Source organism: Henckelia pumila, chromosome 4 (assembly GCF_033568475.1).
Source record: "Henckelia pumila isolate YLH828 chromosome 4, ASM3356847v2, whole genome shotgun sequence".
NCBI lineage: Eukaryota > Viridiplantae > Streptophyta > Magnoliopsida > Lamiales > Gesneriaceae > Henckelia > Henckelia pumila.
This window is the reverse complement of record NC_133123.1, coordinates 122,153,922-122,226,010: the sequence shown is the minus strand read 5'-3', so window position 1 is coordinate 122,226,010 and position 72,089 is coordinate 122,153,922. Positions and strand designations below refer to the sequence as shown.

The 72,089-nt window shown below is 35.9% G+C and overlaps 1 protein-coding gene and 1 long non-coding RNA gene across 3 annotated transcripts; one reads left to right on the top strand and one right to left on the bottom strand.

Moving 5' to 3' along the window:
- Positions 1-37,594: 37,594 nt before the first annotated feature.
- On the bottom strand, positions 37,595-42,001 carry LOC140864781 (uncharacterized). 2 transcript variants are annotated; one of them, XR_012144349.1, is made up of 2 exons: positions 40,393-42,001; positions 37,595-38,648 (listed from the first exon to the last, which is right to left on the bottom strand). It is a non-coding gene; the product is annotated as an uncharacterized lncRNA (long non-coding RNA). The 2 variants fall into 2 exon arrangements; XR_012144350.1 differs by lacking the exon at positions 40,393-42,001 and adding an exon at positions 38,910-39,901.
- Positions 42,002-49,447: 7,446 nt separating this feature from the next.
- LOC140861651 (FLUCTUATING-LIGHT-ACCLIMATION protein 1, chloroplastic-like) lies at positions 49,448-51,752 on the top strand. Its single transcript, XM_073264674.1, has 6 exons — positions 49,448-49,822; positions 50,080-50,182; positions 50,289-50,347; positions 50,483-50,644; positions 50,944-51,057; positions 51,511-51,752. Exons 1-6 carry the CDS (start codon positions 49,448-49,450, stop codon positions 51,610-51,612), a joined length of 915 nt encoding a protein of 304 aa, XP_073120775.1. The 3' UTR covers positions 51,613-51,752.
- Positions 51,753-72,089: the final 20,337 nt, after the last annotated feature.

Sequence of the window (72,089 nt, the reverse complement as noted above, 5' to 3'; positions counted from 1 at the left end):
AGCATAGCCCAAAAACGAAGGTGGGGGCTCAGTGAAGCTCATCATGGATCGAACCATGTCCAACAAAGTTCGACTGCGGCGCTCCGAAACACCATTAAGCTGAGGTGTCATAGGAGGAGTCCACTGAGAGAGAATCCCATTCTCTTTCAGATAGTCCAAAAACTCGGTACTTAAGTATTCTTCACCTCGATCCGATCGAAGTGCTTTAATACTTTTACCTAGCTTGTTTTCTACTTCAGCCTTGAATTCTTTGAACTTTTCAAATGCTTCAGACTTATATTTCATTAAATATAAATACCCATACCTAGAATAATCATCAGTAAAGGTAATGAAGTAGGTGTGGCCAAATTGAGTACCAATTCTAAATGGACCACAAACATCTGTATGGATCAAATCCAACAGATTTTGACTACGCTCAGGTTTCCCCTTGAATGGAGATTTAGTCATTTTTCCTTTCAGGCAGGATTCACAAGTAGGTAGAGAGTTAATATCAGACATATCAAACATGCCCTCTCCCACTAGCTTGTTCATCCTCCTTGAGGAAATATGACCTAGCCTAGCATGCCAAAGGTTTGCCGGGTTTTGACTATCGATTTTCCTTTTGTTCGTTGTTACCGGTTTATCAACATAATTTATTGGAACGTCTTTTAATTTTAAGTTATATAGATCGTTTTCAAGTTGTCCATTTCCAATCAAACATTCATTCTTGTAAATATTGCAAATCCCATTCACAAAATTGCAAGAAAAACCATCTCTATCAAGCATAGAAACAGAAATAATGTTTTTAATCAAATCTGGAACAAATAAAACATCTCTCAAAAGTAACTTAAAATCGTTCTGCAAAATTAAATAAACGTCTCCCACAGCTTTGGCTTCAACTCTAGAACCATTTCTGAGCCTCAGCTGGGTCTCACCCATTCTAAGCTTGCGACTTCTTGTCATCACCTGCAAATCATTGCAAATGTGAGATCCACATCCGGTATCCAATACCCAAGAAGTAGTATTAAGTGAAACATTTATTTCAATATAAAACATACCCTTCGCAGTTCGCAACTGCTCTAGATATTCCTTGCAGTTATGTTTCCAATGAACGGATTTCTTGCAGTGATGGCAAACATCCTTGGACTTTTCCATGTTTGAAGCCTTTGTCTTGTTCTTCTTCTCGGGTCCGGTTTTCTTGGATGGGGCAGAACGTTTCTTACCCTTTGTACTTGGCCCCTTCTTAGCAGAAGAAGAGGAGCCCACCAAGAGAACTGGTTTATCCTTCTTTAAAGTGGCTTCATAAGTTACAAGCATATTGACCATCTCTTCAAGGGAGGCCTCTATCTTGTTCATATTGAAATTCACCACAAAACCGTCAAACGAAGAAGGAAGAGAGAGAAGTAATAAGTCCACATTGAGTTCATGCTCCAATACCAAATCAAGCGTTACCAACTTCTGTATGAGCCAAATCACGCGTACCCCATGATCACGGACCGAAGTCCCTTCACGCATGCGACACGTCATTAACTCTTTTACAGTAGCGAACCTTTCAGCTCTCGATTGAGCCCCAAAAAGTTCCTTGAGTTGTACGTGAATGTCAGCAGCATTCACGGTATCCTCAAATCGCCTCTGGAGTTCATCAGACATCGAAGCTTGCATATAGCATTTGGCCTTGATATCATGGTCCCACCATATATCAAGTTTTGCCAACTCTTCCGGACTTATATCAGCTGGTGCTTCCTTCGGAGGAGATTTTTCTAACACGTAGAGCATCTTCTCCGAGGTCAAGACAATCTTCAACTTACGGAACCATTCCGTATAGTTTGCGACAGTCAGTTTATTTTGTTCGAGAATAGAGAATAGTGGATTGCGCGAATTCATCTTAATGAAATACTGAAAAGAAACAGACAATAATCAGTGATTGTTTAATTAATTTACTAAGACATAAAATAGGCGAAATTTATTTTATGAATCTCACTCCCACTATTTTAACGATTTCACTACCCTCTAGTGAAAACGAGAAACATTTTCTTTAGTGGGAACATGGAGTCCAATTGACAAACTATAGTCCCGAATAATATCAGCCAACCATAATTTTCAAAAGGTAGAGCCCAATTGCTTCCAAAGCAACCTCCATGTTTTTACCTCATGTCCAATAAGGGCCCAATAATATGAAGCAGTTTATTGTGACATGTCAAGATGACCCATCAATATTAAGTTGTGATGGACGGTCGCCATGTGGATCCCCAATAATATGAGCAAATCCCATGGGAGTTCCACCCAACTTACAACATGTGTCGATCCAATGTACAGCTTTCCGACGAACGGGCCCCCCAATAATATGAGCCGGACCGTATCCGCGGGTAGCATCTCATACATTGATCGTTGATGGAAGGTAGGAACATTTAAACAATATTTAAATTCCCTTTATTTATCTTGATATCAATTTTAAATCATATTTAAAATGAGGGATTTTAATTTTGAAAATTTGTCTCATCATTTAAAATTTGTATGCTTGCGGGATTCATACAATTTAGTCTAAACATGCATACAACGATAATATCATATATTATATTTTAGGATGATCGATTCCATTACTAATCGACCCGTGGTTGCCAATCACGAGTCTAAGTCCAATCCTAGGTGATATGCAAGTATGCAATGCAATCCTATTACATTGTGCTTCCAATTTACATTTCTTCAGTCTTTATTGTCTGCTGGGCCCACCTCCGTCTTCAAATCTTCATCTCCTATGACAATAAATAACTATGACAAGTAGGGGATACATTTTAAGGGGTGGGAACGGGCCATAAATCAGGCCCACTTTTATTACATATGACAATTCATATTGGGCCATAAACCAGGCCCATTAATAAATCCAACAACAATAAAAACAAATGTAAATTCCCTAACATACACCTACAAAATTGGTCATGGCAATCGATCATCCTTATCCAATAATATTTATTTCAAAATTAATTTATTGGATAACATGCAATGACAATTAAATTAAAAAGGATAAAATCATATTCCATATATAAAATCTTATTTTACATACAAAATCATTTTTTATCTTTTTATCAAATAAAATCATATTTTACATATAAAATCCAATTTTATACATAAAATCATATTTTACTCAATATTTCCATAAGATCATATCTTATCATCAATTGTACCAAAAATAATTAATTTCATAAAATCTGATTTAACGGATAAAATCTATAAATTTTCCAAAAATTCAAATTTATCCAAAAATCAATTTTAAAATTTTCGGACTCGAACAATTCGATCCGACGCCTCATGGACCAATCAAAAACAATTTTTGATCGGACCAAAAATAGAATTTTAACATATTAAAATTTTAATTAAAAATAAAATTAATTTTCCCGGGCCGCCCGGGACGATCCCGGGCAGCCCGTCGCTGCCCCTTGGGCAGCGATCACATCGCTGCCCATGGGCAGCGCCCAGCGCTGCGCTGGGCAGCGACAATCGCTGCCCGTGTTTTGCCCGTCAAAAATTTAATTTTAAAATTTGTTCTGTTTCAAAAACCGAGGCTTAAAAATTTTGTACAATCGATTAATTTAATCGCTTGATCTGAGCAACCTGGCTCTGATACCACTGTTGGAGAACGGTGTTCAGATCAATCAGAATTGATACCCGGTGCAGCGGAAGTTTTAAAATTTTATATGGAACGATTCCATATCATGGGTATCAAAACTTTACGATTAAATTGTGCGTGTAAAAATTAAATAACAATTAAATTTTTACCTTGAATCTCAAAACGAGATTATGGAAACCAACAGATAACTCTGCTCTTGTTGTATATCACAAGAACTGATGGACGAACAATTCTTCAATCAGGTCCACGAACAGAAGTTTAATCCCTCTGATAGATTGCACTAGAAAATCTATCAGAAGTTTCTACGAAGAGAATTAACGAATTTGATCCGTTAAACCAGACTGCAAATTCGAAATTCACAGGCTGGAATTCTCGAGCAGAGAGAGGAGAGGGCGGCGGCCCCTAGAGAAAAACAGCTAGGGTTTTCGAAAATTTTGTGACCTCTGTTGTATAATTTCTGTACTGCAATAACTTATTTATAATGTGGGTTGCTAACAGCTTAGGGCCCATTAGTCATAAGTTCAAGCCTGACAAGCAAAGCCCGCATGTTCATAAATTAATATAAAATTCATCGTGACTCAGATTGATAAACCAATTTCACCAATGTGCACAGAAACCATTTCTGCATCTTTTAAAGTCAAGATAAATTTTCTGAATCTGAATTGAGTGGTTTCCAAAAATGCCCATCCCTATGTCATTTTAGGAAATCTTACTCTTCTACTCTGATATAAGAAGTCCTACTTCTTTGTTCATTAAATTTAACTCTTTAAATTTAACTATCTCAACGGGGATTAAAAATCCATTACTTGTGTGACCCTCAATGGTTCAGGGATACAGCTAGCCGTGGGCTCACAACCCCTTGTGACTCGGAACAACAATTTCCGACTTGCCCATCGAATCATGGTAAGAGCGCCTAGCAACATCGCCCCATGATTCCCTAGGTATCACTGATAGTGCCTGCAAGAACCAATAGATTTTGGTTAGTGTACAATACGGTCCCTTCATCCATATATTCCGATCGAATCAACAACCATTGGTAAATCAAGAGTCGTTCGAGATTCGATAACTATGCAATACATCTTGAAGATCAAATAGTGACATCGCATGTGCTACTAAGAAACCATTTCTTAAAACACATCATGTACTCTGGCCAGAGATTCGTCACACTAATATCTCCTCAGATTGCATAGGATATCCACACTAGCAAGTATGTGGTGAATCCTTGACAACAAAGCATCGACTCCTATATGTGTTGTAACTGTACCCAATCCCGACACCTGATGACCCCAATAGAGTCGGTAAACGAGTCAAAGTACAGTACTAGCATATAGAGTCTCAATGATGTTTCAAGTAGTAAGGACTAATGGTGTACAACCAAAACCGCGGACTTTATCCACTCGATAAGTGATAACCACTTGGAAAGTCCGGATAGGGTAGTTCGATCATTCATCGTATGAATATCCATTTGCATGCTTTGAACATCTCTATGTTCCATACCAATGAAACGTGGTACTCGGCATCGCAAATGCTAGTCTCAATCTCGAGCGATCCTTATCCTTATTAACGGATGGCTCAATCGACTAGGAACTGTTTAGAATATACAGTGACTATAAGATGTGTTTCATGATAGCCATCCCCATGTGCCACCACATCTTACATACACTATAGTATATTCAAGGTCTTCATCTAAACATCTTATAGTATGCCACAACATAATAATATGATAAAAGATAAAGTAAACGCCATTATAAAAGTGTAAATTATATTAGACAAAAGATTGTTTATACATAGAGTCATAAAAGCCCTTAGCCACAAGTTGGCTCACCGGGCACCCACCCTTTCAGGACTTTGTAACGAAGTTGCCACGATCATCTCGAGGATGCGATGCTGTTTGGGTGATCATCGACAGATTGACAAAATCTGCATGCTTTATTCCTTATCAAATGACTTATTGTCATGATCAAATGGCAGATCTCTATATTCGAGAAGTGGTAAGACTACACGGTGTGCCAAAGTCGATTGTATCTTTCCAAGATCCGAGGTTTACTTCGCACTTTTGGCATATTCTACAAGAAGCTCTAGGTACGCGCTTACATTTGAGTACTGCTTACCATCCTCAAACTGATGGTCAGTCTGAACGAACTATTCAGACGCTTGAGGATATGTTGAGAGCTGTAGTACTTGATTTTGGGACTACATGGCAAGATGCTATACCACTCGTGGAATTTTCGTATAACAACAGTTATCAGACGAGTATAGAGATGGCACCATTCGAAGCATTATATGGGAAGAAGTGTCGATCGCCTTTGTATTGGGATGATATTTCTGAGGTACCTGAGTTAGGGCCAGATATGATCAGACAAATGACTGAGAAGGTAAAACTGATACAGCAACAAATGAGAACAGCGCAACACAGACAGACCAGATATGCGAATATACGACGACGACCGTTATCTTTTGATTAGGGAGATAGAGTGTTTCTGAAGATTTCACCGTTCAGAGGCACCATTCGATTTGGCAAACGAGGAAAATTATCTCCAAGGTATATTGGGCCGTACGAGATTCTTGAGAAGATAGGCAATCTTGCTTATCGACTCGCTCTTCCTATGTCTTTATCTGGAATACATGATGTCTTTCATGTATCAATGCTAAGGAAGTATATATTTGATGCGTCTCATGTGATTCAATCCGATGAAGCTGAGTTGGATGACACTCTTAGCTATTTCGAGCAACCTATTCAGATTCTCGATAGAATGACAAAACAACTCCGAACGAAAACCATTTCATTGGTGAAGATTCAATGGAGTTGGCACGAAGTTGAAGAAGCAACGTGAGAAGTTGAAGAAGACATGAGACAGAGATTTCCTTACTTGTTCCACTTATGTGAGTTCTTATTCAGTTTTCAGTTATTATTTATTCTTATGAGTATACAGACTGCATATCTATACTGTTTATGATTTCGAGGACGAACTCATCTCTTAGTGGGGGAGAAATGTAAGGCCCGGGATTAATTAAAAATTAATCCAAATTTAATTTGATTTTAATCCGAGTATATTTAATTTCAGAATATTTAGAGTTTCGATTTAAATTCTAATATTCTTAAATTATTTAGGATTGAAATTGAATTAAAATAAGGGCTGAGGACTGAATTGCAATTTATGAAGTTCTAGGGACTAAATTGCAATATGGGCTGAAGTTATCTGATTTTAATTATAATTATCAGCATGATACGTGTACATGTGATATTTCTTCAGAATTGAGGAACAGAGAGCCGAAATTCTTCCATTTTCTTTGGTTTCATGATTTTCGATTTCCCGTAACTTTTGCTCCGGTTATCCGATTTTGATTCCATAAATTGTTCTAGAATCCTTATGATGAGGGCTTTGATCTCGTGTAAGTTTTATGATGTTTTATATGAATTTCAAAATCAGTTTGTGGCAGAGATCAAGTTTTGAGCTCTTGATTATGGTTGTCGACGTTTATGCGATTCTATTGCGAAACCGAATTGATGAGCTTATGTTATTTATGTTGAAGCATGATTCCAGCATGTAAATGAATTATTATAGCTATTGAGATGAAGATTTGAATGATATATCAGCTGGTTATTGATTTGAATACACGTATGAGTTGGTTTGAAGTTAGAAATGATTTCGGGATTACGTTGGTTACCGATTTTCAATCGCTACGCCGTCGAATTGAGTTTTTAGACTGTTTTGATGGTTTATATCTGAGCTAAAGTTGTTATCTAGATGATATGAATGTTATAGCATTTTATTCTTCAATTTCAATCGAGTTTGAAAGGCCAACGAATCAAGACGTCAACTTTGTACCGAAGAAGTTTGATTGAGGTTTGAAATGAGTTTGATTGACGATATTAGGATGTTTTCGACTCGATTTCGATATGATAGATTGGAATGAAGTTTGATATATGTGTATTTGATGTATTTTTCAGATTTGAAGAGTTCAGAATCGAGATAAATGAAGGTATAATGACGACATCATGAGTTATGAACTTTGAAACTCAAGAACGGCTATTCTTGAGTTGGCCCGTAAAAACCACATACTTGATATGTTATTATTTATGTTTGATGTTGTCGATCCATCTCAGGTAGTGGATCTTTGATTTTGAGTTGAGATGATAGTATATTGAATTGATTCTATGCCAAGGTTGCGGTTAACCTTATTTTCTAGCTCGGAATGGCTACGATAGATGGATATCCATGTCAAGATCGTTTACGAATCTTGATGGCAATGAAGTGATATGAATCAATTCTTATTGAAGCGTTGATTACTCTATTTGTTGAGTCGAGTTTTAAATAGAGTTGATATGATTGATTTAACACTTTCTATATATGTTGGTTATACTGAGAATTATTTCTCACCGGAGTTTATCCGACTGTTGTCTTGTTTTGTATGTGTGCATGACAACAGAGAGGGCAGGAGCTAATCAACGAAGTCATTGACAGCTGGGAGAGAGTCTAGCATGTGAGGACTCAGGTTGTAGAGGAAGTCTTGAACTCTAGAAGCATTAAACCTTAGAACTTGTTGGTTTTGGAATACATGTATGAAACTTGAGATAGTTATGTCGTTTACCGATCTTTAACGATTTGTTCGATGTAATAAATGCATGTATAAATGCTTGAGACCCTGTTTATATGTAGACGCAAGTTGCAGATCTTTTAAACCATGCCTTGTATTGATTTTGGTGATGAGAATTGATGGTGCACGGTTTTGACAGCAAAAAACTTTGATCTGCTGATTTCTAGAATTGGAGCCCGCTCGATCGGGTGAACTTGACCAATCGAGCGAGGCCTTAAAAATGTAAAACAGAGAACTGAAATCTTGGGCTCGCTCGATCGGATGAATTCAACCGATCGAGCGAGGCCAAAATGGTTTTCCATCCGAGAGCTGAGCTTATGTGCTCGCTCGATCGGGTGAGTTTAACTGATCGAGCGAGACACTGTTTATAAAATTTTTTTTTTTACTTTGCTCTTGGTTTATTTAATTGATGATTAATGAATGTTAATTGTTCATTAATGCCCTAATATGAGATTAGTAATCCGAGATCCCCACACCAAGTAAGAAAATGGCTCTCAAGCCATCTCAACCGAAACCCAAGAGAATTAAGTTGATATCAACCGTTCACACTCCAACTTCTCAAGTGACAGCAGCAACCATTGCAGTCTCCGCCTCAATGAATCTTGCAAATCCTACAGTTCTTATCCCTCAGCTGACATCCGAGCCAACTGAAATCACTACAGTTACATTTGCACCAATCTTGGTGGCAATACCCTCTTCATCATCAGTAGTCAAATCCTCAGGGCTCAGGCTCCAATTATCAGCGCTCAAGTTCCTCCACTCAAAGGAATCACTTTCACTGAGCCATCACCCTTAGCTCTCAGCAAAACCTTGCTCGACGTTCAAGGAAAAGGCAAAGGCATCTTCATACCACCTCCAAAAGCCTCATCCGTAGAAAAAATGGAAATACTACTCATCATCTCCAGCATTCTCAGAGCTGTGCGCTTTCGACTTCAAGAATTTGATGAATGGATCAACTATCGCTTCAACGTTTCATATTCTCATATTCTGCATAAGAACAAGCTGGCATACCTCTCCAGGTTAGAGGATAAGATGTTCATTCTTACAGCAACTTCTCATCTTGAAACTGCTCTCATCAGATATAAGTTGGTTGATGTCCAACTCCGCGATAGCCTTGCCCGATACATTCTATTTCAAAGGGAAAAACACTATCAACCGATGAGCAAGACATCCAAGGATGACAGCGAATCCATCTTGCGTCTCAAACAGTCTATAGATGTCACTGACACATTATTACGAGAATATCGGATGAAGCACTCCATTCCTCACCTAACCGATAAGTACCACCAACTGTACCGTGAAGAAGTTCAGGAGATGATTCCAATTCTGGATTCTCACGATAACTCAGAACCGCCTGAATTCATCTTCACCTCAGAGGAACAAGACTTCATTGCAGCACAAGAGAAATGTCCTTTGGCATACTTTTCATTTGGTTCCACCTCTGCAGAACCGACAACATTATGCACTGCTACTGCTTAAGAACCTCCAATGATCCAACCAATTACATCAGTTGCTGATGATTCTCTTCCCAAGATCCCACTTAATTCAGTATCAGACGTTTTGAAGTCCTTATCTGACGTGGATGAAGTTCAGCCTTCATCTCCTCTTCATGAGATTCACTCTGCTGACTCCTCTCCTCAATCGACTACTGAAGAATCTCAGCCTACTAGTCCAGTCGGCCCAGTTGATCAGGAGATTAGGACTGATGCATCCTCCTCATTGATTCACACTACTGTAATGCCACCACTTGCTGAGCACACTACCTCATCCCTTGTTACGACTACTGCCGATGATCAAGCAATCGAGCTCAATTCTTCAAGAGATGCCATTGACAAATTTGCTTCAGCATCATTTGATGAACCAAAATCTTCGACTTATTCTCTTGAACGCATCATAGACGAACTTCGATCTACAACGCAGAGCCTTAGCAATCGCATCCAAGGACAAGATGCTGGCATTGCAAACTCTAGATCCGAAAGTATCTCTCGTCTCAATAGCCTATCCTCTGAGATTGGCAGATGCATCACTGAACTGAAAAACTACAAGGAACGCAATATTCGAGCCATGGATACTGTTGCCAAAAAAGTGTCACAAACTGTTCGTCGCACAAATGAGCACACCTCCGCACAAATCTCAGTTCTTCAAGCTGACTTAACTGCTCATATTGACTCCCGTATTAACTCTTTTCAAACCACCGTCGGTGCAAAACTTGGAGAGATCATCTCTCATCTCAACCGTGGTGATGTCAAAAAGGGGAAAGTATCCAAAAAATTAGTTGACAGTTGACACCGAATGCCAAAAGCAAGATGCACCTCACCAAAGGAAATAGTGATATCAGGTATATTTATCATATTTCAGCAACGTAGGTGTGATATGATTTTATTACGTTTTATCGAATAATTGCTTGTAACATGTTATGTATCAATGCAATTAATCTTCGCAATTAATTCATCTCGTAAACTTTCTTCATAATGATTTTCGGGGCCTAGGTTTTGTCATCACCAAAAAGGGGGAAATTTTTGAATCCTAACTTTTGGTGATAACAAAACAATACTTCGTTGTTTTAGATAGGCCGCCATTTACATGTATAACAGGTGTTCACGTCTAGTCTACCGACTCCAACATATCAGCTGACCTAGAGATATCGACTGGAATAAGCAATATCAGCTGATCGAAGCACTTCAACCGTTATCTGTCAACCGAGCTAAGAACATCAACCGATGTATGCTCAACTGATCTGGGTTATCAAAGCAAGGATATCTACTGAACTCATAAGTTGACAAGATATCTGCCATATTCAAGTAGTCACGAATCCCCAGTTTTTTAAAAAATTGACAAGGCGACTTAAATGCAAATGAAGAAGCATTTAAGGAGTCGTCTGATAAAGTAAGAAAAGCCATAAATAGCATTTAATGTGACGACATATTGAATAGACAATTTAAAGAGCTCCTAGTACAGATATTCAGAAGATATTATATCAAAGAACTTATATCTGACACCAAATATTTTTCCAAACGTTGACAGAAGGAAAAAGACGTTGGACAAGCTGATATATATAAATATCAGAGCTTATTCAGAAGCAAAGAGAGAGCTACGCTTACAAAGATTTGCATTCTTGAGCACTTGAAATCATTTCTCGAATACTCGACTGCTCACTCAACCCTTCGCTCAAAATCATATCCGATCTATAAAGAGATCTTTTCAAGGGTTACTCAAATCCTCTGTTGTTTGAAGAACGCCATCTGCTACAAGGATTTGAGATTCTAAGCCTTCAAGAAGCTTAGACATTCTACATCATAAACTGAAGAAAATTTTGATAAGAACTTAGAATCTTATCAGTGTGAATCTAGGAGTTCCTTTTTGGGCATTTGATAAGTCCTAAATTGGATCGGGTGTATTTCAAGACGTTGTAATAACCAAAGTCTTCTAGTGTATCCTTCCCATGAGGAAGAAGGGGTGACGCAGGATATTGAGCTCCGAACATCCAGAAACATATCTATGTTTATTTACGCTACTGCATTACACTATTTTATCATTATCATCTAGTTTAGTAAGAGCTGTTTCCGCACTACTCTAAGTAGCTCTTATATATCTAGAAAGCCAAAAGAAAATCGGTTAAGTGAACTAACATTTGCTTAATCATATTGCTTTAGAGTTAAAGGCTTTTATTATTTTGTATTCATCCCCCCCCCCCCCCCCTCTACACACACATTCGATCCCCAACAATTGGTTTAGATTAGTTGCTGTTGTTTGATGTGGATTTTTAATGGGGTTTTTTGAACTTTGGTCGTGTGAATATTCTTTTTAATACTTTGATTTGTTGTGAATATATTGATTTATGAAATTAATGTTGTACGTGGTTTGTTATGTAAAAACAGGAAGTGTTGTACTTGGTTTTGTAGCACCAACTAGAACACAGTGCAGCAAAAATTTAAAGCGTAAATAAAACACAAGTAAATAGTTTTGCACGAGTATAAAAAAACTCGTGCGGGTGCCTTAGGGCTAAATATCACAAGAAAACGTAATATCAGTCTTACAAATCAATACTAGTGATTTTACAAAAAATTAATAAATCCTAAATTTCTCAACAAGTTGAGAAATTAAAACTGCATCCTAAACTAAATCAGAATATAAAATAAATCGGATGCAACTTCCGTAGCCAAAATTGAAGAGACACGAAAAGATCTTCAACAACACAGTTCCTACACGAATAAGGAAACAAGTTTAAGTAGGAATGAAACTCTAACAAATCTAGCAAATCATATCTTGATAATATCGAATACTTAAAATATCAATTATTTACCTTATCAAGATATAATTGATCATGACAAATATATTTCATAAGATATTTGAAATATACACACAATAATTTCCAAATATTATAACTTGTCTAGAAATCAAAATCAAATATTATTTAATAATTAGGACCGAGAATATTAAGGAATTAAAATTCCTTTCAATCTTCCCTTTTTTGCTTTCTGGACAAAACCTCGCACAAGTAAGAATAAACATAAACTCCCCCTGAGTTTAAAAATCCTTCTCCCCCTGAATTTTAAATCTCTCCCTGAAGTGTTGTCCCTCGTGTTGGCAACACCACGGATAACACGAACAATGACTTAGAGATTCATATAACAGAACATAAGAGGATTAGAAGGTGAGAGTCTAGTTAGGATAGATTAGAACAATAAAGCACATAACTAGAGCAAACAAAAACAATTATATTAAACAGAAAGATGAAACTAAACAACGAAGCAAAAATTAAGGAAAGATGCAAAAACTAAAACTGATCACTATTGTAACGCCCCGAATTTATATTAAATGAGCTTATTTGAGATAATCAGAGTTTTCATAAGTCGAGGGACGTTTTGATATTTATCAGGGACTATTTTGAAATTTTTGGATTTTTAGGGACTAAAACGCAAATAATGGATTTTATATAATATCTACCACTTGTTTGACTTGGATTTAGTCTTCATCATCCTCCTCCATCTCGTTTCACCATTGAATCTCGGTTTAGAAGTCGAATCAGCATGTCAATCTAGTTTATGTTTAAAGCATATTGAGAACTCGAACTTGTTGATTATGTTGTATCGTTTATGAGAGTATTATGGATTGAATGTTGTCGTAGCATGTATTATGAACTTTGTTATGTTTTGAATGTATTGGGCTTGAGCGTTGACATGATTTTTCTGCTGTATTTTTAGTTCAGAGCTGTCACCGCTCGATTGGTAAAGTTTGACCGATCGAGCGAGTGAATTTTAGCCAAGTTTTTGTTTTTTTGAAAACTTGCCCGATCGATCGGTAGAATCTTACCGATCGAGCGGAGCACTATTCACGAAAAAAAATTCTTTGCTTTATCTTTTGGATCCTTGTATGTTTATCGATAGGATTAATTCTTGATTAGATGATTAGAATCGAGGTCTTACAATGTGATCCCTCTTGATCATTAGCTTCCTCTTCAACATTTTTAGTCCCAGATGGACCAGCTTCATTTTCTTGTGCACTATGTCCCCCTGTTTGGCCAGAAATGCCAAGTTGTCTTCGACAATCAGCCAAGACCATGCTATAAAAGGCAATGTCTTCTTGCGCTTGAGCAATCTTCTCCTCAGCACGAGTAATCAAGAGCTGAATACTAGCAGTGGTAAATTCCAGAGGAGTAGTGATAGGCATTGTTTCTTTAGTATTGTCACCCGTGTTGGCAACACCGGGTGCAACATCAGCAGCTGCAGCAGCAGGAGTATGAGTGGCAGTCCAGGGGAAATCAATTACACGATTTCCATTGAGTAATCCAGCTGCAATCTTCAAAATCTCAGGTTGATCAGTTAAATCCTCAGTGATGTTGCGGATAAACCCTTGAGATTCCAAAATGCCATAAATCAAGGATGGGAAAGACAACTTTGTTGACTTGAGGCCTCCATCAGCAAACTGGAGCACGGTTTTAAACCCCAACTTCCAAAAATTGAAAGGACTCCCAGTCTCAATGGCATAAAGAACGAACGCCTGTGGTCTTGTGATCACTGTAGAGTTTGATGAAGACGTCCAATTCCTCACAGCTATCTTATGAAGAACCGAATAAAATGAAGTTATCTTGGCTGCAGAAAAGTGGTCAAAAAATTGCTTGAACATACCACCAGTAAGGACAGAAATTACTTCATGAATGTTCGGGTGGTGTCCTTCATCCACTTCAGGGGTTGAGTAAATGGAATTGATCACGGCTGGAGTGAACTCAAACAGCCTACCCCGAAGATAAACCAAACCATACTTCGCCGAGTCTGAATCTTCAATGCTTGAAGTTAGGTTTTCATAGACTTCCAGAATAACCCTCTTACAGTAGGGTATCACAGCAACAATTGTAGAGTAGAGCTTCCTAAGCTTTAAAAATTCAATAAAATTATACCTGTTGTACGACTCCGCATCGATGTTCTTTTTATCCCACATTCCTTTGTGTACATAAAGTGGCCATACAGCAACATCATCACCAGAGTATAATTGGAGGGAGTGAGCATTCTCCACATCATATCCATCAACAACAGTGTTTTCTGTGGTGCTAACAACACCAACTGCAACACTGGTTTGATCAACAGAAATATCCTCATTCTCTAGAGGTTTTTCATCAGCATCCATGCTGGAAACATCATCAGATTCCTCATCTGCTTCAATATCAACACTTTTGTCGGAGGAGCTTGCACCAGAATCAGAAGAGGAGGAAGAGGCGGAAATATCAGCATCTCGATGTTCTTTGCCCGTAGCAAATTCCTCCATCATCTCAACATCAAGTTCATCATCAGATTGATGACCCGTGGGAGCAGAGGACGTAGCCTTTCCTTGCTTGAGGCTCTCCAAAATTTGTGCCAGAGTGGAATCTTCATCAGAAAAAGTTTCTTGAGTAACTGATTTTACAGGAACGTCCTTAGAAGGAACATCATCAAAGGAGCTTGAATCGGTACTCTCAAAAACAGATTGAACATTTGGTGCGGAGGCAGAGACAGTAGTGGAGCCGAAGGGTTTCTTACGAGCAACAAACTCGTAATTTGCATCATCGGAATCATCACCAGAACTGCGATCTTCTTCGGCCATGGAGATCCGAGGACCTTTATAAAACCTCTTGGACTGTGTAAAATCAGGATTGTATCTTGCTTTCCTCTTTGAACGCCTAGCCATCGGTGGTGGAGGATTTACATGATTCAAAACAGAAGAATCCGAAGGATTCTCCAAATCAATCTCGTTCCCAGGTTCGCCGGGCATGAGGACAACAAGTGGAACTGGTTCTATGGGAACTGGTACAATTGGTAGAGAAGATGATGATGGAGGTGCTGCCGGTGTTGTAACATCGGTGGCAACATCAGTATCTAAATGCCCCATCTCGCTTCGGATGTCCTGTGAATCAAATCCTACCATTAAAATTGAAAATTTTAGAGTGAGAGAGAAGTAGGGTTTGCAGAGAATCACAATCGGGGTTAAGAACTTTCAAGAATATATGACCCTATAAAGATGAAAACTCAATTATATATATTTTCTTATCTCAAACGGTAACATTTTCCCTCTAACAAACTTATAATTACCCTAATCCCTGATCTCACCGTGTTACCAACGGTAACTTTTTTTAAAATGGCCAAAAACAAATTTTGGAATTAAGAAATAAAATCCCATAAATAAGGCATTAATCCAAGAAACATATTTCAGCCCAAATTTTCCAGAATTATCTCAACATCAGCTTAACTTCACTGAAACAAATATCAATCACACTAATTCAATTTTTAGTAAATATGGTGATTCATTGAAATTCGTCTATTGAGCTTACCCAATAAACAGATCCCTATTAGCAAAAATGCATATGCATTACCTATTTTATGCCTAAACAGAGTGTAACATAAAATAAAAATACAATCACAAGCACATAATATGTTCACAGGTATAGTGTTGCCTCTCGTGTTGCAACATCATCAACAACACTGAAGTTTTTCAAAAAGTATTTGAAACTTACACACTTGATTACCCTTGTTTTTCAGAAAAATTACATAAGTGGTAGCCTGCACACTAAAAGAGCATTCTTCATTGGACTCATTAGGTAGCTTTTTCCATTTTCTTTCGATTATTTATAAAGATTGTACGTATGACATTGATCATCAAACTTATTAAAAATCTGAACATTGAATTTGCAAAACCATCTTTCACATGAGACATGAACATGGAATACACGTACATACCTCAACTACTTTGTCGTTTAGTCAGAGTTAGAATTTCAAGGGCCAGCATGTACAAGAAAAAATTTTCTGAAAAAATTGGCATTAATCGAATCATTGTAACAGAGATTAAATACTACACAGCACAAAGTGAATTCAAAATGCCTAAAAACCTACATATGCATGAAAATAAAAACAACAGTGTTGTCGGTGGTGTTGTACACCGAAGACAACACAGTCAAAGGATTATAATGCACACATGCTGAGAGACCTCCTAAGGGTTGAGAATCTCTCAAAGTCTAATGCTTTAGTAAAAATGTCTGCTAATTGGTTATTGGTTCCAACAAACTCCATTCGAATAATATCTTTTCCTACCAAATCTCGAATAAAGTGATGACGAATGTCAATGTGTTTTGTGCGTGAGTGTTGAACTGGATTCTTCGATATATCAATAGCACTCGAATTATCAAAATAAACAATGGGAGGGTTCACTCTTAAAACCATAATCTTCAATCATTTGGTTCATCCAAATAAGTTGTGAACAACAACTTCCGGCTGCCACATATTCAGATTCAGCAGTCAAAAGTGATACACAATTTTTCTTACGACTATACCATGAAACCAAATTATTACCAAGATAAAAACTCCCACGTGTAGTGATTTTTCTATCATTCACATCACCATTTCAATCAGCATCACTAAAACCTACAAGATTAGTGTTGGCTTTCCTCGTATACCACAATCCCAAATCCAATGTACCCGAGACATATTTAAAAATTCTCATAACAGCTTTTAAATAGGTTACCTTTGCATCAGATTGGTACCTAGCACATAAACACACATTGAATATGATATCAGGATGACTAGCAGTCAAATATAAAAGACTCCCTATCATGCTGCGATACATGGTGTTGTCAACACCAGCCGCAACACTATCTTTTCCTAATTTCTCACTCGAGCCCATTGGAGTTTTCATGTTCTTAACATTCTCTTTGCAAAAAATTTCACCAAATTCTTTGCATACTTACTTTGACAAAGAAAAATACCATCAATCAATTGCTTAACTTGCAATCCAAGGAAAAAGGTTAATTCTCCTACCATGCTCATTTCAAAAGTATAAGACATGCATTCAAAAAAACTATTAACATGCTTTTGAGAAGAAACACCAAAGATAATGTCATCCACATAAACTTGACAAATAAACATTTCACCTTTGTCCTTTTGAATAAAAAGAGATTTGTCAACCTCACCTCGTTTGAAGCCAATTTCGAGCAAATACTCGGTTAACCTACCATACCAAGCTTGTGGAGCTTGTTTCAAGCCATAAAGTGTCTTCTTCAACTTGTACACATGATCCAAGTGGTGTGGATCCTCAAAGCCTTTGGGTTGCTTCACATACACTTTCTCATTTAAAATATCATTCAAAAATGCACTCTTCACATCCATTTGGTAAAGTTTAATACCCATATGACATGCAATAGAAATCAATAGTCGGACAAACTCAATACGGGAAACAAGAGCGAAGGTCTCATCAAAATCAACCCCCTCAACCTACGTATACCCTTAAGCAACCAACCTTGCTTTGTTCCTAATGATTTTTCCTGATTCATCGGTTTTATTTTTGAAAATCCATTTTGTACCAATGACATTACCATGATCAGGAGGTGGAACTAAAAACCACACATCATTTCGGAAAAATTGCTCAAGTTCCTCATGCATGACATTTACCCAAAATTCATCATTCAAAGCATCATTGACATTCTTAGGTTCAACATTGGAGACAAAACAATAATGCATTACCTGTGAGTACACGGAATTCATGCATACTAACCCAACCATTTTGCGGTAGTCAACTTTGTCCTTAGCTCGGGTTTTCCTTGTTCCATGAACATCTCCAATTATTTGTGATGAAGGATGATTCTTTTGTATCTTGCTTGGAATGTCCTTTTTAGTAATTACCTCAGTTTCCTCATTATTTTGAGGATTTTCTTCATGAATGGTTTCTGGAGGAACCAGTGTTGTTTTTGATGTTGTAACATCAGGGACAACACTGTATTCTTCGAATGAAATTTCCAGCAGGCCTTCAATATCATCTTCAGCAGTTTTTCCTTTGAGATCTGCACCAATCAAAAACAACATTAATAGATTCCATAATTATTCTGGTTCTTAGGTTATACATTCTATATGCACGAATATTTGTTGAATAACCAAGAAACAAACACTTATCACTCTTGGAATCAAATTTTGTTAGGTGATTTCTATCATTTAAGATATAGCACACACAGCCAAAAACATGAAAATAATTTAGATTTGGCCTCTTTCCCATGAGTATTTCATAGGAAGTCATCGAGGAACCACTTCTAAAATAAACAATATTGGAAATATGACAAGTTGTGTTCAATGCTTCTGCCCAAAATCTCTCGGAGATATTTTTTGAGCTCAGCATCACCCTAGCCATCTCCTGCAACGTCCTATTCTTCCTTTCGGCAGTTCCGTTCTGTTGAGGAGTTTTTGGAGCAGAGAACTCTTGTGAAATACCCTTCTTATCACACAAAGAAGAAAATGATGAGTTCTCAAATTCTTTTTCATGATTAGTTCTGATCCTTGCTACTGTAAAGCATGTAGGTTAGTAATCTTGGTAAATAACTTCTTAAAAACATCGAAAGTTTCGGATTTTTCTCTACGAAATCTTACCCATGTAAAACGAGAGAAATCATCAACACATATCAAAGAATACTTCTTACCTCCATAACTTTCAACTTCTATAGGACCCATCAAATCCATATTCAAAAGTTCAAGACACTGTTTTGTCCCACAGTGTTGTAACACGGGTGCGACACATGGGTTTGCTTACTTTTTTGGCATGCACCGCAAAGTATGGAACACCAGACTTTAAATTTGGAAGTCCTCTGACAACATCAAACTTACTAAAACTCTTTCACATGTCCAAATTTTTGGTGTCATGAACTAAACTCATCAACCTTTGAGTGTCTACAAGCCAATTCCTCACCGAGTTGATAGCAATTATCTGCTGATCTTGTACCTGTCATAACACAACGATTAGCATTATCAAAAAATTCATAAGTATTCTTATCAAACTTCATATGCAAGTTATCATCACACAATTGGCTAATTGAGATTAAATTTTCATTAAGTCCTTCAACATGCAACACATTATGAAGGGATAAAACTCAAATACGTCCTTAAAGTTTCCTAACTTTTCCAAAAATATACTAACACTTTATTCGTTCCTAATTATGTCCCTTATTTAACAAATAGTTTCCTTAATATGTCCCTCAAACTAAAAATTGTCTATAATACCCTTATTCTAACAATTATAATTAATATTTCCCCTGGGCTCAGAAAATGGTATCAGAGCCTAGGTAATTTTATTCAGACTTTATATTATTCATTAAATCATACTTTTCTTTGTTGAGGAAGATATTTTCAACAAACCATGGATTCAAACGAGAGTTTGAACCAGAAAGATTTCATGTATATGAAATCTCATAAACAAGTGAATCTATTTAAAATAGATTCTTTACAACAAAACATAAAGAGACTTAGCTCTTTTATACTCTCTGAAGAGATTAAGAAATATGATTTCTAATTCTCAATTTCTAGAAATCACACCAGATTCCTCTAAACTCTCCGGAGATCTTAGAGAAATTCAAAAGACGGTACAATATTACAGTAATCAGCAGTATGAAATACCTCGGCAGATTGGAGAAATCCTTAAAAAACAAGAAGAAATTCTTGTAACTCTAAAGGATCTTCAAACTAAAATTATAAATCTAGAACATACTTCTGGTTCTAGAAAGGGAAATACAGGAGGAAGGTTACCACTCTCGTTTGGTACCGAACCTCTGTTACATCAGAAAGGTAAAACCAAAATGGTTCAAAAACCTTTAACTGATGATGAATTAATGATTAATCTTATAAAGACAATATCAGAAAAAACACTATCTGATGACTACTTTAAAAAGATTAAATCTCGAGGATCTACAAGATCTTGCGGATTCTTTTTCGAATCTTTAAGTAGTAGATCTAAAAATGAATTCTCCTAAGGGTGAACAACTCATAGGGAATCCCCCGAGATATGTGGTTAAAACAGAAGAACCACATAGTGAGTTCCATGTTGGAGAAAATTCACATCCAGCAGGAACCAGATCAAGAAGGAGTAATATACCAATACATCAAACTCCTTATGGAAAAACCGTTCTAGACCCGATACATCCTTATGGAGTTATATTAAACCTGGATGTTTTGGACTTCAAAAACAGAGAAGATCTCATAGATGATTGGACATCATCCATGAGAATAGCAGCAGGAACTTTAGATCTCAATAAAGAAGGATTTATCAAATTTCTGGAAATGAGTCTAATGGGATCTGTCAAAATAGCTTGGGAAATGACCATGCCAGAAACCAAGGAATCAATCTTAGCAGGAGAATCACTTAGCGAGATTGGAGGAAGAATGACCACCCTTTTTAAAGCACAATTCATAGGGGTAGACTATTTCAATAATCAAGATACAGAGAAAAAAAGAAGATATACTCAAGCTCTGTATAGCCTCGAGTTACATGATATATGTTTAGTTGATGAATATATTATGTTATTCACCAAATACAGATGGAATTTGGGAGTTGAAGAAAATGTAGCCATTCAGCTATTTTTCGCAAAAATGTCAAGCCCCTGGAGAGAAATGTTGATAAAAGAATACGTTCCAGGTAATCTTGATACTTTGGCAAGACGCGCCTCTTTTTTGAAAGGAAAATTGGCGGAATGGTGTCATATGGCAGCATTACAGAAGAACTACAAGAAAATAAGGGGTATTAACAAGCATACTCCTCTATGTTGTAGAGAAAATGATCTCCCTACGGTTATAGGGAATAAATCACAAGGATTTAAAAGGAAGAAATTCAGAAATAATCCCTATAATAAAAGAATGAAAAGTTCTTGAAAACCAAGAACATTTTGGTCCAAACAAAAGGCCAGATCTTATAGATCAGGTAGAAGAAGTGGACCTACAAGAACATCCCCAGCAACAAACTCATCACAAGGCAGGGGAAGAACACCATCTAGAAGAACTTTCAGAAGAACTCATACGAGAGCAAGTGAAAGTTTCAAGGATTGCAACTGCTGGACATGTGGAGCAAGAGGACATATATCTACAAACTTTCCAAAAAACGAGAAAAAGGGAGTTAAACTCTTTGAAGCAACACCAGATATGGATGATGCGGTATTCTTTCAAGATCTAGTCCAAGTATATCAATTTGAAGATATCCCCTCAGATGAAAGTATATACGAAGAAGAGATATTGTTTAACCAAGATGAATCTGAAGATGAATCAGAATCAGAATCAAAATAAAGAAGAAGTGTTTCGACACGAAACACATGAGAGTTTGGCTGGATTTTTTAGTCAAACCACGATATCTCATAATATGGTCCAAAGGATTATGAGAGAAAATCCAACATTACAGAAGTACCAAGGATTTTTGGCAGGACAAGTAGAGAGGGTCTTAGGCAACCTAGGGCTAAGACAAAGAAGACATCATTTGATTTACAAAGTATCCATAAGGGAAATGGCAATCCCGATGGAGTTAACAAGTAATCAAATAGAGATGCAGTTAATTCCTTTTGAAGAAGTAAAAGAGGAATTTCAAAAGCTGAAAAGTGAGGTAGCAAGAACGATGTCTTGGATTCATATTGGAGCAATCCAAATAATGATCAAGGCAACTTTTAAAGAAGGAATAGATTCACCCATAGATATCGTAGTATGTGATAAAAGAATGGGGAATATCCAAGATGCTGTTCTGGGTACGATCTCAGGAAATCTATGTGCAGGAAAAATTGTAGGAGTTATTTATCCAAAAATAGCCTACAATTTAGCTGACAGAGACTTTAGTCGAGCCTTGACGTTGCATCAAAACTTCAAGGAAAAAAGATTAATGAAGGAAGGTAATAGACCATATTCTATTACTTATCAAATTTCATATGCTCTTTCTAATACGCACCATTCTGAATTATTTATTAGAAATGAGTTTATTGAAATTCCAAAAATCTTTGGAAAAGTTTCTCAAGCAATATACCCGGAAAGAATCGAGTTTCCTTTAATTCAGGAAACAGACATTCAAATACAAGATAAACCGGTTCTATACAGAGATCTAAAAATAGAACCCCGAAGGTTATCTTTCCAAGGTGACCGAATGACAAGTCGAAGGTGGGAAAAATCTCCTATTCAGGAAATTCCAACAGAAGAAAAGGAGTTTTCAATAATAGGAAAACTTAGATCTCCAGAAGGATGGAAAAAAGTCAAAATAATATTCGAAATTACAAGTCACAGGAACCAATTTCCTTGTAACTCGATTTACTATTTAGAGCAGCAGGTAACAGGAACTTACCAAGGATTAATAAATATTGGAGAATTGGAAGTTCAAATCTGTGGAATTCCAGGAAAAGAAGTGGATCAGCTCATTCTTGGCCTAGAGTTTCTGGAGGACCATAAACCATGGAAACGCCTTGAAAAAGGAATAGAATTTATGGCAAAAGAAAATACTTGAAGGATTCAATAAGAATTCTACGAGATGGAAAACCAAGAGAATTGGATAAGGAACAATCCCTTAATCAGATTCGAAAACTCTGTTTACAAACAGAGGAAGAAGCAATTGTTGAAATTAGTAAGTCATGAACATGATTTACTAGAACGCATTGAAGAAGTGGAAATGAGTAACCATACTCTACCTTCTGAGGCCTTAGGAAAACTAAAGGTAAATAGTCTTAATCGGATTACTGAGTTACAACCCAGTCTGTTAAAAATGGCGGGGCCATTTAGTAATCCCTTTAAAAAATGACAACGAGTCCTTTCTCCATATACATTCCAATAGGGATATTGTATGAAAAATATAAGGCTGAATATTTTGCAGCTTATATTGACTCGGGAGCAGGAATTTGTACAGCAAAAAGAGGAGTCTTTCCTGAAGAATGTGAAGAAGAATTGCCAAAAATTGTTGGATGAAATTTCTCTCGAAGAATTTTAATTCTTTGCAAAGGAATAAAACAAGCAAAGATCCTTATAGGAGGAGCAGGTCAAACACCTTGGTACAAGGTAAAGACACCACCAATCTATTCCATGATACAGGAGCTGATATCCTGTTAGAAAATAACTTCTTACAAATGTTTAAGAAGTACATACAAGACAATGAGTCAAGAAAACTTATGTTCACTACAATTTGTGATCATAAAATTATCATTCAACGACTCAAGGTTGCTTTTTATCGACAAATACCGATAATATTTCGCAGCCAGCGTGGTGATAAAGGACAACTTTTTCACCCAAAAATGAAAGATCCAAGAAGGTTTGGAGAAACCATGTTGAAAATAACAACAGAACAAGAACTCTAAACAGAGGATATGGAGCTTCTCAAAGTAACTCTAAATCAAAGAGATATAGAGTTAGAAAATAAGGTATCCCTTGAAGATGTCAAAAAGAGGCTCAAAGAAAGTTACAACGAGCATCCTTTGGCATAGTGGGATAGAAATCAACTCAAAGCCAATCTTACTCTAAAGAAAGGCAAAGAGTATGAATTCGTCAGATATAAGCCTATCCTAATGAACATAACAGATCAAAGGGATATGAGAATGATTATCAAGGAATATTTGGACCTTGGTCTAATCAAAGAAGGAGTTTCACCATATAGCAGCCTAGGTTTTTTGGTCAGAAATCATGGTGAAATAAAAATAAGAAAACTCAGTTTAGTTATTAACTACCAAGGTATTAATAAAATCCTGAAGTTTGATGGGTACTTCATACCCAACCAAGGTATTAATAAAATCCTGAAGTTTGATGGGTACTTCATACCCAGTAGAAAACATCTAATTAGCTGTGTACGAAATGCTAGAGTTTTCTCAAAATTTGATTGTAAGTCTGGATTTTACCAGATTCGAATGGAAGAAGGCAGTAAGAAATTCACAGCCTTCTCTACACCACAAGAACATTATATCTGGGAAGTTATGCCTATGAGATTGGCTAATGCACCCCAAATATTTCAAAGAAAGATGGATAATCTTTTTAAATATTATTTCAACTTCATGTTTGTTTATATTGATGATATTCTTATAGCATCAAAAAACATAGATGAACATATTAAACATTTAGAGATTTTTTCTAAAATTTGTACACAAGAGGGAATGGTTTTATCTAAAAAGAAAGCAGTCATAGCAACAAGAAAAATTGAATTCCTTGGAATTGAGATTGATGAAACTGGAATAATTCTACAACCTCATATTGTTGAAAAGGTAAAGAATTTTCCAGATAAACTCAAAGATGTAAAACAACTCCAAAGTTTTCTAGGAGTAGTTAATTTTGCAGGGATGTTCATAAACAATCTGGCAATATATAGAAAGGTTTTTAGTCCTTTGTTAAAAAAGGATGCAAGGTTTATATGGACCGATGAACATACTAAAGGGGTGAACCAATTAAAGGAGATATGTAAGAATCTCCCAAAAATGGCTATACCCGTGGATGAAGATGAGCTGGTGTTATTTACAGACTCCAGTGACGAATGGTGGGCAGCAGTTCTTACTAAGATCACTCCGGATGGAGAAATACCATGCAGATACTGTAGCGGTCTTTTTTCAAAATCTGAGGCTATCAGATGGCATATCAACGAAAAGGAATTTTATGCAGTTAAAAGGGATTTCAAAAAATGGCCATTATTTTTACTTGCTAAAAAATTCACTTTGAAGGTTGATAACACTCAGGTAAAAGCTTTCCTAAGGAATAAGATTGAATCTAAACCTGAGAAGGCTAGGTTATTAAGATGGCAAGCTTTATGTCAAAATTATATTTTTGATATTGTTATTATTAAATCTCATGAAAATATTCTTGCAGATTTCTTAACAAGAGATGGAAGGCAGTGACGTAGATTCCATCATGAAAATGCAGAGGCATCTCAGGGAACACCTTGGGTTGCTTCAAACCGAGTTCAACCAGCTTGTCATAAGTGCCGATATGGCGGGCAGGTTACAACAAGCTGATCGGATCAAAGTATCCAATCGAATCACAGGATGTATGCAAGTTCAAACTCAACTATGGGTTGTTATTCAAGGGCCAATTATGCGTGCCATAGAAAAACCACTGGTTTCTCAAAAACAAGAAATACAGCCACCGGTTGTAAAACAATATGTTGAGGATTCTAATACTCAAGAAACAAGCGATAATCTATCATTAGATTTTGATGATCTAGATAAAGCAACAATTGATGAGGTTAACTCATCAAGTCAACCCTCCGCCTCTGGGGTAAAAGAGGAAGAGATCAATCTTAGGCCCCACACTGACAAGGGCAAATCTAAGATTGATACTAACCCAGCTGTAATTTCTCCATTTCAGGTTTATCAAAAAAGATGGGAGAAATTAAGTACAAGAAGTGAAATCAACCCGATCACTTGCAGGGTTGATGTTGCAGGAATATATCCAACGGTTTGGCTAAAAAACAATGTCAATCCTAAGGATGTAAAGCTATGGTATGAATTTGGGGCTCTAGCCTCAGTTTATACAACTTCACCAGGCTTCCAGGAAATATCACAACTACCAAAATGGATTCAGGAAGCAGTCCAAGAAACATGGGCAAATAATGATAATTTGTCCAGAGGAGATGTGCTCAAGTTATACTTCTTTAGTGCAGCTCCAGAACCAACAGGGAAAGGATCACACGAGCCCTTTCATTTCATCAAGCTAAGGAGACCTGACATGAATAATCAAAGATTTATCAAGGATCCTATATCTGAAGAAATACCATTGGTGTCCACCTTTGGAGAAAATGAAATTTCAACCAGAAGGGCATGGAGTATTTGGGTTTGTCTCACCGAGATGGATAAGGTCAAGTTTCCGTTCAAATTTTATCAAAATTCTATGAACGGATCATTCCTGTTAAACACAATGATAGGAAAAACTACGGCTTTTGCGGAAGAACTCTTCGAAAAGAAGAGGAACTTTTTGTGGAACAACAAGCTGCCGGGGAGTAAAGAAAATCGCCGAAAATTTTGTAACATGGCTCATATCGGAAGATGTTTAGAGAATATCTGCCCAGAATTTCCAAACCAGAAGGAGCCAGAATTCGGAAAAACCTTCAAACCCCGAACGGATCGAAAAGATTTTTCCGAGACAAGCAAAGGTGGACAGGGACCACCAAAATCGCGTTTTCCCAGGGGCCCACTGCCAAAGCAAAAGATGCCCCGACAACAATAAAAAAGGCATGTGAGGAGAATAAATCCAAAAGAAAAAGTCAAGCATGTGACTCCTCCACTAGTAAAAAATGTCATCGGGCATGTGACTCCCACTAGCAAAAGATGCCAACAATAATGGCATAAAGAATTCAAGACAGCTGTAAGATTCCCTGAAGTTTCTCGGTGAAACGAGTGGAACTTCGGCTATAAATACAAAATTTTAAGGAAGCTGAAGACATCGATTATTTCCTTCAGTTTTCTTACAAATAAAACATTTTAATATTTCTCTTTCTATTGTATTAAGTTTTACTTTTATGTATTTTAAGAACAAGGCTACTATGAGTAGCTAAATAAGTTATCTCCTCCTCTTCAAAGGAGGTTGATTTATGTAATAATATGTTGTCTGAATAAATTTCCGAAGCTCTTCTCTATCATGTTATTTTATTTAAAAAATTAATCTTTTACTATACGCCCTAAGGTAGGAAACGAAATAGGGCTGTGCTAGCTGCTACTGAAGGAGTCTGTGTCAGGAACCATCGGTTGCGATCGCGTGGTTTGGTTGTGAGGAACAACCTGTAAAACCCGGTGGACATAACCCGGCAACAGTGTAGTCAAAGAGGTATTCTGCTTTAATTTACTGACGGAAGCATGATGGGATTAAGCTTTTAAATTTTAAATAGGGAAATAAAGGGTAGAATGGGCATTATTTAGTTTTAAGGACAAATTCAAGAAACTATTTAATGAATCAGGGATATATTTGGAACATGAAAAGTGAAAGGGATATAATACGGAAAATGGAAAAGATACAGGGATATATTTAGGAATTGTCCCCATTATGAAGCTTTGGATATCCTTCCACATTGAGTGTTTCTTTGCCAACAATTCTTCATTTTGCACCACCTCCATAGGTCACTTTATCATCATTTTGTTCAATGTAGTCCGTAAGGTGTTCTTTCAAACCTGTCATATGCCTAGAACTTCCGCTATCAAAGTACCAGCTTTCTGGAGTGTTAGCTTTCAAGGATGTATAAATAACAAAACATCTACCATCAGATTTTGGTACCCAAATTTTCTTTACAGTGGGTCTTTTTCTGCCAATGTTGCGCTTGGTGTTGTGCAACACGGGAGGCAACACCTGCTTAGATTCCCACAAAAGATAGTCATCTTAAGCTTATGACAAAATGGCCTGACGTGACCAGGTTTGAGACAGTAATGACACACAAAAGGACGCTTCCATTGTTTTGGTTTTGGGATAGAAACATTCTTCTCAACAATAGGTTTCTTACCTTTAGAAGTAACTGAAGGATGGTTCAAGGAATCACTATATTCCTTCACAAACACTGGTGATTTGGAAGATTCTCCAGTTTCAAAAACACTTTTTTTAAAACCAAGTCCAAACTTGTCATCCTTATCCATAGTAAAAAGAGTATCAAGTTTGTTCGAACTTGAATTAAATCTGGCAAGGGTTGTTTTTGCTTTTTCAAGTTCTGAATTCAGCAACCCTAATTCTAGATCTTTCTTGCTCATGATAAATTCTAGCCTAACCACAGAAGCTTTCAATTCAGTATTTTCTTTAGTGAGAGTTATGTTCAACTTATTTCTCTTGATCCAGTCAATGTACAACTCTTCATAAAGTTTTTGGATACCTTCCAGAGTGTAAGCATCAGCTAACTGTTCTTCATGATCACTGGAATTATCAAGGTTAGAAGCAACAAAACAAACAGATTTTTGAACTATGTCGCCAGGTGTCGCAACACCGGAGCCAACACCGAGTGGATTAATCTGAAAATTTTTCTTACCTTCCAGCAAAGCAGTAAAAGATATGAAATATACTTGTTCATCCTTTTCTTGTTCTCCATCAGAATCATCACCACTCAGAGAAACTTTCATACCTTTACGAAGGCGATTTGCACACTCGTATGCATAGTGTCCATATCCCTTACATTCCCTGCATTGAACATTATCAAAACTTTTACTTGAGGACTGATTCTTACCTTCATACCTTTGACGAGGTCCTCGATTAGTAGCTGGTTTTTGAGGTTTCTCTGAAGTAGGCAGTCTAGGAAATTTCGAAGGTTGTGCACCTTTCACATCCTTCTTTTCTTTAATTACCTTGAGATAATCAGTGAATTTCTTCGAAATCAAGGCAATAGAATCTTCTTCAAGATCAGATTCCTTCACTTTCTGTTGTACTTCAGAAAAATCATTGTAAACATCATTAGACACTTGAAAGGCAATAGACTTACCTTTAGTGTCATCTTCGGCTTCCATCTCCATCTCATATGTGCAAAGAGAACTTATCAACTCATCCAAACCCATTTTAGTTGTATCTTTGGATTCATCTATAGCACAAACTTTGGTGTGAAATCTTTTAGGGACAGAACGAAGCACTTTGGACACAAGTCTCTCGTTCGAAATAGGATCACCAAGAATAGAGGCTTCGTTTGCAAGACACTTCAATCTAGTGTTGTATTGCATGATGGTCTCGTTTTCTTCCATTCTCATTTTCTCAAATTTTGAGGTTATGAGACACATCGTTGTATTTTTGACACTTGCCGAGCCTTCACAATGAGTTTGAAGTTTTTTCCAAGTATCCCTTGCACAAATACAAGTACCAATCAGATTAAACATGTTCATATCAACAGAGGTAAAAATAGCATTAAGAGCTTTTGCATTATAAATAGCCGCAGTGTTTTCATCGACTGTCCATTGTGCTCTTGGCTTTGGTTCGAGTATATCATCATCTCTCATAGGCGATGAACAACCATCAAGAACATGTTTTCAGGCCCTGGACTCAATGGATTGAATGTATATGCTCATCTTCAATTTCCAAGTGCCGTAATTTGTCCCATCCAAAATAGGTGGACGAATTTCAACATTGGTGTACGGAGTATCCATAACAAACCTGTAACAAAAACCAGGAACTCACTAGTAAAGTCAAGTGGTGGCTCTGATATCGCGTGAAATTAACTTTGTACGTGGTTTGTTATGTAAAAACAAGAAGTGTTGTACTTGGTGTTGTAGCACCAACGACAACACAGTGCAGCGGAAATTTAAAGCGTAAATAAAACAAAAGTAAATAATTTTGCACGAGTATAAAAAACTCGTGTGGGTGCCTTAGGGATAAATATCACTAGAAAACGTAAGATCAGTCTTACAAAACAATACTAGTGATTTTACGAAAAACCAATAAATCCTAAATTTCTCAAAAAGTTGAGAAATCAAACTTGCATCCTAAACTAAATCAGAGTATAAAAGAAATTGGATGCAACTCCCGTAGCCTAAATTGAAGAGACGCGAAAAGATTTTCAACAACACAATTTCCACAGTGTTGTCTTTGATGTCTTCAACACGAACGGCAGCATGGGGACATGCAACAACAAAACCTTGCTTCAGTATCTTAGAATTTTTCAATGGAATTCTTCAGTTTATGCGCAGGGAATTGTACGTCTGAAGCGTTACTTTTCTTGTGCGTGAAAACCTCCCTTTATAGATTAGCATCCAAGTCTTGAAGGTTTCCTTAGATAGAATCCTACACGAATAAGGAAACAAGTTTAGGTAGGAATAAAACTCTATCAAATCTAGCAAATCATATCTTGATAATATAGAATACGTAAAATATCAATTATCTACCTTATCAATATATAATTGATCATGAAAAATATATTTCATAAAATATTCAAAATATACACACATTATTTGCCAAATATTATTACTTGTCTAGAAAGCAAAATCAAATATTATTTAATAATTAGTACCGAGAATATAAGGAATTAAAATTTCTTTCAATTTCTTCGGACTTCGTTGATTTGGAATAAGTTAATTTTTGGCATGTTTGATCGAAAATTTATTTTTCTTATTTTTTGTTCTCAAATTTTGGAATTGTCTGTAGAATGCGTGAATTGTGTAAGTTTCAGAAAGGAGATGTGAATGAAAAATATGATTGCAGTATGCTTTCATGTGCTTCGAAAGCTCCGAGAGCGCTCACTGAATTTTTTGAGAGGGTCATGTACTGATTTCGGAGTATATGTTTGTTGTTTGATCTCAGAATTTGTGTTAAGTTTCTATTTTCTTACCTCTGTGCTTTCTGAGTTAAGTTAGGTTTGTAAAATGTTTTTGCAAATGAAGCAAATATTTCTTTGGACAAAGAACGCCACCAGAAAAAAAAAACAAGGGGGCAGAATTTGGTAGATGGTGCAAAAATCAAAAGCGTACTTTAGGAAAAAAAAACTTGAGGTTCAGTTTATCTTTCCTTGATTCCATCGATATTGATTCATGATTTATCAGTCGCCCAATTGTAAAATTTAATTTAGGGAAAATTGCTTTTTTGGTCCTGTATGTTTGTCACTTTACGATTTCAGTCTTTTATATTTTCAAATTTCAGTTTTAGTCCGCTATTTTTATTTTTTTGGCAATTTCAGTCCTTTTTCCGGCGTGGCGCTGATGTGGCACCAATTCAGTGCTGATGCGGAGCTGACGTGTACAGTGTCACGTAAACATTTTTGAATAAAAAGGACCGAAAGTGCCAAAAATCAGAACATGCAGGACTAAAACTGAAATGTGAAAATATAGATGACCAAAATTACAAAGTGAAAAACATATAGGACTAAATTTTCAATTTTTTCTTTAATTTAATTTGTATATTCATTGTGTGTACGATTGAAACACATGTATGATCATTTTGTCGTTGGTTTAAAATTTCGTAATGAAGACCACACTCCCCGACATCTTTCGTCACTTTTCATCTCAACAACAATCACGTGTCCTTGCTTCCTTCAATTGAAATAGTCATTTTTCGTAGTTTCATCATGTTTTTTCACAGGTTGTTCAGTGGAATTCAATTTCAAGTGCTATAATTTGTGATGGATTACAAAGATGAAATGAAAATGTTTTCAGAAGTTTATAGGCATCCATCCATCTTCGTTTATTTTTCAAATTTTTTTAATCATAACGTATATGCATCTTAATGATATAGTGATTCGATATAATTTAATTTAGTCTATAATATATTTATAGTGCAATATCGACTGATTTCATATACTTAAAATTTAAAATTACATTTTTTAGATTATTGTTTTTTCCTCTTCATATGCAAATCAGCACCATCCAATTATGTTTTTTTGTCCTTCTCATTGAGATCAATTGCTTTTATCCATTAAGTTCATCGATTACTGTTGTCGTCCATGGATTTTTATCTCAAATGGAATTATCTCATTTTGACGCTTTTATGAGTTGGACATGTTTCTAGCTTCTATTCATTTATATTGTGATTTGGTTTCGCCGCACATTTTATTTTAGTATACTTTGGCGGATTGGAGGTAAGTTGACTGTGGGTAAGGTTCTGTGGCTATGCAGGTTTGCACAGTTTATGCTCGATACTCATTTATGTCTTTTTACTCTTGACCTAGAAGAATCTATATATCTTCTTATAATCATCTCTTTCTATTTCTTTCTTCACTTTGTATATTTTATTAACAGTTAAGATAGTATGCAATCTGTACGGTATGGCCCATCTAGAGGTGGTTTTTCGGTATGCCGTACTAAAAATATTGATATGAAAAAAATTCATATCGATGCCGATAGCGAAATTTCGAAATTTTGGTATGAAAAAATCCATATTGATACCGTATAAATACCGAAAAAATGTCTATATATCGAAAAAAAAATTGTACGGTATGCCAAAAATTCGATATTTTAGTCCGGTATGCCAGCCCTAGGCCCATCAATTGTTGAAGTTTTTTGTTTTATTGTATTTTTATTGATTTTGTTGTTTATTATTTGCCAATTTTGCTCAACTCGCTGTCCAAGTAAGACTTTGACGTGGGTATGGAAACCGCACAAAAATTGAGGACAAAACGTACCATTTTATTTGACCCATGGTTTATATATTTTGTTATATATATGCAACGCATGTGCCTCGATTGCTAGTTATTATTAAATATCAGTGCACGTATAGTATGTACTATAAAAAATATTTTATGTTATATGAACGTTAATTCTTTGATTTTGGTATGGTATTTTTTTAATAAGTGAGATATGATTATATTCTTTATACAATTATGATAGATGTGAAATATAAATACATTATTTAGTAGTTGAGAGCGGATTGGTAGTAAGAAAATAGTAAACTAACACAATCAATCCAATTGAACATTTATGATGTAATATTTCTTCCCATAAATAGAGACATATAATTTTTAATTTTTTGCAAAATGTTCCTAAAATTTATGTGTACAACATAAGTTTTGATAATGAATTAAATTTCTTCGAGTACATCAAATCTTCAAAAGAAAAGTGAAGACCGTATCTTCCAATTTTTTTAACATCCACCGGTAAAAAACTACTTAATCATAGTTCGAAGGTTCGCCAATATCTCTTTCCATATGAACAATTTTGGGGATTTATGAAAATAACAAATTAATTTGAAAAATAAATTACTAAACAAAGAATGTATTAAATATTAATTTTCGTTTTACATATTGTGTGAAATCTTCAAGGAATGGAGAACTTATTGTTTCATATGTGGAGGCTTTGATCATGGGAGAAGACTAAAGAGCAAGGAGGTTTTCTTGATTATTTTGAAAGCTACGAAAAAAAATGAATTATCGTTATTTAATAAGTGCATTTTGTGTGCATTATTTTGTGTTATTTTTAGGTTTATTTGATATTCATGTAACGACTCACTGTATCAAGATGAGTGTCCTCACTCACACGCACCTGAGAAACTTTCCAGGGGGTCACCCATCTTAAAATTGCCCCAATTCAAGCACGGTTAACTTTCGAGTTTTTATGTGATGAGCTCCCGAAAAGAAGATGCACTTTTTTTATATGAGTAGTACATATGAAATCTTTTAACGGGATCGGTTTATTCATGTCTCCCTCCGCCTGGAAGGCTACCAGGAGCCGTTCATTGTCCGTGCAACCTCTTGGCACCAGCGATCACTCCCCGCCACCTCAGCCCCAGGCGTCACATGACTCACATGCCCACCAGCTTTCACTTGGTCTGTCCCTGAGCCATACCGTACTAAGAGAGGTCGACTTTGATATTATTTGTAACGACCCACTATATCAAGACGAGAATTTCCAGCGTGCTTATGTCCTTAATCACACCAGCCTAAGAAACTTCCCCGGGGGCCATCCATCCTAAAATTGTCTCAAGTCAAGCACGCTTAACTTTGGAGTTCTTATGTGATGAGGTCCCGAAAAGAAGATGCACTTTTTTTATATTAGTAGTACATATGAAATATTTTAAGGCCTCCTCAACTATGCAATCTCATACCAACAGAGTCTTGGAATCCCTCTCATTCCGGCACGGGATCGGTTCATTCATGTCTACATCCTCCTAAAAGGCTACCAGGAGCCGCTCATTGTTTGTGCAACCTCTTGGCACTGGCGATCACTCTCCGTCTCCTCAGCCCCGGGCGTCACAATTCATTCATTTGTTTTCATGAGTGTTTTTACATGTTTTATTTATAATTTATTTTATGCGAGTGCATTTCACTCTCCTGATTTTGTTTGAAGGAAATATTGAAGAAATCAATAATTTGGAGTAAAAGAATAGCCGCAAGAGTGAATTTCGGAGCAAAATTGGTTCAAAATTTATTTTTGATGGTAAATAGATCTCAATCAAATCTCCACCGTTCCAAACAAAGTTCAAAATGTTATAAAGCTGTTGTCCAATTTTTGGCTCGCGATGACTAGAACTCGAGATAAATTTTTTAAAAATACTGCGCGCTAAACAAAAAATCGCTCGCCCTAGCGGTAACTTCTTGCTGCTAGGGCGAGACCTGTGATGGAAATTGGGATAGAAAATTGCTCGCACGAGCCGCAAGCTCTTGCGCTCGAGCGAGACGTCGTGCAGACTCAAAAATTGAAATTTTTGGAAATTAAAATTCTTGACTTTTCGGGTTTTATTTTTTGGGTTTTCAAAGACATATAAATATAGAAGAGATTATCAGATGTGAAAAGAGGAGGAGAACGCAGGAATAAGGATGCATGGCTGCTAGGGCGTGGGAGATTGAAGACTAGGAACACCGCTCCATTTTAGTTCTTCTTCTTTCTTCTTCTTTATGATATTTTTTAATTATATTTTTGTTTATTGAGTAGTTTTTTTCAACTAAAACCACGAGATTGAGTCGAAACTAATCTATGTTTGAGATTTTGGATATTTTCAATTATTGATTGATGTTGTTTAATATTTCGTGTAAATAGATTGATCACCTGTTTATATTTGTGTTGATTAATCACGAATCAAAAGAGGATTGATTAAAGATAGCTTAGAATATATCAATCAACATATGGTCAAATCGATTAAAAATAATATTCGGTTTCAATATGCAATTTTAGATGAAATTATTGTATTTGAAATATTGGCATAAAAATCATTAAAGACCTTATTATAAACTTCTTCATGAATATTTTCATTTTCCTTTATCATCGTAAATAGTATCAAATATATTATTTTCTTACTACTTCCACGTTGTAAAAACAAAAAGTAGTAGCAACAACAGCTTCTTCGGTTATTTTGCCTCGAAGAAAGACTTGCTTTTTTTTTAAACCAAAAAATACATATAATATTTTGTTTGGATTTATAATTGAATATCATATTTCAATAATTGCACAGTAGATTGATATTTTATGGGAAAAAATTTATTTAAAGAAACAATTTTTATTATATTTTAGTGTTTCCATAAATACTAGATACTCTTGTATAATAATAATAAAAATAAGGTGCGATAGAGATATTAATATATGATAAGTGAGACATCAAATTTATTTTCAATCGTGGAAGCAAAATAAGCAAAATGGGCCAATATATTATTATATTATTAACGACAGTGGCACACACGATGCGTGTGTATAAAAAATGGCTGCTCGTGAAAAAAAATAGAGAATGCAACTTTTTTTTCTTGAGAATATAAAAACCGAGTTTATCAATTTAATAAAATAAAATCTGTAACAGCATAATACTTATAAGCAAAGTGATAACCGGTTAAAAAAGTTGAAAGTTGAGTGTAAGGGTAATTGTGGAACAAAAAAAAAACATTACCAAAATAAGTTTTAAAAGGACTCTCCATTAATTAATACTAGCAACCCGTGGCACACGCGTTGCGTGTGCAATGAAAGAAATGTGACAAACATATTGTGTATAACCTTTCACGGTTTCTCAAATAAATTTAATTTATTGTGCTCAAATAAGATAACTAAATTATTTAAAAACACATATATATACACACATCAACATGTATTTTTTAGAAAAAAATGTTGAACTAAAAAAAATTCAAAATACAATCCTAATATGTACATGTTTATCGCAACCAAAATATTTTTTCATCTAAAAATCAAAGATATTCCTGCATATCAATATTTGATCTTAAACTTCTTTCATGACCACTTGGTTTTTTTATGTGTGGACCTATAGTAATCATCAGGAATCGAATAGTCGTTGCTGTATAAAATCCAATGTCATGATATTATAGTTTGTAGCAAAATAATAGAAGAAAACAATTTACAACTAATGGACCAATAGTAGAATTGCGAGAAAAATGATCATGAAAAGTAATTATCACTAATTTCAAAAGAAACTTGAGAATATAAAATTTAATGCTACCAAGAAAAACACAACAAAAAAATATTAAAATGTGTAACTTATGTAAAATCAAGGCTAAAAACACAAAGTAATAATAATTTTTAATTTTAGGTAAATAATATTTATAGTATTTATCAATTCTGAAAACTATGTGCGTATAAAATTTATAGTTATCACTTAGCTACAACTTTGCGTAATCATGCCCTGTATTTAAAGGTATACATAATTAGACATATAAATATACATCATTTTAATTGCAAATTTAAAGACACATGGGTTGCTCACATAGACACCACGTTCTGTAAAAAGGGGAAGAGGGGGAGGGAAAAATAATAAGATAGATAATTATTTGTAATTTGACTTTGGTCATACCGCAGTACCAAAACAGTTTTTATCAATATCTCAATTTTAATATAATAAAAAGACATATAGTAGGAGATATATGTCATCTCAAGTTACCTTAAAATGACACATTACTGTAGGAACTAATTATGCATATACCCAGCAGATAACATACGGCAAAACACTATTTTATAAATCATACAAATTATTGCACCATATAAATTGATTTAAAATTGTTAAAATGTAAATTTTTCTAAAACTATTTGTGCATATAAAAATATTTAATAATAAAAAATTAATAAGAATATAATAGTTTTGAAAGTAAGTATAAATAATTTGTTTAATGAATACTAAAAACATTTTTGACTATTTAATTATAAATATTTTTTAAAAATAAAACTGGGCACATTACAAAATCTTAAAATTGAGAATATAAAAGTAGATATTTGCAAATAAATTTTCTGATGAACAATATCATCTATGATATGCATTAGAAAATATTAATATGTATGTTTTAAGATTGTGTGAAGGCTTTTGATGCTTATGCTATGGCAGCAAAGCAGATCGATGAGCTGGTGGGATTCTATAAGTGCTGCAAGAAAATTGGTGTGGCAAGGTCATCAGAGTATCCGGAAGAAGTACAAAAAATATCTGGGAAGGTGTCGAAGACTTTGGAGGAATTTGTGAGGGACATGGCACAATGAGACAAATAACATAATACCAATTTCAGGTATATACCATATGCACATGTTGAAGGTAATGAAGTAGTAAACTTCAAAAACCTCCTCACATCAACCAAGAAGATTGTATCTCAAACATTCAGAAAGACATAAGAAGTAAATGTACCATAATCATCCCAGTATGCACAAAGATAAAATCCCTATATCAAATCAATAGTCATTTAGGAAGCTACGTTCGTCGATTTTGATTGAAAATGACGTGATATGAACAGTATGAATCACATCCCCTAAACTCCATCTTAATTCCTAACTCGAATTAACCAAATGTAAAATGATCAAGAATATACGTAGATATCATATTTAGAGAAGCCTAAAATAAAGCTGGAATTAAGATATAATCTGTAATATAAACATATTTCATAAACTTGATTACATTTAGAAATGCCTAAAACCAAGCTGGTATTAAAATGTAATCTGTAATATATACATATTCCATAAACTGATTGATAAATCACTGTAGAACAACTACCCTCTAAAACAGAGACAAATTATATTCTCATGGGCTGGTAATATATGCATATTCCTACTGCAATGCTGCCATATCCAGAAGCGAAATAGTAAAGAACACATAAACGTGGACACACTGCCAACAGCTATATGGGTCTCAAATCTGCACTTAGCAACTGAAGTCGTGAAGTTTTTAACTTGTGTAAGACAAATACATTTGTAGATGCTAAACTAAATGAAGCTTGAGTATGCCTCCTTACCGCCAGATCATGTGTAGTAAAAATTAATTTTCATTTCATCAAACAGGTGGTGGTTGATTTCTTTGATAACGATAGAGAAGCCTTAGAAGCAGAAGTGAATTTATGGCAATCAAACTCCCAAAAACCATTCTAAAAATTTGAGAGAATCAGGGTTACTCCAATCCACATAAACAAAATTAATAAAAAAACTCACCAAAGCACAAAGAAAACTTAACGAAAGGCCAAAATACAAAATCTCGAATGACCCGGGAGCCCTGATGGGAGACAAACACCAGACAATAAAAGGAAAAAAATCCATTTCGACATGAACAACAATCGACCGGCGATCAAAAAATAGAAAAAAGAGAGAAGAAACAATCTTGATTAAAGAGGAAACAACGCAAATACCTGGCAGCAGAAAAGGATCTGATGATCAGATCTTTTTTCAAAGGAAAACATTCATAGGAACGCACTGAAAAAGATCAGAGCCCCTTGAGAATTCTAACTTGTTCGGGGGATCCACGTGTCGTGTGCGAAAACATAGTTTATGAATTCCAATTCCGTTGCCGTAGAAATTTTGGGATGAATGATGAGTGAGTGAGCTTGAGATGGAGAATTGGTTGAGTAGAGAACTTGAATGGAGAGGCCGAAACTGATATGTAAACCCACGAAGCACGATCTACGAAAATGAGAGTAATGGTTTTGAATCATACCAAACGCACAAAGACATACCAAACACACGAAGACGGTTTCTATGGGACTCTAATCCTTAATAAAATAGTAAGAGATACTTGGACGCACATAATTAAGGATCACTCTTGACTTAAGTTCTGTATCCAGCACAAATCAACAAACATAAATTTCTTAAGCTGATTCTAAACCAGCAATAATGAACAAAAAAAATCGCTATCACTACAACACCTTTATTAAATTATCATACCGTATTAGTGTAGACACCAAAGCTGTAGAAGATAAATTGCAAACATGCCTTCATAAAGTATGATTAAAAATCACGGTATGCATAATATATATGCGGTATATCACCTCATTCCATCTTAATTCTTAATCATCCAAATTTAAAATGACCAAAAACATATGTGAATATCATATTCGGAAAGGCCTAAAACCAAGTCAATATTATAATAGAATTACGAATAATTACATATTCTAGTAATTAAATGCGAAATCCCACGGTATGCATCAGATCCCTTAAATTCTATCTTGATTCTTAACTCCAATCAGCCAAATGTAAAATGACCGAAAACGTATGTAAATACCATATTCAGAAAGGCCTAAAATCAAGCCAATTTGATAATACAGTCACAAATATATACATATTCTATAAATTAAATGCTAAATCCCTATAAAATTTTATATCATTGAGTTTGAATGCATGAACTACAATTTAACAATGAATTTTTTTATGAATAATTTTTTTATTGCCAATTATAAATGAAATGATATATCATGCATATAAAATAATATTATAACCAAAAATTGGCATAAGGACTGCATAAATTAAACTCACAATAAAAACACATATACATTACAATCAATACATATCCTGTAGATAATCACATAAACTTCAAAGGCATATCGATATACACGAAAACCTGAAGTTTTAATGGATGTTTTCGAAACATGTATATAAACTACACCAAGATCAATTAGAGCATGAATATTTATACAAACTGTGAATGAAGATCAATTTCCAATGTAGTAAACATATTGTAAAATTTTCATAAAGCAGATGGTCCCCTTAGATTAATGAAGATTTTCTTGAATTCGTAAAACCATAACAAAATTTGTAGATCATAGAAATGGAAAGAGACTGAAACACATATGGTGAAATATTAAATTCATTAGGCAAAAAAGTCCTCCATCATCAATCTTATCTCTTAAATTCTCCACTTTGTTCATGAACAAAGTATAGTATTTACAATGGAGAAGCCAAAAGCAGCAAGCATTATTGTATTTTTAATGGAGAAGCCAAAAGCAGCAACAGCAAGCAATGTAGTTGGGTGCCATATATACACACTATGATTTTTTAATTTCGGGAAGGGAACCATAACTTTATGAATGAAGAAAGTTTATTTGATCGAATCAATCTTTCATCTTATAATATAATATCAGTAGAAGATTTTGTGTTATCAATTCCTATTGAATCTCAATAATCTATTGTAGATTCCTATTTATATTTTATATATATTTTTTGTTTACAATCAGAAGATCATGTGGTAATTGTATGAAAATTAGTAAAATAATTGTTTTAAAATGAAATTAAATATTTAAGATGAAATGAAAAATTATCAATTAGTAAAATTCTAATATAAAATAATACTTAAGAGATTTTATAATATGAAAAATTTGAGGTTATTTCTAATGATGTCCTACATTTAAGATGAATGAAAAAAGAACATTACCACATCCTTGGACTTGATACATTTTCCAATGATGTCCGTTGTCTTGAATGCTGACCTTACCGAGCAGGAGCATAAGCATTCCTCTTAGAGAAAGCTTCAACTACACCTGAAAATTTTTCTCGAATATGTCGTCCTACCGGACAGAAAAATCCATATGATAAATATGATTGATTTGATGCACCAAATCAAAATTGTTCAAGGGAACTTGCGGCTTTATTTAATATAAAACGTAGCGCGCAAGCACACATTCACAGTCTTGATTTCATTTCAGACACTCAACATTAAAACTAGTAGATCCAAAGGTGATTTTATTTCCTACATTTTTGTATCACTATTTCAATTTGCACAGCCCAGATAATATTTCTTCTTCCACAATTTGAAATTTTCATAATTTTCAATATTATGTTTTAAATTTGAAAATGTGAAGAGAACAAAACACAAACGAAAGGCCCTTCAAATTTTCTTATGCATGGCAGACATTTAAGCACATATAATCTGTTTTAGAGATTTTCTTTAGTATTATTTGCAGTTCATAACAATGCTTTTATGATTAATTTGATAATCATGACATAAAAATCATAAAATTGAAAGTTACCCATGCACTTGCATAATGCATAGCATTCAGCTAATGAACTAATCAATAATCAATTTATTTTGAAACATATTGTATCACTAACGGTTTTGGATTATAAAATCTACATAAATTAGCGTCTTAAACAAATTGATTCCCACGGTCTTTTTTGTATCACGCACTAACGGTTTTGGTTCATAAAATCTAGATAAATTAACGTCTTAAACAAATTGATTCCCACGGTTTTTTTTTGCTTAGAATCAACAGATCCTAGAATTGTATGAAAATTAGTAAAATAAAATAAATGAAATATTAAATTAATAAAGAATTAACATAAAAATAGGAAATGAAACCAATTCTTCCTTTGGCTATTTCCTCAAACAGCTTTAGAGCATCTGTGGAATTGAGTTTGAAACATATTTTATGATTAACGGTTTTGGATTCTAAAATCAATTATACATAAATTAGCATGAGAAACAAAATTAGCGTGGGAAACAAATCACCCAAGCAGTAGTATTTAATTGAAATGATAAGATTCCACAACATAATAATATAAGATTTCCCGTTAAAACACAAACATGTGGGTATGAAAGTATGAAAAGGAAATTGAATGAGACAATTGTGAATAAATTATGATGAGATGTGTGGTTGTGCAGGAAGGAAATTAGATAAGAAAGGAAGAAAGAAAAAAAAAAAAAAAAAACTTTGGGCAGCTGTAGAATTGAATTAAACGAATCAACTATTGTTGATCTGCCATAGAGTTTCACTCATGAAGAGTTCAACAAATTGGAGAGTTTCTTCTATGTGTAGTCGATTTTCCAATCCCATCGTATGAGTTGATGCGATGTACTTTGAAATGAAGGAGGTTTGTATAAAAACAGAGGTGGTTTTGTCGCGAGGAATCTAAAAGCGATGGTTGCTCGGCCACGATCTGAGAGGAGTTCATGTCAGCCACGATATGAGAAGAGAAAGGAGTTGGTTTGTTTTCAGTCTTACCAAAGTCATGGCTCTTACCACCGTGAGTGTTTTTTTAAAACTTTTTTTAATTAATTGGGTCATACCAAATGTACAAAGCAGCTTTGTTTTTCTCTCTCCACGAGGCTTTATAAGATATAAGAAAGAGATGTAGAGGCTTTATAAGATAGAAAGAGATTATAGATACTAGTGACTGGAGCACACGCAACGCGTGTGTAACGTAATGCATAAATTTTATATATGGATTTTGCTTTTTAATTTTTTTTCTAAAGTATTTTTTGTAAATCAGAACATATTAGTTTACATAATTCATTAGATATAAATGTTTTTTTCCTTATTTATAGAATGTGATGAAAAATGATACCAAAAAATGAATGAAGGACAAAACAAATATGCATAAAAATTTTAAAATAATATCATTAAGCTTAACCGTAGCTTTTTTAAATCTAAGGTGGTTCCTTCTTTCTTCTCAAAATGGATTTTCTAATGTATCTCAAACTCAGATAAATGACATCCCCTGGTACATGTTAATTACTGAAAACACAAAGCCATTTGAAATCAACTTGTTTGAAATTCAAGCATCATAGATAATCTCATTTAAGCAAAAATGTAGGTACTCAATGGAGAATTTTTCCAAAGATGAAAATAGTAACTATAATGTCGCATGATATCTTTTTGTGCTCATGATATCTATTTTCCTACGATATTTTAACCCCAGTTTCTAACCCCATTATCAAATTATGTCTATAACTTATTATTTTTTATCGGACTAAAAAAAAAGAGAAAACCATAAAATTTGAGTTCACACAGATCATCCAAATTCTTTAAATTTTTTGTCTTTTAGCTTTGTGTTTCATAAAGAGAACTTATCACATTTTCTCCGTTTCACATCATTAGATCTCGGCGTGATTCATCATTTAATTGCATATCTAAAAAATAATCAATAATTAAAATTAGATAAGTTTTTAAGTTTACTGCTTATCGATAGTTTTTTAAAATTTAAACAATGCAGGATCTCAACAATAAAGGGATGTACACAATTAATTAAATGATGACTTGAACATATTTATATTTCCACGTTTTTAAACTTTCATAATAATTAAAACCATTAAAAACCAAAATATGTTTAATTGCTAAAAAATTATGACGCTGTATGAATTTGAAGTAAGAATTTTACAAAAACAAATTAAAATATTACATTATTTTGGTGACAAACCAAAATCCAAGATTAATGGCCATCTTCTCGCAAGTTCATCAAAGATACCTACAAAACCAAAAAAACAAAAAAAAATTAGTTTCAAAGAAAATTCAATATGTTGATTGTCTAGTCACATGTTGTGGAATAGCTGGTAGTTGATTTCTTTTTTTAAAAAAAAAGTGAGCAAAGAAAAAATAATATCAAGCCAGCCAATCTTGTAGATATTTTAAGAGCAAATTATTGAATATGATAGGCCAAAATTATATTTACGAACTGCATCAAAAAATTAGGAGGATGTCACTGGATTTGCAAATCTTAAATAGTCTAAAATAGGCAATATAAAACACTCACTTTAAAAGCTGAAAGAAAGAAAAAAAGAAAACAAAGAGTATTGAAACCAAACCATGGTGTTCTTCGCATCAAAATTTCTTTTACATGACAGATTATGGCTTCCATTCTTCTTCAGTTTTATTTTTTTTTTCCCAATCTTCAGATTAATGCAGTATCCCAAATACATAAAAGCAAGCTTTCCTGAGTTTGAAACCTCCAGTTAGATCGTGAAATGCAAATGAAGTTACATGGTGAGTTATATTGCAATGAACGCTTGCAGTTTTATTCGAGAGACGTGGGGATGGAGGAGGGCCGGAGAGTTTGAAATGAAAAACCTACCATACGTGGGATGAGAAGGTGGGGTTGTGGTATCAGTAATGAGAACAATATTACAAATAGACCAACAAAACAAACTCTACCATGAGCATAATGCAGGGACAAAAGTGGATAAACATATTTTGGTGTGTTTGTCAGACCAAAACAATTTCTATGTTTTGCTTAACTTTTATAAAATAGAAAAGATAGATAAAATCAAACATTTGAAAATTAGCCCGTGGGATCCATCGTTTCTCCTCTCCAACCAACTTCAAACCTCGCTCGCCGCCATGGCCACAGCGCCGACCACCCTGAATCTTGGGTGGAACAAACCCTTATTATACACCTCTGTTGGAATTCAACTCATTTTGGATTCAACAATTCAACTCAAATTTGATGGCTACCAAACTTGATACCATTCACATTGTCATGGTTTCACACTTTAACTAACATCCAAAATCTTGCCTATAAATACACCCCAAAACCATTGTTTCAAATCATCCCAAGAAATTCCAAAAACACAAGCAATAAAGAGTGTTTTTTGTAGCGTACTCATTTAGATAAATTTTAGTATGCTCTGTGGTTGCGGAGATGTCCGATCTTCCACATCAGAAAGAATTTTCTATGTGATTAGATTTGTGTGAGTTCCACTTGTAAAGTGAGATTGAGTGTGTCATCCAAGAATTATTATTCTTGAAGTTCTTGGTATCCCCTAAGTTGTTCTAGGGAGCGTTGTTGTTATTCTCCTATTATTCTAGGAATGTGTTGTACCCATTATTGATATAGTGGAGATTTTCTTGGTGGACTTAGGTCCCGTGGTTTTTCCCTAATTTGGGTTTTTCCACGTAAAATCCTTGTGTCTTTTTCTTCGTGCTTATTATCTTGATTGATATTGATATCATGAAAACACTTTGATCCAATAGTATCACTGAAGGGGAAAAGAATCAAAAGCTTCCGCTACATAAAAATCAGTAATTTTGGCTATCTTTTCCAACAAGTGGTATCAGAGCCACATCCAATGGAGGAGCCCTTTGGAGGGATGTTCAAATTGAGCGGGTCAAACTATTCCATATGGAAGGCAAGCATGCTGGATCTGCTACATTGCAAAGATTTGTACTTGCCATAGAGTGGTGATGAAGTCAAGCCGGAAAATCAATCAAATGAAGAATGGACTATATTGCATCGAAAAACTGTTGGTTACATACGACGTTTTATCGAGCATAGTATCTTCCATCACTTTGCAAACGAAGATAAAGCTGATGCTTTGTGGAGAAAAATTGAAGCTATGTTTGAGAGGAAGAATGCCTTAAACAAAGCCTCAATTATTAGAAGTATCGCACTACTCAGATACAAAGAAGGTGCAAATATGACGGAGCACCTAAATACTTATCAGGGTTTAATCAACAAATCTACCACCATGAAGATTGCCCTAGATGATGAAGTTACAGCCTTGTTACTACTGAGCTCTTTGCCAGAAAGTTGGGATACTCTTGTGGTATCGCTCAGTAATTCTGCTCTTGCTGGAAAAATGACATTACAAACAGTCAAAGATTGCCTTCTCACTAAAGAGTCTAGAAGAAAAGAGCAAGAATATAACTCTGAAACCAAGGCATTGGTCACAGAAATGGCTGATAATCGAGGACGAAGTTACACCAGAGGTCCTCAAAAAGGAAGAGACAAATCCAGGGGAAAGTCTAAGACCAAAAAAAAATTCAAGTGTCATTATTGTGGAGGTCCAAACCATTACGAAAGAGAATGCAGAAAAAAGAAGAGAAATCAAAGGAATGGTACAAAGTCAGAAGAGAAAGACACACCTGCAGTTACATCTGATGGAGATATTATCATTCTTGGCGATGAAGCATGTTTCAACGTATCATATCAAAAAACTGATTGGATTATTGATTCTGGAGCTTCATATCATATCACTCCACACAGAGATATGTTTGCGTCCTACTCAAGTGGAAACTTTGGAAAAGTTAGAATAACCAATCAAGGTATGACAGAAGTCATTGGTATGGGGAGCATTGTCTTGGAGACAGATACAGGATCTCGTCTCACTCTCAAAGAAGTTCGCCATGTTCCAGATATTTGACTTAATATTATTTCTGCTGGAAAGCTTGATGATGAAGGTTGTGTCAGTCACTTTGGAGAAGGAAAATGGAAACTCATCAAAGGTTCCCTCATTATCGCTAAAGGTGTGAAGCAAAACTCTCTCTATATGATGCATGCTAAGGTATCCAGTGGAGAGGTTAATGTATCTACAAAGAATTCCACCATTGAATTATGGCACAAGAGACTTGGCCATATAAGCCAAAAGGGAATAGAAATTTTGGCTAGAAAGAAACTCCTACCTGAAGTATCTGGTATGCACTTGGAAACCTGTGTTGATTGTTTAGCTGGAAAACAACACAGAGTTGCATTTCAAAGTTTTTCTCCAACTAGAAAAACTCACCGCTTGGATTTAGTGCACACAGATTTGTGTTACATGAAAAACAGAACTCTCGGCGGTGCTCTTTATTTTGTGACCTTTATCGATGATTTCTCCCGAAAGGTCTGGTGCTTTGCGTTAAAATCTAAAGATCATGTTCTTGAGATCTTTAAGAATTTTCACGCAAAAGTTGAAAGAGAAACTGGAATGAAGTTGAAATGTGTTCGCGCAGACAATGGTGGCAAATACAGGGGTCCATTTGAGCAATATTGCTCAACTCATGGAATCAGGCTTGAGAAAAGTGTTCCAAAAACACCTCAACACAATGGTGTGGCTGAAAGAATGAACCGAACAATTTGTGAGAGGATAAAGTGCATGTTATCTCAGTCCAGATTGCCCAACTTCTTTTGGGGTGAAGGTATGAGAACTGCAATTGATTTGATCAATCTTTCTCCATCAGCTCCGTTAGATGGTGATGTTCCTGACAGAGTTTGGTTTGGGAAAGACGTCTCCTACAAAAACTTGAGAGTGTTTGGATGCAGAGCCTTTGTTCATATTCCAAAAGATGAAAGATTCAAGCTTGATGATAAATCCAAAAGGTGCATATTTTTGGGTTATGGCCCTGAAGAGTTTGGATATCGACTATGGGATCCAGTAAATCAAAAGATTGTTAGAAGCCGAGATGTTGTATTTCTTGAAGATGAGATTGGTTGTGATGTTGAACACAATAAAGAATCACAACAATCTAATTCAAAAATCCCAGTCAATCTTGATCCAGTTCGTTCACCCATAGTTCGTGATCATGGGGGAGATATACAGAGTGATCATGAAGAGTTAGTTGAACCAGATGATGCTCAAGACAACACTTCAGATTCACCTTCCGAGACAGAGATTAGAAGGTCAACCAGACAAAGAATACCTTCTACAAGATACAGTCCACATGAATATGTGATGCTCACTGATGGCGGAGAACCAGAAAGTTTTAAAGAAGCTGTATCAAGTGATCAAAAAGATAAGTGGATCGAAGCGATGAAAGATGAGATGCAATCACTTCATGACAATCATACATATGGATTGGTAAATCTACCAAAAGGTAAGAGAGCACTTAAAAATAAATGGGTTTACAGGTTGAAGACTGAAGAAAATGGATCACGACTGAGGTACAAAGCAAGGTTGTTCGTAAAAGGTTTCAACCAAAAGAAAGGTGTTGATTTTGATGAAATTTTCTCACCAGTGGTGAAGATGTCTTCTATCAGAGTTGTTCTTGGACTTGCTGCTAGCCTGGATTTGGAGATAGAACAACTTGATGTCAAGACCGCATTTCTTCATGGTGATCTTGATGAAGAAATATATATGGATCAACCAGAAGGATTTAAAGTCAAAGGCAAAGAAAACATGTTCTGTCGGTTGAACAAAAGCTTGTATGGATTGAAGCAAGCCCCAAGGCAGTGGTACAAAAAGTTCGATTCATTCATGATGATTCACGAGTACAGGAGAACCAGTTCTGATCACTGCGTATTTATTAAGAAATATGATGACAATGATATCATCATACTATTATTGTATGTTGATGATATGTTGATCATTGGTCACGATTCAACCAAGATAGACAAGCTTAAGGGGGAGCTTGACAAGCCTTTTGCAATGAAAGACTTAGGACCAGCGAAACAAATTCTTGGAATGAAGATCTCCAGGGGCAGGACAAATAAAAAGCTGTGTTTATCTCAAGAACAATACATTGAGAAAGTTTTTAAAAGATTCAAAATGGATAAGGCAAAGACCGTTGGCACTCCACTTGCAGGGCATTTCAAACTAAGTTCAGACCAATGTCCTACAAGTGATGAAGAAAAGAAAGAAATGGAAAGTGTTCCTTATGCTTCAGAAGTCGGCAGTCTGATGTATGAAATGGTGTGTACGAGACCTGACCTCGCTCACGCAGTTGGCGTGGTAAGTCGATTTCTCTCAAATCCGGGCAAATATCACTGGTCAGCAGTGAAATGGATATTCCGATATCTGAGAGGTACTTCTAGATTTTGTTTGAGATTTGGAACTAACCTACCCGTGTTAGAAGGATACACTGATGCAGATATGGCTGGTGATGTTGATTCCACATTCGGATACTTGATGACATTTGCAGGGGGAGCAGTCTCATGGCAATCAAAACTTCAAAAGTGTGTGGCATTATTCACAACAGAAGCCGAGTACATAGCCACGACCAAGCTTGCAAAGAGCTTCTATGGTTGAAAAAGTTTCTACAAGAGTTAGGCCTAAGGCAAGACAAGTTTACGCTCTACTGTGATAGTCAGAGCGCAATCCATCTGAGTAAAAACTCCAGTTTACACTCAAGATCGAAGCATATTGATGTGAGGTATCATTGGATACGAGATGCGTTAAATGACAAGTTATTACATCTTGAGAAGATACATACTGATGAAAATGGTTCCGATATGTTCACAAAGTCGTTGCCAAAAGAAAAGCTGGAAAGCTGTAGAAGTGCAGCGGGTCTGATTGAATCCACAAAATAAGTTTGAGGGGGAGAATTGTTGGAATTCAACTCATTTTGGATTCAACAATTCAACTCAAATTTGATGGCTACCAAACTTGATACCATTCACATTGTCATGGTTTCATACTTTACCTAACATCCAAAATCTTGCCTATAAATACACCCCAAAACCATTGTTTCAAATCATCCCAAGAAATCCCAAAAACACAAGCAATAAAGAGTGTTTTTTGTAGCCTACTCATTTAGATAAATTTTAGTATGCTCTGTGGTTGCGGCGATGTCCGATCTTCCACATCAGAAAGAGTTTTCTATGTGATTAGATATGTGTGAGTTCCACTTATAAAGTGAGATTGAGTGTGTCATCCAAGAATTATTATTCTTGAAGTTCTTGGTATCCCCTAAGTTGTTCTAGAGAGCGTTGTTGTTATCTCCTATTATTCTAGGAATGTGTTGTACCCATTATTGATATAGTGGAGATTTTCTTGGTGGACTTAGGTCCCGTGGTTTTTCCCTAATTTTGGTTTTTCCACGTAAAATCCTTGTGTTATTTTCTTCGTGCTTATTATCTTGATTGATATTGATATCATGAAAACACTTTGATCCGATAGTATCACTGAAGGGGAAAAGAATCAAAAGATTCCGCTACATAAAAGTCAGTAATTTTGGCTATCTTTCCCAACAACCTCCCCCGCTAAAATCAATCTCATTCAATTTCCTTCTATCAAGATTCGCATGGGTTTCGTCAAACTTCGCGCCAAATGCTTCTTCATCAGTAACATCCACGGCAGCGGTACTGTTGCTGCTTCCATCACTAAAGCCCCGAGGAATTCGAAAACCCGAGAAAATCCGATAGAATTTGTCGTTCAGACCAAAATCGAAAAATTCGCGGCGGCCGGTGTGCTTGTGGCGATGTTGTTGATGTATGATCCCGGTTCTGCAATGGCTGCACGTTTTGTTAGGCCTGTGTGTGTTGTTAGGCATGCTGTGGGTTCTGGGTCCGGTGCGCGTGTTATTTTTGTTGTGCTTATGGTTGTTTGGTTTCTTGTTCAAGCAGCGTTAATATACAGTTCACATGAGGATGCTAAAATCAGTGTCCTGAAGCTTCAGGTATAAATATAATATATTTTCAGCATATATATATATATATATATATCTATATATATATAATCTTGTCCCCTGCACACCACTGTGCAAGAATTTTGTTGGCATTGAGATGTTTACGCGAACATTTGATTTTTATTTTCAGATACATAACGCAATGCACACAAAATTCCTGCACACTGGTGTGCAGTGAATCGTTACTGTATATATATTGACTCGATCGAATATTCGAATTATAATCTTTTTTAAACGTGTTTCTTGAGGTTGGGCTTTTGGGGCTGGGAAGGTCTGTCCAAAAGGATCTCAACCACATCGCTGAAATTGCCGATACATCTACCTCCCAGGGTCGCCACTTTGTGTTGTCTGGTAACTAACATTCATGTTTTAATCAATTAATATATATATATATATATATATATATATATATATATATCATTTTTATCCTTCAAATTTTCAATTTTCAATCTTGCAGAAACAAGTCTCTCTATACTTCGGCATTCTGATTATTATTGCATCTCAGCTTATTCATCTGTAAGTTGAATTTTTTTTTAGTAATGTTTTCTAGAAGGACGATTTCATATATGTATGTTAGAAATATATATGCATACATATAAATATAAATAAAAGGTTATTTTCATGCATTAAGCTTGCCAAATTAAATGTCAGGTTGAGAAAAGGAGCATAAACGAAGTGGAGGAAAGATTCAATCAACTCTCCATGGAGGAACGTCGGAAGTTTGACGAGGAGACGCTTGTAAACGTAAACAACATAAAGAAGCAAAGATCTACAATACCGAGTTCAAGCGGATTTAGAAGTGAATACGTAGTGGTAAAGACTAGTTTCCCATTCTCATGATCAGGTTGATTGAAAATGAAATGCATGCCTACACAAAACTTGTTTCACATTTACATGCAGAATTATCTTTAAGATGCATTACCCATCTGTATATCATTAATTTTGTTTTTTCATATAAATAAATAAATATATATATATATATATGTATGTGTGTGTGTGTGAATTAAGAGGCCGTTCCGGTTTTGTTTATTTGTTTTGTTGTAGATCAATATCTAGTTAATGCATGAACTAATGAAAAATCAAGTTCATATATGAGTTGATGTGAATACCAGATTACGATGGTGGTAACAGCTGAGGGAGAACATAACTTGTCTTGTATAAACAACAGCAAGGACTTAGAGGAAGCCTTGCAAAAGCTAGGATCCTTCCCCTCTAGTACAATGCTAGTAAGACATGAATTTTTATAATGACTGGAGAATTACATTTTTTTTGTCATGTACTTTATATTTTTACCACTTTTTATTTTTTCAGCCTTGGACTTAATTGTATTTTTTTTTTTTTTTTGCATTTTTTTTTTATCGAAGTCCATCATGTAAAACGAAAACAAAAATTGTTTATGAGGCAACCCTAAATGCTCGTAATAATATAAACAAAAAATGATGGCACATGAAAGTTTCATTCCACAAATCCATAGCAGCATCTAGAGCTGTTGCATAAGCAATTTCTGGCATACACAATGAAATTTGATAAAAAAGCAAGTTAAAATTCACTCTTATCATGATCAAAATAGACAGTAAGGAAAAAAAAAACATGTTACAGAACAAAAGATTTAATTTTTCAAACAATCTCAATTTGTTTATTTCTTTAACATCATGCAATTTTGTATTTCTTGAATATAGGCGGTAGAGGTGTTATGGACCCCTCAAAAGGAAGACGACACGCTCTCAGAACGAGAACTACTAGAAGATTATCCCTTATTGCGGCCTTTAAAAGAGGTGTAAAGCGTCATGCGTCTGCCTTTTTCTATTATACATAAGCTAGTAAATTGACCGAGATCAGTTATATTTGGTGAAAGTTAGTTAATCAAGTAGATAAAATCATAGTTTCATTTTTTTATACAACAAACGTCTGTGAGATTATATCACGGATTAATTTTGTATGACAATATCTTAACTAATCGAACTTATGAATAAATATTATTTTTTTATATCAAAAGTATTATGTTTTACTGTAGATGGAATATGTTGACTTGTGTTACACATAGATCATTCTGCATGTAAATGTAGGCAACCCTAAAGGGAGCTCGAATGGAGTTGAAATCGGCCAAGGAAATGCAGGGGGGGCTTGAACAGCTGGGAATCAAGCTGAATAAATGGGGAGACCAGCTCGCCGAGTTGCAGCTACACCAGAGATGGAGGGTTGCCGGAGGGTGAAGAAGGAGAATATGCCGATGGATTGTGTTGGAGAAGAAGAGAAGATTTCGTGAGTTTGTGTGTATGTGAGGCGTGAGAAATGAGTGGGTAATTTGGGGGCTAGGGTTATGTATTAAGTTTGAGTGTGTAGGTGTGTGTAAGTATAGATGTATGTATATAAATTTGAGTGTGGGAGTAAAATGGAAAAAAATGCTATTCACCTTTAAAAATTGCTACTCAAACTTTAGCAACTTAAGACTATGAATTTAATTGCACTAAATAAAACACAAGCTTGAAAATCCAAGAATTAAACACTTTAAATATTCCGATGTCACGGCAACGCGTAAAATATTTGAATAACAAGCATATCGATTTAAAATAATTTAAACAAACGAGACTAACGTTTAAAAGCAATTTAAATTAATACACAAGCGAAAATAAAAATCTTTAAAATGGTGACAATTAAAAAGGATTTAAATAAATAAGCTAGACATTTAAAATAATTTAAAATAACTAACCGCTAAACTAAGGCTATTTAAAATAAATAAGTTGGACACTCGAAAATATTTAACAAATAAAATACACAGTTAAAATCATTTAAAAGAATAAACTAAACAATTAAAATCATTTAAAAAAAATAAACTAAACAATTAATTAAATTAAAATCATTTAAATATGCAAGCTTAAACCTTTAAAATATTAAAACAATTAAATTGCATAATAAAAATCATTTTGACAAATAAACTTAAACAATTAAAAACATTAATTAAATAGTTAGTACAATAAAATCATTGAATAAATAATAAAAATATTTTATTAGCACATAATTCAAATAAAGAATTTAAATCAATTAAACCTAAAAATAATAATCCTAATATTTATTAAATTTAATGCATGTGATTCAATAGATTAGATTTTTAGGTGCTACAGTCACCCTCGAGGTACAAATCCTATCCAATAATTTCTGGCAATAATGTTTCCGAACAGTCCACTTTAATACCTAAATTCTTGCCTCTTAACATTCAATAGCCTAGAACATCGCCAAAACTTAACCGAACTAGTTCTCACTTGAAACAACATTTTTTCTATCATCCCAGGCTATTTCTAAACTTGAGCCCTTAACCAAAGCATGTGTGCGACTCTGCCTAGTCTAACCATATCCGGACAACCGACACAAGCCCAAAACCTGCTCACCCAAGTGATTCATCCCTCTTTCTAGAGACTTAAAACTTGAATTCCTATGCTCCCGACCAATAACCTATGACCGAGAGAAATTAATAATCCCCACGCAAGTCCATAAGTTTGATCTCCACTTCTCGAAGCAAACCCAGCTCGAGCAGCCCCTATTCTTAAGCAGATACCCCGCTTGATCAGCCTTTTCCTAAGTCAATACCTAGCTCGAATCAGCCCTGTTCTTGAGAAGATTCCCAGCCCGAGAAAGACCCTGCCCAGCCCCGGGAAACCATATTCCTTCCACCTACGATCAACAGCCCCTCGCCTCAATATCTGCCAACCATTTGACACAACCCAAAGTGCTACCATATATATATATATATATCTGAAATAGGGCACGAACAGTTGAAAGAAGAAAAGAAGCAGAAGCATCGAATCGAACGGTCTTCGGGGAAAATCAGTAAAATTGAGCAACTTCTTTAAATCTCAGTAAAAATTCGAAATGTAGGGGAGAAATACACGACATATTAATCCACTTGGTGGCCAAAGAAACCCATAAATCTTGCCTTGGATTGGAAGAATCAGAGATGAGGCTCGACAGTTTGGAAATCGAACCGAGAGAGGGGAGATAAAGCTCGAATAGCTTTCCTGGAGTGATGCTTCACCGGAATGAGGGCTTCTAGCGGCCGCCGAAGGTTGTAGGAGGAAAAGAGAGCCGATCGCTTGAGGGAAAAATGGAGAGGGATGAAAGAAAGGGGAAAATGGGGGATATGGACCCCGTCTTGTTTTTATTTGAGCAAATAGACCTCAGAATGAAAAAGACAATTTTACCCTTAAGTAAAAATCTTAAGTTGAATAAAAAAAAATCCAAAATGAGATACAAACCATTTTAACCCTCCTCGACTCGGTAAATGATTTCTCGACTGATGTAATTAATTGGTTTACTGCAATTTCCATTTTCCCCAATTTTCCCTCTGTCCGCTTTTCAATTTTTAACGGAACCGTCGGAACGGAACCCTATTGAACCGCCGTTGAAGCCCTTCTTCATCGTCGTCAAAGCTCCTTTACTCCCCGTAACCTCTTTCATTCTCGACAAGCAGCATTGCAGCAATGGCAGAGGAAAACGTTACTGTAAGTCATCGAAAAACCTAGGTTTTTCTATTTTCATATGTTTGTCCATTCCTAGGGAAACAGTCATAGTAGATTTCGACCATTTCCGAATGTTTTGTTTCATATCTCGACTTATGTTGTAATGAATCTCGACTATGTTCCGACCGATTTGCTTCATATATCGACTGATGATGATATGAATCTCGACTGTATTACTTAGCAGGAATTATCGACCATGTCCCGACCGATATCTTTCTTGACTCGACTGTATCATATTTTAATCTTGACTGATTCATTTAACTTATTATTCTGATATTGACTTTTTTTGAACATTTATTTCTTCTGATTTAAGTCGTAAGTAGGTATTCATTGATTTAATACATTTTCAGGTTGTTCTTAAAAGGAAAGGGTTCAAAGTTGATCGTTTTTCTTGCAAACTGAATACATTGGGACGGTACGTAGATGTTTCTGAAAAGATAATGAAGTATCTTAATCCGGCCGAGATGGAAGTCATGATGAGCAGAACACAATTTGGTCACCTGATATGTAGTGCAAATCGTTATAAATTGTCTGAGAGTTTGTTATGGTATTTGATAAGTAGGCAGACATTAGACTCACCGAGAAATGAATTCTAGATGGTGATTCGAAAGAGGCCTATAAGATTTTCAAAACTAGAGTTTTGTTTGATCTCAGGACTTAACTGCTCCAAAGATATTCCTGAGATTCCAATGAATTTAGATTTTAAATCTAGACATTTTGGGGGATATGGATGTGGTATTTGTGCGGAACTTGGAGGATAGGCTTGGTGTGTTGAGCAGCGAGGACGGTGATGAGGTCAATCTTGAGAAGTTAAAACTAGCGTGCCTTCTTTTTGTCGCTGGTTTTCTGTTGACCAAGAGAACTTGGAAATCTATGACTGTGGGCACCGAGTGGCTTAGGTTAGTGGAAGACTTTGATGTTTTTAATAGATATCCTTGGGGGTCTTGCGCATATGATGTAGTCCTTGCTAGCTTGCGATCGATAAATTTAAGTGAAAAATTGAAAGAAATGCATGAAAAAAAAACAGAATTCTCTCACATACACCATTGCAGGTTTCATCAATCCATTACAAGTAAGAAGTCATCTTGATTTGTCATTTTTTGTAATAATATCATTTGAATCATATTTATATATTAAATAGAAATGTTATATAATTGCAGATCCTGTCCTATGAATGCATACCTGGTGTTGTGGACAGTTTTGTAACTCATTTAGATGAGGCTGGTCTACCACTTCCGCGTATGTGTCATTGGAGCACGAAGGACTGGAGCAGCAAGAATGCTCCTAAGAAGGAAGAAATTAATTCATGCTTCAAATCCCTTGACAATGTAAGTAAAGTAATTGTTTTGTCTCTTAGATATATGGTATTCATTCATAAATCCATTACTCGCATTAAATTATGAGTATTACTTGTAGGCTGTCATTGTCGGGATCCTTGCTCCCACTGACGAGGAGCGTATGTCAGCATACTTCAGCACTGGAATATTTGAAGACACTTCTCCAGATCATGTGATTGATCAAATCGTTGATTTTATGGCCCAGGGGAAGAAGGTGTACTGCTGGCAGCATCCCCCTTCCCGTTTTGTTCATACACCGGATGTGAATATTCCTCCGGGGAACCCTCTGTCACACATCCATGATCGGTCACCTGATAACCAAAATGAGATGACAAACCCTCTGGTGTCCAATAGCCCCAATAATTCCACGATCCCGCCACCATCTCCAATCAATGCCAGTGGCTTGCAGCCGCCTAAGCCAATGAAATTCAGATGTTAGGTGACATGATGCATGCCATGCAGACATCCATTGATTTCATGGGGACGGTGATGCAAACTTCAATGAACAAGATGCGAGCCGAGTTTTCTGAGGTGCGAGGTGAGGTCGCTGAGATGCGTGGTGAGTTTGCTGATATGAGACAGAAGATGAAAGAGTTGGAAGATATATTGCGAGTCCATCTTGCTGTCTTTTCTAGTACCACTCAGCAGCAGCCAAAACCTCACCAGTCACGTATGAATTTGTTTTGTTTGTGTCCAAATACCATACCATTCGTCTGAATCCTAACAACATGCTAAAATGACATGTTTATTTATTTTTTTATACAGAAGAAATGTCTTCCAATGAGGGAAGAGAGAAGGATCCTCAGTCACCACCTCACCATGAACCACGTACGTGTTTGTCATGTTAGAATCCCTTACTTTTTGTACTCCGAACAACATTCTTAGATCAATTGCATCTTTCGATCCTTAATGTCAAATTCCTTACCCTTTTTGTGATCCTAACAACATACTAAAATCACTTGTGTTAATCTTTGACGATTAGTCGTCACTCCGCCTAATGCGCAGCTTGGATCCCGGACAGATGAAGAAGCGGATGGTGATGCAGATCCGAAGTCACCCCCACATTCTGAGCCATGTATGTGTTCCGACGTATTAGAATCTCCAAGTTTTCTGTGATCCTAACAACATCCTAAAATCACTCTTTTAATATTTGATCACTAGTCGTCAGTCAGGCAAAAAATCATGAAGAAGTGGCTGCAGATTCTACACTGCAATTACGACGAACACCACCTACCGATATGGTTTAAGTCATGAAGTAAATATGGTTTGGGCCATTTATTTCATCTAGTTGACTTGTTTATTTATTTCTCTACACAGAAGGAATGTCTTCCAATGAGGGAAGAGAAAAGGATCCTCAGTCACCACCTCAGCATGAACCACGTACGTGTTCGTCATGTTAGAATCCCTTACTTTTTTGTACTCTGAACAACATTCTTAGATCAATTGCATCTTTCGATCCTCAAATCTCAAATTCCTTACCCTTTTTGTGATCCTAACAACATACTAAAATAACTTTTTTTAATCTTTGATGATTAGTCGTCACTCCGCCTAATGCGCAGCTTGAAACCCGGACAGATGAAGAAGCGGCTGCATGTAGTACACTGCAATTTCGACGACCACCACCTACCGGTATGGTTCAAGTCCTTAATTAAATATGGTTTTGGCCATTTATTTCGTCTAGTTGACTATTTTATTTATTCCAATGTGTTTAAGAATACTGTGTTGAGGATGAGCCGAAGATGATTGTATTCAGTCACCTGACACCCGAGCGCAGGAGGAAGGTGCTGAGATCATCTGCCGTTTCAACCCCCTTTCACGCACCCATGTATGGCGCCAACACTGCACTTCAAGGTCAAGAGTTTGAGAAGCGGTACTTTCTTAGAGTCAGGCGTGATTGGCCCAAGGTTGAGATGGAGATAAGGAAATTTCGGGCCAAACAGAAACATGGGAAATATGATCGAAACTTTTTTCGTATTCTTATGACCCCTGGACAGTGGTTAGAATATGATGCGAGTGCCCCATGTCAACATATTTTGATTCAATTGTCATTACATGCATTTGTATTTTGTTTTATATATACCTTTAACATATTTTTATGATTCAGCATATGACAGAGTGTATGCTTGGCCTCCTGAGCTTACAGAAGTTGTACCCCGAAATATTAGCTGAGAACGTTTCTTTGATGAACGTTAATTTCGCACAGTTGTTCCAAATAGAGTACTCAAGCATGGACAACCCAATTGACGTTGAGCAACTCACAAGCTACATTACTGGATGTGTAGAAGATTGGCCCTCGTCCTCTTGGTGGTCTTCGAGTTTGGTTCTAGCTCCTATCCATCTACCCAACCATTGGGTTACGATGATGGTTTACGTCAAGGAACAACTAATTTACTTTTTGGATTCAGATATAAGTGCGACAACTCAGAGCAACTTCGATAAAGCTGTGAAGGGCGTGATTAGCTTGGTCCCGGAAACTCTGAGATCCCTGGATTTTGAAGGTGCTGAAAGGAGTTGGACGTGCGTTAGGTTGTGTGCATTTCCCCAGCAAAAAACAAGGTCTTCCATTTACGTTACTTCTCATCAATGTTTTGTACTATAATGTTTAAGTAATATTTGATCTATAGTGAAAGCTAATTATCTTCTTTAAGTGCAGTGGCGAGTGTGGTGTGTATGCTTTGAGGTCAATTGCTGTTGAGATGAGCAATGGCGATCCATATCAACTGAATGATGATGTCATTGCCGATTTCAGAAAATTTTTGACCATAGCGATTTGGCTCAATGACTGGTCCCTTCCAGCTATTGATGAGATTTGATGTAAGCACAATTCATTTGTTCATGCGAACAATATAAAATTGGCATTGTACGCTATATTTATTTGTAGTAGAAATCAATTTTGTCAGTATGAATGAGTTTTAATCAATTGATATATGTAATTGTATTCTGGTCGATAGCAAACTCATTAACGACCGATTATTATATGGAGTCGACCGACGTTATTCACACTCGACCGAAGGCATTCTTTATTCATTTACTATGTATAATTATAATTGTAAACTAATACGATGAGTACGAATATTATTAGGAGGACGAGGAATATAAAAACTATTATTTTAATCAATTGATATATGTAATTGTAATCTGGTCGATAGCAAACTCATTAACGACCGATTATTATATGGAGTCGACCAACGTTATTCACACTCGACCGAAGGCATTCTTTATTCATTTACTATGTATAATTATAATTGTAAACTAATACGATGAGTACGAATATTATTAGGAGGATGAGGAATATAAAAACTATTATTTTAATCAATTGATATATGTAATTGTAATCTGGTCGATAGCAAACTCATTAACGACCGATTATTATATGGAGTCGACCGACGTTATTCACACTCGACCGAAGGCATTCTTTATTCATTTACTAAGTATAATTATAATTGTAAACTAATACGATGAGTACGAATATTATTAGGAGGACGAGGAATATAAAAACTATTATTTTAATCAATTGATATATGTAATTGTAATCTGGTCGATAGCAAAATCATCAACGATAGATTATTATATGGAATCGACCGACGTTATTCACACTCTACCGAAGGCATTCTTTTTTTTATTTACTATGTATAATTATAATTGTAAACTAATACGATGAGTACGAATATTATTAGGAGGACGAGGAATATAAAAACTATTATTTTAATCAATTGATATATGTAATTGTAATCTGGTCGATAGCAAAATCATCAACGACCGATTATTATATGGAGTCGACCGATTGGACCTTCGATCGACCGGATTCCTGTTTTATTTAATATGTATAATTATAATTAAATTTGTACAACTTTTCAAAAAAAATAATAATAATTACTTTTGTACCCGTTAATTTGGCATTGGAAATGACCTTGAGGATAGCATAATCAATTTTAATTTATTCCTGGATATCCCCAACAGGCAACAACACCTTGAGGATGTTTCAGTTTCTACTGCCATTCCGAGCAAAGTTTTTGGGTACCATGTCTTTCACGAACCATGATCATGAAAAGAGAGTTCTCTATCAATCTGAGTGAAAGATATAATATAGTTCTCTCTCAATCTCAGTGACAGATAACTCTATTTGCATTACCGATAAACTTTGCTCCGACTGGCAACAAAAAGCTGAAAATTCCGAGGCTTCTGGCATAATCTGCTTCGTGGGTGATCACCTTAAAGAACTATGATCAATCTTGAGGATAGCATAATCAAGTTTAAGGTATTCTTTGATATCCCCAACAGGCAGCAACACCTTGAGAATGTTCCATATTTTTCCTGCCATTCCGAGCAAAGTTTTTGGGTACCATGTCTTTCACGAGCCATGATCATGCAAAGAGAGTTTCTGTCAATCTGAGTGAAAGATAGAATATAGGTCTCTCTCAATCTGAGTGACAGATAACTCTATTTGCATTACCGCTAAACTTTGCTCGGAATGGCAAGAGAAAGTTGAAAATTCCGAGGCTTCTGGCATAATCTGCTTCGTGGGTGATCACCTTAAAGAACTTTATCCGTCCATATTTGCTCATATTGTAAACTTAACCTTCGATTTGTTTGTTTAAAAATGATCACAGATGTTGTGCTTTTATAATCAGAAATAAGAAGTCAGGGTAGGTTAAGTGTGAAGAGTTTGGGAACCCGAATAGTCGCGTGACCATTCGATGGATTTGCATAGACATAAAGCACTATTTATAGACAAACATAGGGGCGGTGAATGTGAATGTTGTAGATTAAGATTTTCTTTTTTTTTCGTCATAATTCACAATAAAAATCTAACAGAACAAATACAAAAAAATAATTTATATAATAACAATAATAGATTGTTGATATGAGATTTAATATAAGTAAAATATAAAACGTATTTTAGATCATAATAAATTATTAAACATTGAATACGAATATAATTAGTAGGTCGATAGCTAAATCCGCGACGATCGGTTAATATATGGAGTCGACCGACGTTATTCACATTCGATCGAGGGCATTCTTTATTATTTAATTATTCTCCGTTCGGTAGCAAAATCATCGACGACCACTTATTATGTGAAGTAAACCTTCATTCACAATCGACGACTGTTTATAATTAAATATAATATTTTTAACTAAGACTGTTGACAATTAGGTTGTATTGTTATTATTATCTTCATTACAGTTTCAAGAATTATCAACGCATGTGTAACGAAAAACTCATTAACGAAACATAATTTTATATAATAAAATGAAAATTTTACAACCTTAATTCTTGAAGTAGTGAATGTTTCCATTAAGCAACCCAAGAGTGCAAGTCAGAGTTAGGGTGATCATAGGCGATTTTCATAAAATTGTAAGAGTAAAAAATTTTCCTAACATGTTTAGACTCTTTCATTAACATTAAACGGCGAACATTTTCATCTTTGAAAATGTCCATGGAATTCGAAATGCGGAGCTTCCTCTTAAATTTTTCCTCTATGCGATCAAGTCTTCTGGCGTCTGACATTCGCCGAGGAGGTATTGGCGCTTGTCTGTACATCCTCAGCTCCTCAATCTTCGACCACGTAGACATTGTCTTCTCATAGAAAAAGTCTTCGTACATCCTCTTCACATGTTTTATGTAGTGGTTGACGTTGGAACCTTCGCCTGCCATTGGAAAGTGAATGCGAGAGAGGAGAAGAAAATAAAGAGAAGAGTGCAATAGTTTGAGCAGAACGTAATATTACGTAAACACGTAAATGCACTATTTATAGACAAACATTGAAAGTTGCAAATGTGTATTCATCCTTATCGTGAGTAGCCGATGCGATGGGACGTTTTGAATGCATGTTCTCAATTAATACGCTATTATTGGTTGGCGTCTCTTCGGTGAACTAATCATAAACGTAATTTCGTAAGTACTGTTTACACGCGATTATTATTATTATTATCATTATTATTATCTTTATGAAAACAAATGAATTAAACCCTACTGATGGAAGCCCAGTTACACACAGGTAAGGTCCGTAAGGACTCTTCTTGTATTACCAACATAAACAACATAGTGAAAAATAGATACTATTTAACATTACAATGCAAGAAAAACAAAACAAATTACTAATGGACATACGAAATAATACGATATCGGAATGAGAAAAAAATTCTATCAGTACTGATGGAACCCATAATACGTATTTTGAAAATAGATACTATTCTGGGGAGATGTCAAGGAAGAAAGACAGACGATGAGAGTTCAGAGCCTCTCAGAGTGCGTGTACCGGCCTTTTTAACGAATTTCGCCTATAAACATTATATATGTATAATAATATCATAATAACATTAAGATAATAAAGGGAATCTAGTAACCAGCAGACAAAAGAAAAAAAATAAAAAATGAACAACGGGACAAAAATAAATATAATTGCAGTTTTTAATTGCCTCGATTTGCGTGTCGTCTTCGGGTTGCACAAACAGCATGCGCATGCGCATGCGTGCTGAGCCCTCGGTATGCGTGTCTTCTTTGGAGTAATATTATTTGGCTGTCGACTGTTAAAAACTTGATATTTGACGTGATCGATTGATATTTATGAGAAGGCCACGTGACAATCCTGTGAATATTTGTACTTTACTTTCCTATATAACCTCGAATACCGCGAAAGTAAAATAGCGATAAAGAATCGAATCCAGATTCAGTAGAGTGTCTTTTTGGGGATGCGCGCTTGAAATTTGCTAAACCCCAAATAATGCTAAACCCTAAACCCTAAATTGAAAACCCTAAACCCTAAATTGAAAACCCTAAACCCTAAATTCCATGATTATGAAATTTGTTCCATGGATATTGTATCATATTATTTCAAAGGTCATGATTGTGATTATTCGGATTTATAAACATGATTACCTTCCTATCATAATGTAAGATTTTGATTAGTGCGACATTTGGTAGAGAAGAAAGTATCGTTCTCACCATTGGATTAAGACTGGAATAATCATGTGCGACCAGAACCTATTCAATATAATGTGATACAACATGATTTGACCAATAATAAACACAGAGGATGGCCATGCTATCGTATCGACCGCTGTCCGACCGAATATAATGATCGATCGACCGAATATATTTCTTTGTCGACCGATTTACGTTGAGCTTGAAAAGGCTCTGTTTTGACTTCTATTTCCCCAACATTTGTATACGCTTAACCTGAAAGAGTGGGTGCCCGGTGAGCCAACTTGTGGCTAAGGGCTTTGATGACTCTTTGTATAAACAATCTTTTGTTTAATATAATTTACACTTTTATTAATGGCAATGACTTTATCTTTCTTCATATTGTTATATGGAGATATACTATTGTTGTTTTGATAAAGACCTTGAATATACTATAGTGTATGTAAGATGCGGTAGAACATGGAGATGTCTATCATGAAACACATCTTATAGTCACTGTGTATTCTAAACTGTTCCTAGTCGATTGAGCCGTTCGATAATAAGGATAAGGATCGCTCGAGTTTGAGACTAGCATTTGCGATGCAGAGTACCACGTTTCATTGGTAAGGAACATAGAGATGTTCGAAGCATGCAAATGGATATTCATACGATGAATGATCGAACTACCCTATCCGGACTTTCCAAGTGGTTATCACTTATCGAGTGGATAAAGTCCGCGGTTTTGGTTGTACACCATTAGTCCTTACTACTTGAAACATCATTAGACTCTATATGCTAGTACTGTGCTTTGACTCGTTTACCGACTCTATTGGGGTCATCAGGTGTCGGGATTGGGTACTGTTACAACACATATAGGAGTCGATGCTTTGTTGTCAAGGATTCACCACATACTTGCGAGTGTGGATATCCTATGCGATCTGAGGAGATATTAGTGTGACGAATCTCTGGCCAGAGTACATGATGTGTTTTAAGAAATGGTTTCTTAGTAACACATGCGATGTCACTATTTGATCTTCAAGATGTATTGCATAGTTATCGAATCTCGAGCGACTCTCGATATACCAATGGTTGTTGATTCGATCGGGATATATGGATGAAGGGACCGTACTGTACGCTAACCAAAATCTATTGGTTCTTGCAGGCACTATCAGTGATACCTAGGGAATCATGGGGCGATGTTGCTAGGCGCTCATACCATAATTCGATGGGCAAGTCGGAAATTGTTGTTCCGAGTCACAAGGAGTTGTGAGCCCACGGCTAGCTGTATCCCTGAACCATTGAGGGTCACACAGAGTAATGGATTTTTAATCCCCGTTGAGATAGTTAAATTTAAAGAGTTAAATTTAATGAACAAAGAAGTTGGACTTCTTAATTATGAGTAGAGGAGTAAGATTTCCTAAAATGACACAGGGATGGGCATTTTTGGAAATCACTGAATTCGGATTCAGAAAAATTTATCTTGACTTTAAAAGGTGCAGAAATGGTTTCTGTGCACATTGGTGAAATCGGTTTATCAATCGGAGTCACGATGAATTTTATATTAATTTTTGAACATGCGGGCTTTGCTTGTCGGGCTTGAACTTATGACTAATGGGCCCTAAGCTGTTAGTGGCCTACATTATAAATAAGTTATTGCAGTACAGAAATGACATATAACAATAGGTCACAAATTTTCGAAAACCTAGTGATTTTCTCTCAGTAGTGGCCGCCCCCCTTCCCCCTCTGCTCGGCAAAATCCAGTCTGTGAATTTTGAATTACAGTCTGGTTTAACGGATCAAATTCGTTAATATCTTCGTAGAAACTTCTGATAGATTTTCTAGAGCAATCTATCAGAGGGATTAATTATCCGTTCGTGGACCTGATTGAAGAACAGTTCGTCCATCAGTTCCAGGGATATACAACAAGAGCAGAGCAATCTGTTGGTGTCCAAAATCTCGATTCGAGATTGAAGGTAAAAATTTATAATAGTTATTTAATTTTTACACACACAATTTAATCGTTAAGTTTTGATACCCATTATGGAATCGTTCCATATAAAATTTTTAAACTTCCGCTGCACCGGGTATCAATCCTGATTGATCTAATCGCCGCGTTCTCCAACAGTGGTATCAGAGCCAGGTTGCTCAGATCAAGCGATTAAATTAATCGATTGTACAAAAAATTTTGAGCCTCGGTTTTTGAAACAAAATAAATATTTTTAAAAAAAAAAAAAAAAATTTCGGGCAAAACCCTGGCAGCGATTGGATCGCTGCCCGGGGGGGGGGGGGGGCAGCGATGGTCGCTGCCCAGGGCAGCGCCAGCGATCGTCGCTGCCCTAGGGGCAGCCGGGCAGCCCGGGAATGTCCCGGGCGGCCCGCGCGAAAAATTAATTTTTAATTTTTAAAATTAAAATTTTAATATGTTAAAATTCTATTTTTGGTCCGATCGAAAATTATTTTTGATTGGTCCACGAGGCGTCGGATCGAATTGTTCGAGTCCGAAAATTTTAAAATTGATTTTTGGATAAATTTGAATTTTTGGAAAATTTATAGATTTTATCCGTTAAATCAGATTTTATGAAATTAATTATTTTGGTACAATTGATGATAAGATATGATCTTATGGAAATATTGAGTAAAATATGATTTTATGTATAAAATTGGATTTTATATGTAAAATATGATTTTATTTGATAAAAAGATAAAATATGATTTTGTATGTAAAATAAGATTTTATATATGAAATATGATTTTATCCTTTTAAATTTAAATTGCCATTGCATGTTATCCAATAAATTAATTTTGAATTAAATGTTATTGGATAAGGATGATCGATTGCCATGACCAATTTTGTAGGTGTATGTTAGGAATTTACATTTGTTTTTATTGTTGTTGGATTTATTAATGGGCCTGGTTTATGGCCCAATATGAATTGTCATATGTAATAAAAGTGGGCTTGGTTTATGGCCCGTTCCCACCCCTTAAAAATGTATCCCCTACTTGTCATTGTTATTTATTGTAAATACATTGATTTAGTGGGAGATCAAGATTTGAAGATGGAGGTGGGCCCAGCAGACAATAAAGACAGAAGAAATGTAAATTGGAAGCTCAATGTAATAGGATTGCATTGCATACTGCATATTACCTAGGATTGGACTAAGACTCGTGATTGGCAACCACGGGTCAATTAGAAATGGAATCGATCATCCTATATAATATGTGATATTATTGTTGTATGCATGTTTTAGACAAAATTGTGTGAATCCGGCAAGCATACAAAATTTTAAAAATGATGAGACAAATTTTCAAAATTAAAATCCCTCATTTTAAATATGATTTAAAATTGATATCAAGATAAATAAAGGAAATTTAAATTTGTTTAAATGTTCCTACCTTCCATCAACGATCAATGTATGAGATGCTACCCGCGAATACGGTCCAGCTCATATTATTGGGGGGGCCCGTTCGTCGGAAAGCTGTACATTGCATCGACACATGTTGTAAGTTGGGTGGAACTCCCATGGGATCGGCTCATATTATTGGGGGATCCACATGGCGACCGTCCATCACAACTTAATATTGATGGGTCATCTTGACATGTCATAATAAACGGCGTCATATTATTGGGCCCTTATTGGACATGAGGTAAAAACATGGAGGTTGCTTTGGAAGCAATTGGGCTCTACCTTTTGAAAATTATGGTTGGCTGATATTATTCGGGACCATAGATTGTCAATTGGACTCCATGTTCTCACTAAGGAAAACAGTTTCCCGTTTTCACTAGAGGGTAGTGAAATCGTTAAAATAGTGGGAGTGAGATTCATAAAATAAATTTAGCCTATTTTATGTCTTAGTAAATTACTTAAACAATCACTGATAATTGTCTGTTTCATCTCAGTATATCATTATGATGAATCTTCGTAATCCACATGTCTCAATTCTCCAACAAAACAAACTTACTGGCGCAAACAATACAGAATGATTTCATAAGTTAAGATTGTCCTAAGTTCGGAAAAGATTTTCTAAGTGTTAGAAAAGGCTTCTCCGAAAACAGCCCCGGCTGATGTAACTGCCGAAATGTTGGCCGAACTAGAGAAATGGTTGGACCATGATCTCAAGGCCAAATGTTACATGCAAAATTGGACAAGTCTAAACAAGTTTGCCATCACTGCAAGAAACCCGGTCATTGGAAACGTAACTGCAAGGAATACCTCAAGCAGTTGCGAACTGCAAAAGGTACGTTTTACATTAAAATAAATGTTTTTCTTAATACTACTTCTTGGGTATTGGATATCAGATGTAGATCTCATATTTGCAATGAGTTGCAAATGATGACAAGAAGTAATAAGCTTAGAATGGGTGAGACCCAGCTGAGGCTCGGAAATGGTTCTAGAGTTGAAGCTAAAGCTGTGGGAGATGTTTATTTAATTTTGCAGAACGATTTTAAGTTACTTTTGAGAGATGTTTTATTTGTTCCAGATTTGATTAAAAACATTATTTTTGTTTCTATGCTTGATAGAGATGGTTATTCTTGAAATTTTGTGAATGGGATTTGCAATATTTACAAGAATGAATGTTTGATTGGAAATGGACAACTTGAAAACGATCTATATAACTTAAAATTAAAAGACGTTCCAATAAATTATGTTGATAAACCGGCAACAACAAACAAAAGGAAAATCGATAGTCAAAACCCGGCAAACCTTTGGCACGCTAGGCTAGGTTATATTTCCTCAAGGAGGATGAACAAGCTAGTGGGAGAGGGCATGTTTGATATGTCTGATATTAACTCTCTACCTACTTGTGAATCCTGCCTGAAAGGAAAAATGACTAAATCTCTTTTTAAGGGGAAACCTGAGCGTAGTCAAAATCTGTTGGATTTGATCCATACAGATGTTTGTGGTCCATTTAGAGTTGGTACTCAATATGGCCACACCTACTTCATTACCTTTACTGATGATTATTCTAGGTATGGGTATTTATATTTAATGAAATATAAGTCTGAAGCATTTGAAAACTTCAAAGAATTCAAGGCTGAAGTAGAAAACAAGCTATGTAAAAGTATTAAAGCACTTCGATCGGATCGAGGTGGAGAATACTTAAGTACCGAGTTTTTGGACTATCTAAAAGAGAATGGGATTCTCTCTCAGTGGACTCCTCCTATGACACCACAGCTGAATGGTGTATCGGAGCGTCGTAATCGAACTTTGTTGGACATGGTTTGATCCATGATTAGCTTCACTGAGCTTCCACCTTCGTTTTGGGGCTATGCGCTTGAAACGGCGGTATTGTTGTTGAACAACGTCCACACTAAAGCAGTGGAAAAAACACCATACGAGTTATGGAATGGCAAAGCTCCTAAGTATTCGTACTTGAGGATTTGGGGATGTCCTGCTTACGTGAAGCAGACAGTGGGAGATAAGTTGGATAGTCGATCCACCTTATGTTATTTTGTAGGGTATCCGAAGAATTCAATCGGATATTATTTCTATTATCCTGCTGAAACAAAGGTGTTTGTTTCAAGGAATGCCACCTTCTTGGAGAAGGATTTCTTATTGGATAAGAAAGGCGAGATGATGAAACTCGAAGAAATTCGAGAAGAACCCGAAATACAAAATAACGATCCTACACCTCAGGAACCATTGATAGACACGCCTGTACCTAGAAGATCCAAGAGGACTTCTAGACCTCCTATTCGATATGGTCTTCTTCTTGAAGGGGATCAAGATGAACCCGATGTTGGATGTGATCCAAGAAACTTCAAGGAAGCAATTTCTGATGCGGATTCAAATTTATGGCTTGAAGCTATGCAGTCGGAAATAGATTCGATGCATACAAACCAAGTTTGGTCTTTAGTAGATCCTCCCGATGGAATTGTTCCAATAGGGTGTAAATGGATCTACAAGAGAAAGCTTGGGCCTGATGGTAAGGTATTGACCTACAAGGCGCGATTGGTGGCGAAAGGTTATACTCAAAGACAAGGAGTTGACTATGATGAAACCTTTTCACCAGTTGCAATGTTCAAGTCCATAAGAATCCTTATTGCCATAGTTGCGTGGTATGACTATGAGATATGACAAATGGATGTGAAGACTGCTTTTCTTAATGGAGACATTAAGGAAAAAATCTATATGAAGCAGCCTGAGGGGTACACATCCATGGGAAGCGAGCATAAGGTATGCAAGCTTCAGAGATCAATTTATGGTCTAAAACAAGCATCAAGAAGTTGGAACCAGAAATTTGATGAAACAATAAAGGATTTTGGTTTCATCAAGGACCCGGAGGAACCATGCGTGTACAAGAAAGTAGTTAAGGATGCTGTGACATTCTTAGTACTTTATGTTGATGACATCCTACTCATTGGGAATGATGTAGGGATGTTGCAGTCAACAAAGATATGGTTATCAGGTAGATTTTCGATGAAGGATTTGGGTGAGGCATCCTATATTCTTGGGATACAGATCTATAGAGATAGATCTAAGAGAATGATAGGACTCACTCAATCAACCTACATCGACACCATATTGAAACGGTTTTCAATGGATGGGTCCAAGAGAGGACATCTACCCATGTGTCATGGAGTTTCTCTATCCAAGTCTATGTGTCCCAAGACGGATGAAGAGATAGAGAAAATGACACATGTACCATATGCGTCAGCCATAGGTAGTATCGTGTATGGGATGATATCTACCAGACCGGATGTAGCATTTGCTCTGAGTGTCACGAGCAGATATCAAGCTAATCCCGGTCAAATGCATTGGAAAGCCGTGAAGGACATTCTTAAGTACTTACGAAGGACTAAGAATATGTTCATGGTATATGGAGGAAAAGAAGTGAAATTGGAAGGCTATACCGACTCTAGCTTCCAAAGTGACGTGGATGACTCGAAGTCAACCTCTGGATTTGTGTTCATGCTCAATGGCGGTGCTGTCTCTTGGAAGAGTTCCAAGCAGGACACCACAGCGGATTCCACCACTGAGGCAGAATACATTGCAGCATCAGCTGCTGCTAAAGAGGCCGTTTGGATGAGGAATTTCGTCCAAGAGTTGGGCGTCATTCCTGAAGTTGTTGGTCCAGTCCCGGTGTACTGTGACAACACGGGTGCCGTTGCTCAGGCAAAGGAACCAAGGTCTCATCAAAGATCCAAACACGTACTGAGAAAATACCACATCATCCGGGAGATTGTGGAAAGAGGAGACATCACTGTCGAAAGAGTGGCCTCTGCAGACAATATTGCTGATCCACTTACTAAGCCCTTGCCAGGACCATTATTTGACAAACATCGCGAAGCAATGGGTCTACGTAGTATGACTAGTTGGCTATAGGGCAAGTGGGAGATTGAAAGAGTGGGTGCCCGGTGAGCCAACTTGTAACTAAGGGCTTTGATGACTCTTTGTATAAACAATCTTTTGTTTAATATAATTTACACTTTTATTAATGGCAATGACTTTATCTTTCTTCATATTGTTATATTGAGATATACTATTGTTGTTTTGATAAAGACCTTGAATATACTATAGTGTATGTAAGATGCGGTAGAACATGGAGATGTCTATCATGAAACACATCTTATAGTCACTGTATATTCTAAACTGTTCCTAGTCGATTGAGCCGTCCGATAATAAGGATAAGGATTGCTCGAGTTTGAGACTAGCATTTGCGATGCAGAGTACCACGTTTCATTGGTAAGGAACATAGAGATGTTCGAAGCATGCAAATGGATATTCATACGATGAATGATCGAACTACCCTATCCGGACTTTCCAAGTGGTTATCACTTATCGAGTGGATAAAGTCCGCGGTTTTGGTTGTACACCATTAGTCCTTACTACTTGAAACATCATTGAGACTCTATATGCTAGTACTGTGCTTTGACTCATTTACCGACTCTATTGGGGTCATCAGGTGTCGGGATTGGGTACGGTTACAACACATATAGGAGTCGATGCTTTGTTGTCAAGGATTCACCACATACTTGCGAGTGTGGATATCCTATGCGATCTGAGGAGATATTAGTGTGACGAATCTCTGGCCAGAGTACATGATGTGTTTTAAGAAATGGTTTCTTAGTAACACATGCGATGTCACTATTTGATCTTCAAGATGTATTGCATAGTTATTGAATCTCGAGCGACTCTCGATATACCAATGGTTGTTGATTCGATCGGGATATATGGATGAAGGGACCGTACTGTACGCTAACCAAAATCTATTGGTTCTTGCAGGCACTATCAGTGATACCTAGGGAATCATGGGGCGATGTTGCTAGGCGCTCATACCATGATTCGATGGGCAAGTCGGAAATTGTTGTTCCGAGTCATAAGGAGTTGTGAGCCCACGGCTAGCTGTATCCCTGAACCATTGAGGGTCACACAGAGTAATGGATTTTTAATCCCCGTTGAGATAGTTAAATTTAAAGAGTTAAATTTAATGAACAAAGAAGTTGGACTTCTTAATTATGAGTAGAGGAGTAAGATTTCCTAAAATGACATAGGGATGGGCATTTTTGGAAATCACTGAATTCGGATTCAGAAAAATTTATCTTGACTTTAAAAGGTGCAGAAATGGTTTCTGTGCACATTGGTGAAATCGGTTTATCAATCGGAGTCACGATGAATTTTATATTAATTTCTGAACATGCGGGCTTTGCTTGTCGGGCTTGAACTTATGACTAATGGGCCCTAAGCTGTTAGTGGCCTACATTATAAATAAGTTATTGCAGTACAGAAATGACATATAACAATAGGTCACAAATTTTCGAAAACCTAGTGATTTTCTCTCAGTAGTGGCCGCCCCCCTTCCCCCTCTGCTCGGCAAAATCCAGTCTGTGAATTTTGAATTACAGTCTGGTTTAACGGATCAAATTCGTTAATCTCTTCGTAGAAACTTCTGATAGATTTTCTAGTGCAATCTATCAGAGGGATTAATTATCCGTTCGTGGACCTGATTGAAGAACAGTTCGTCCATCAGTTCCAGGGATATACAACAAGAGCAGAGCAATCTGTTGGTGTCCAAAATCTCGATTCGAGATTGAAGGTAAAAATTTATAATAGTTATTTAATTTTTACACACACAATTTAATCGTTAAGTTTTGATACCCATTATGGAATCGTTCCATATAAAATTTTTAAACTTTCGCTGCACCGGGTATCAATCCTGATTGATCTGATCGCCGCGTTCTCCAACATAACCATAGTCCTCTGACCTCTCATAAGTCATAACTAACAAGCATCATCGGCCTCAAAAATAAAATATCATATACAATTTAATCTGAGATTACGATACAATTCAATAATCAGAGATATGCTAAAATTTTTCTAAAAACTTGACAGAAAGTATATATATATTTATTTGTCCTCCTTGAGAGAAAGCATATATGTTTTTCCTTTTTTTAATTTTTATGGAAAACCATCATATAAAAACAAATTTTGTTATTCAACTAAACCAATTGGGTAATGATTATGAATAACGTTATTGCTTACGATTATGATTAAGATTAC

Coding starts and splice junctions, on each gene's coding strand:
- LOC140861651 (XM_073264674.1), top strand. CDS start 49,448: ATGGGTTTCGTCAAACTTCGCGCCAAATGCTTCTTCATCAGTAACATC. Junction 49,823..50,079: donor TCAGTGTCCTGAAGCTTCAG/GTATAAATATAA, acceptor GTGTTTCTTGAG/GTTGGGCTTTTGGGGCTGGG. Junction 50,645..50,943: donor TTAGAAGTGAATACGTAGTG/GTAAAGACTAGT, acceptor TGTGAATACCAG/ATTACGATGGTGGTAACAGC.